Source organism: Dromiciops gliroides, chromosome 5 (assembly GCF_019393635.1).
Source record: "Dromiciops gliroides isolate mDroGli1 chromosome 5, mDroGli1.pri, whole genome shotgun sequence".
Classification (NCBI taxonomy): domain Eukaryota; kingdom Metazoa; phylum Chordata; class Mammalia; order Microbiotheria; family Microbiotheriidae; genus Dromiciops; species Dromiciops gliroides.
Window position 1 is genome coordinate 197,310,495 of NC_057865.1, and position 72,089 is coordinate 197,382,583.

Genomic DNA, 72,089 nt, shown 5'->3' on the forward strand with positions numbered 1-72,089 from the left:
AATAAAAAAGTCTAATATTAAAATTAAGTATATATATTTTTATTTTATCATGTTAAACATGTTCCAAGTTGTAATTTATTTAATTTAAAATAGTATTTAAATTCATCCTAATTCATAAGATAAAGAAATTTATGTGAAGTCCTGCAGATAATAGTAAGCATATCAAATTTTGCTGAATTCTTTGAATCTTACAGAATGCCCAGCATATAATGTTTATAATTATTTATATACATGTTAACCTGGAAATTAAGGAAACAATCAATATAGGAGAAAATAAGGTCTTTAATGGGGCAGAGGAACTATAGTGGTATCTCAAAGCTTAGAAGCTAGGAGTACCCAAAGATGAGAACAGAGGACAGGGTTTTTAATGGGGTAACAGAACAAAAAGGGAACCAAAAGATTGCTCCAGAGTGACACACAGCTACTTAATGTAAATGAATCTTTGACAAAAGAAATAATAGAACTGCCCCTAAGTTAAGTTACTGACTCTGAATAGAAACTACTTAATGTAGGTGGACCCTTTTTACATAATAACATAATGTCCAGGGAGTGAGGTGGGGAACATTGGGAGGGGATAAGTTGCTGGGGGGGGGGGGGGGGGGGGGGGGGAAGGTCCATAAGTCCATCAAGAGTCTGGAAATGACAAAGACAGTCAGCCCCAGGCAATTCATTTGCCTGGGAAAGAGGGGACTGGGTGGGGAATCAGTTCTCAGTAAAATTTGAAGTTCTTATATACATATTTATTTTTCTATATTATATCTAATACATCTATATTTTATTATTTATATTAATTTATATATCATTATAGTTATAGAAAAGATACATTTATATATTTTTATATGTAGTTTAAAATGTCATAATTATAGATAAAATGTATTTTTTAAAAATTATAATCATACAATGTAAAAAAAAAAGCTGTGTTGAGGAGGATCAAATGCTCCTAGGGTCAAAAAGATTACTGAAGATGGTGAGGTGAAAACTGCTCTTTTTTTAAAAAAAAGTCATGTAATATAAATGTCATTTTTATGGAAAATATTTGTACTAGGAACTGAAGATATGTATGGAGGTGGTAAGAAGTGATCATTGCAATGGCCAGTATTGAATCCATGTTCCATCCAACAATGTAGCAATACTACAGACCTCTCAAGGGAGGTGATAGATTAGTAATACAGAGTGAGATACACATTTTAGAACATGGTTGGTATGTGGGTTTGTTTTGCTTAACTGTGCTTATTTGTCATAAGGAAGGGCTTATTTTTATTTTTAATTTTTGCAGAGTTTCAGGAAGAACTGACTATGAGTGATAATAATGTCCCAAAAAGAAAAAAGTATCATCAAGGCATTTAAAAACACACAGAAGAGAACAAAAGAAGATTTGGAGGAAGCCCGGGCAAAGGATATTTTTAAAGCTAACATTAAATTTATTACATGCTTTTAAAGGGGACAAATTATTTGTATTAGAGACACCATTTTGTAATGGGGGAAATGGGTAGCTGGTTGGGGTTCTTAGGAATTCCTCTTTAAAGAATTACACCCTCTTGCACACAAAAGTAGTTAGAATACGGTGGTAGTTTATTTAGGGCCAAGGGAAGGGAAGGGTGGGGGAAGGGAAACCATGAAAGAAATCCTTGGACTTCTCATGGGGAGATAGGCACAAAGCACGTGGCTCAGAGGTACCAATCTCCTTGAACAGGAGAATGGCAGGTACTTTTATAGGACTGATGGGGGGAGGGGTGGAAAGTTCCTTTAGTGAGGGAGGACCATCCCCCACTGGTGGTAGCTGGGGGAATTGGGTGAGGGGTGGCTATGATCCCTCTTCAGGACACAAAGGCCGCAGCCACACCCAAATTTATCTCCCCAGGGTAAGGGAGACCAGGATGAAGGGTGGGAATCCGAAGTTAGCTCAGTCCGATTTGGTTCGGTTTATCTCTCTAGGTGTTATATGTCCTCTGGCTTAGTTTCTCAAGGAGAAGGTTCCTTGATGTGCCCCAGAGAACTTCTGGGGTGCTCTGCACCCCATGACAATTTCTTGTACAATTCTCTCTTTTTTTCCTTCTTTGTATATGGAAATGTTTGCATTAATTGGTGCTTGTCCAGTGCAGAAAAATAAAAAAGAAAACTTTAAAAAAAAAAATCAGACTCTCATGAAGCAGAGAAGACACTCATCCAAATCCCTGTGCTGGCTTCAATATACATTCGGATTTAGATTACCTAAAAGCTAAACAGATATTTTAGGGGCTGAAGGAACCTGCAAGTGGCCTGCCATCCTTGGATGGCCTAATGGCCTTGGAAAACTTGAATTTCAGTGGATTGCTTTGGGGAGGTCAGAGGAGAGCTACATTACCGCCATCTAGTGGACTTTACAGGAAGCGTGGCAGTGACCAGTTCCTGGTGTACAAAACTTGATAAATTGGCCATAGAATAATGACCCCACAGTTCAAATAGGCTGTCAGAAATGTTGTGGAAGATTTAAACAAACTGTCAAGCCAGACATAAATAATTATGAGTGGAAAATATTTCCAAAGCCACATTTTAAATAAGCCAAAATTAAGTGTTGGTTAGATTATTATTTATTAAGCATCTATTATGTCAGGCACTGTGCTTAGCACTGGGTATTCAAAAAGAACAAAAAGTGACAAAAGACAGTTCCTGCCTCAAGGAGCTTATACCCTAATGGGGAGAGGAAACAAGCAAGCAATATTCAGGATAAATAGGAAATAATCAACAGAAGGAAGACTTTAATTTAATTTAATTAAGAGGGGTTGGGAAAGACTTCCTGTAGAAGATGGGGTTTTAGTTGGGTTTTGAAGGATGATGGGCAAGCCAGGAGGCAGAGATAAACAGGGAAAGCCTTCCAGGTAATGGAGACAGCTGGAGAAAATGCCTGGAGTATCTTGTTTGTGGAACAGCCAGGAGGCTGGTGTCACTGGATGGAAGAGAAGAAGAGTACATGTCAGGAGTTAGGTGTAAGAAGACTGGAAAAGTAGGAGAAGTGGGGGGTAGGTTATGAAGGGCTTGGAATGCTAAACAAAGAATTTTGTATTTGATTCTGGAGGCTAAAGGGAGTAACTGGAGCTTATTGAGTGGAGAGGTGATGTGTTCAGACATGTACTCCGGGAAAATCATTCTGGTGGCTGAATAGAGAATGGATTGGAGTGGGGAAAGACTTGAGGCACACCGACCCACCAGCAGCCTATTTCAGTAGTCCAGGTGTGAGTTGATGGGACCTGCACTAGAGGAGTGGCAGTGTCAGAGGGAAGAGGGCCTATTTGAGAGATGCTAGCAGTAGTAGGCTTCCATCAGTCGTGGACGACTATGGATCAGCGGCTTGAAGAGCCACAAGCTACAGTGTGGCTATGCAGTCCGATAAGGGAGCCGAAGCTCCTGCCAAAACGAGAACATTGGAAAACTGCGCTTTCTGTTGCCTGTCGGTTCCTGCGTCTCATTCTTTTTCTTCCTCCCGAGCTTGAAGGCCCATCTCAGCTGTGGGCAAGCTGCTCCTGAGTACTGAACTCCATCGGGCGCGGTCCTTGGCCATCTCCTCCCAGCTGCCCATAGAGCCCTCAAGTCTCGCTTGCATACATCTCTGTAGTGAAGCTGGGGGTGTCCAGCAGGTCTTTGGCCTGAGGCTAACTCGCCATAGAGTAGGTCTTTAGGAATGCACCTGTCTTGCATGCGGTGCACATGACCGAGCCAGTGCAGTCGTCTTTGTTTCAGTAGCGTGTAGATGCTACAAAGATGAGATGCTACAAAGGTGAAATCGACAAGCCTTGACAACAGATTGGATGGGGGGGTGGGGCGAGGCAGTGAAAGATAGTGAGGAGGTGAGGATGATGCTTAGATTGGGAGCCTGAGGGACTAATAGGAAAAGCAGGAGTAGGGGAGAGTTTAGGTAGAATGATAATGACTTCAGTTTTGGTCATGTTGCATTGATGTCTATTGGACATCCGGTTTGATATGTCTGAAAGGCAGTTGGAAATGTAAGACTGGTAGTCAGCAGAGAGGTTAGGGCAGGATAGGTAGAGATGGTAATTAAATCTGTGGAAGTTGATACATGAGTTAAATGAGGGAGAATTATAGGGTAGTAGGAAGAGTTCATTGGCTGTTTGATCTACCATGTTCCTAAAAGTTGGTTCAATTTTTTGGCTGACCAATCTCAGTGTCCTTTGTTATTTTTTTTTTTTTTTTTAACAAATTTTTTTTTTTTTTTTAATTTTTGCAGGGCAATGGGGGTTAAGTGACTTGCCCAGGGTCACACAGCTAGTAAGTGTCTGAGGCCGGATTTGAACTCAGGTACTCCTGAATCCAGGGCCGGTGCTTTATCCACTGCACCACCTCGCTGCCCCCCTCCTTTGTTATTTTTAACATTTATTTTATTATTTTTAGTGAACAAATATTTATTTTCTTTTTTTTGCGGGGGGGGAGCAGGGCAATGAGGATTAAGTGACTTGCCTAGGGTCACACAGCTAGTAAGTGTCAAGTGTCTGAGGCCAGATTTGAACTCAGGTCCTCCTGAATCCAGGGCCGTTGTTTTCTCTACTGCACCATCTAGCTGCCCCCTAAATATTTATTTTCTATATCTTCCACTGTCCCCTTCCCTTCCATAGGAGGAAAAATCCTTGTAACAAATTTGCATTCAAGCACAACAAATTACTTCATGGGCCATGTCTAAACATGTATGTTTCATTCTGCATCTTGAGTCTATCAGGAAACGGGTAATGATATGGGGGGAGCCGATAGGAGAAAGCACGTGGGTCCTTAGGATTCCTCTGTAAAGAATTACACTCTCGCACAAGACCTAATCAGGAATAAGAGAACAGGTTTATTGGGGTACAAGAGAAACCGGCCGGGAGGAAGGTTTTGCCAGAACAAAACGCTTCCCCCAACTGACTTGTGGGGTGCCATTTTATAGGGTTTCGATGGGGGGTGGGTAAGAGTCTCTTATTGGGTGAGGGACTGGTGGTCTTCCCACGTTGCGCTGTGATAGGAAGAATCCCTCGTGAGAGATCTGGTGGTGGGTGTCAACTTTGTCCTGATGGGTCTAAGCAGTCTGCTGATGGGCGGTTCCAGGTGGTCTTCTCCTGGATTACCTCATCCAGATGCTTAGGAGGACTGGAATGTGGGGTGATGGTCCTGGAGCATGCTCAGTTCAATCTGTGCCGCTTATCTCTGTTAGGTGAGTGTGTGTGTGTCCTTGATTGTGTTCAAGGAGAGGCCTACTTGATTTCAAGGGAAAACCCCTGAGGTTTCAAGGAAAAGGTTCCTTGAACCCCCCAGAGAATTGTTGGGGTGACTGGGGCCCATAATCCTCCCATGACAGGTAACATGTTTCATTATCCATTATTTGGAATCATGTCGGTCATTGTAATACTCAGAATTCTTAGGTCTTTCAAAGTCATTTGTCTTCACATTATTGTTATGGTTCTACTTACTTTTCTCTGAATCAGTTCATACAAGTCTCCCCAGGCTTCTCTGGCATTGTCCTTTTCCTTTCTTTGAGCATAATAGCATTCCATTCATATACCATAATGAAGGCCTGAATGGTTTAGCCATTCTCCAATTGATAGGCACCCCTTTAGTTTCTAGTTCTTTGCCTCTTCAAAAAGAGCTGCTATACATTTTTTTTGGGGGGGATATATATGGCTTTTTCCTCTTGATTTGATCTTTTTCATGTATAGGCCTAGTAGCAGTATCACTGGATCTTAATGAGATACAGAGCTTTATAACTGAGTGGGTAGTGTTCCAAATTGCTTTCCAATGCTAGCATGAATCTAATTTCTGCCAGACTGCTTTCCAGTTTTCTCTAAAGTTTTTGTCAAATAGTCTTAAGGTCTTTTGTCAGAACTGTTATACCATGGGACCTTTCTGGGGGAAAGGTCCCACAGAACCAGCAGAAGGATAAGGAGAGACAGTGAGGATGATCAGAGATTTTCCTAAATGCAGCCTTACTTATCTTTTCAGCTACAGTTTTACTTGGATGGTAACTTCAGATTTCATTCAAATTTTGTGGAATTTGGCCAGACAGCTTTAATTGCAGTCTTTCTGGCTGATGTGTTAAGCTGTATTTTTGAGTTCACTTGCTTTTAGACTATTTAGCTTTTTTAACTTTTCAGCATGGAGAGGCAGGTTGATACAGTGTAGAGACTGATGCATTTGTAGTCAAGGAGACCTGAGTTGAAACCCTGTCTCTGACACTTACCATTGCCTTACTCTAGGCCAGTCACTTAACCTGAGTCTATTTCCAGATCTATAAATGGGGACATTACTGCTTGTGGTACCTATCTCTCAGGACTGTTAGGAGGTTCAAATAGGGAAATATTGGGGCATCTAGGTGGCACAGTTCATAGAGCACCAGCCCTGGGGTCAGAAGGACCTGAGTTAAAATCTGACCTCAGACACTTGACACTTACTAGCTGTGTGACCCTGGGCAAGTCACTTAACCCCCATTGCCTCACCAAAAAAAAAAAAAACAAACAAACAATCAAATGGGGCAATGTCTACAATGGTCCCCATTACATCTCTTTTGGTGGAGAAATGAGGGTTAAATGACTTGCCCAGGGTCACACAGCTAGTAAGTGTCAAGTGTCTGAGGCTGGATTTGAACTCAGGTCCTCCTGAATCCAGGGCCAATGCTTTATCGACTGCACCACCCAGCTACACCCTAACACCTCCCCCATTATATTTATAATGTATTTTGCAAACTTTTGAGACATTATATAAATATCACTTGTTTTATTCTTTAGCCCCATCATAATTCCCTAACTTAAATTGTTCAGAACTTGGTTTCTAATGCTTTAGGGTGAAGTATAAAACCCTCATTAAAATTTCTCAAACAGGAGGATGAATTCAAATCTGGCCTCAGACACTTGACACTAGCTGTGTGACCCTGGGCAAGTCACTTAACCCTCATTGCCCTACAAAAAAAAAAATTAAGAGAGGAAAAAAAGTTTCTCAAAGATAGAATTTGTATAAAACTCTTCCCCCAGGAAATGTGATCCTCTTTTAGGCTTTATAAGATTTCAATACTGTGTACTTCATTTGCACAATGTTGAAATTTGTCCTTGAGAAATTTATCTTTCAAGTATTCAATTAGTTTCATATACATGTATATCATTTCCTCAATCAGATTGAAAACTTATTGAGGGTTGGGGCCATGTCTTCCTGTTTCTTTAATATTTCCTCAAAGTACCTAATATAAAGAATGGGAGTCTGTAATTGTTATTGGTTGATTTATTTTATTTTTTTGTTTTCTTGATAAAGAGTTAACACTTGTGGTTACTGGAGATGTCATGTCTTTTTTTTTGCGGGGGGGGGGGGGAGGGGGGGGCGCGCGTATGGTAATAATTCTTGTGTTGAGTGACAGGGACCTGAGCCCGGAGTCTGGAAGACTGGAGTTCCAATCTAGTCTCAGACACCAAGTGACATGGGACAAGTTGCTTGCTTTCTGTTGGCCTCAGTTTCCTTAACTGTAAAAAGGGGATAATAACAGCAGCTACCTCACAAGGTTGTGAAGATCAAGTGAAATAATATTTTTTAAGCTCTTAGCATGTATAGGCACTATATAAATGCTTATTCCTCTCACCTTCCCAGGGTAACAGTGGATAGAGGACTAACATTGGAATCAGAAAGAATTGGGTTTAAGCCCTACCTCTGGTACCCACAGTCAGTATAATTATAGGCAAATCACTTAACTTCTCAGTCCTCCTGCCTCACTTCCTAAGATAATAAGAATCAAATGACCTGCTGATCTCTATCAGTAGTTTCCACAGTAGGAAATACTTATATGGAGTCTTTGATTTCTCCTCCCCCTCACTACAAATACAATACACTTCCATACCCACATTGTCTATGTGAGGCTAAGATTTGCAAAATACTTTCTCAGCAACGACCATCCCTCCAAGTTAGGCAGTACAAAAGTCTTATTTCCATCTTACAGATGAGGAAACTGAGATAAGCTAAATGACTTGGTCTGCTATGGACCAATGTCTCTGGACTCCAAGCTCTGCTCTTTTAGTACCACATTGGGCTGCCTAGTAGAGGGAGAATGATTTGGTATAATGTTGCATGTGGCCATGAAAGTATGCTTTAAATACTGGAAAACATCTTTAGGTGGCACCTCTTTAAAAACTGGTGACTTCCTCAGAATGGGTGCGTATTTTCCTGACAAAAATCACAATTCCCCATTTTGGAGTTATTATGGCTGAAAAATTTATCACTGCAGACAACCTGCTGAACCTTTTTCTTAACATGTTTAGGTTAGTTCTTAGATGAATAACAGACATATGGCCTGAAATTGAAGCCATTTTGATTGGTAGGAATATTTGCCTGGAGTGCTTCACCTGGATTTTGTGAACCTGTTTTTTACAACTGTATTTTAGGGGCAGCTAGGTGGCACAGTGGATAAAGCACTGGCCTTGGATTCAGGAGTACCTGAGTTCAAATCCGACCTCAGACACTTGACACTTGCTAGCTGTGTGACCCTGGGCAAGTCACTTAACCGCCGTTGCCCACAAAAAAACCCCAAAACAACCCACACTGTATTTTAATACCTACATTTCAATATATTTGGTTTCCTTTGCAATTTGATTTTATTTATGCATTGAAAAACCATTATTCTGGGAAGGAATCCATAGGTTTTCACCAGACTGCCAACAGGGGGTCTATGCCCCCAAATAGGTTCTAGAAATTGAATTCTGCTGGAATAGCCCTTCAAGAACTTAGGAACCACTTGATACCAAGATAAGGTACTAGAATACGAATTACAATTAATTTTAATTCTTATCCAGACATTGTCTTGTGAAATGCATTAAACTGAGGCAAAAATTAAAATTAAAAACATTAAAGAAACAGGAAGTACAGAACTGAAGAGAAAATGAATTTTTATATTTAAATAAAATTACTGAGATCATTCACCTTTTTTTTTCCTCTGGGGCAATGAGGGTTAACTTGCAACTTGCCCAGGATCACACAGCTACTAAGTATCAAGTGTCTGAGGTCACATTTGAACTCAGGTCCTCCTGAATCCAGGGTTGGTGCTTTATCCACTGCACCACCTACCTGCCCCTCAATCATTCACTTTTAAAGTCCCACTCTAGTGCCTCATTGGAGCATATAGTTGGCCAGGTATTTTTGAAAAGTATACTAGTAGGGGGCAGCTAGGTGGCGCAGTGGATAGAACACTGGCCCTGGAGTCGGGAGGACCTGAGTTCAAATCCGGCCTCAGACACTTAACACTTACTAGTTGTGTGACCCTGGGCAAGTCACTTAACCCCAACTGCCTCACTAAAAAAAAAGTATACTAGTGCATTACAAGTTCTGGAAGGTCTTACCAAAAAGCTTTGAGCATAGGCCTGATGATGGACTGCATGTCTTTCACCTGAGGACCTCATCACCAAGTTGGCTTTAGGATAGATAGATAGATAGATAGATGTATGTATATATGTATGCGTGTGTGTATTTTATATATATGTATATACATATATATAACACACACACATATACACACATATATGTATATTAGCTTCAGCAATGGTTGAAGATCATTTACGTTGAAGATCATTTGTGATATTGGAAGAATTACCCACAATAAGAAAAATGAAAGATTCTTGAGATATATGCAACAGGTACTTAAAGTATACAGAGGTAGTCCAAACATTCTCTAACTTATGGGGCTCCTGGAGAAACAGGGAAAACACACTCAAAGGCAAAAGGATTGCAGGTAATCCAACAGCCCAGAGAAATAGGTTGGGGCAAGGGTCAGACTGTCACGTTAAAGAGTGAAATCTATCTGTCAGTGTAGTCCTACCCTGTACATCAAAGCAGAGGTTAAGTTTGAATTGGAGAATGATGAACAGAACCAAAGCTAGATTACAGAAGCAGTAAGGTAGATGATTCCAGGGATGTAGACCAAATAGAAATTCTCTGATGAAAGGTGCAGTCTGCGTATGTAGAGACATCATGTGAACCTCATGTAGGTCTCATGTTTAAAAAAAAAAAAACCAAACCAAGTCAGAAGTGACCATGTGGCCAATTTTTAAGCCCTAGTAATATCTGTTCCCTATATGCCTTGAGAGGATGTTTTTGAGTGGTGGAGTTAAGCAACATGCTCACCGTCTCTGAAAGAAAAAAGGGGGTTAATATTGTAATACTTTGACCTAAATGCCCATCACCATGAAATACATTTAATGTGCTCCCAAGGTATTTATATGTGATGTAAGAAGTATTTATTTTTGGTAACTACACACCCAAACTTAATGGCCAGTACCATTGAGAGGGTGTAAACAACTGTGAAATGGGTATGACTGGTGATGGTACAATTCTGCTCTTAGGACTACTGATCTATGAATGATGAGTCAAGATGGCCAGATAATTTAGGTCACGGTGAGTTTATTGTCCATACAGCATATCTAATTGCATTCAAAACCATTTCTCAAATCCAACTTCAAACTAGTTGGAAGAACAGGTTATTAATTTTAAAAACACTGAACAAATCAGCCTTCTGAAGAGGCAATCAGCTACATGTCGCAGTCTGATACAAGAAGGCCACCTCATGTACTTTATTCACATGGAGCATGTCTACAACAGCACTCTTTAGCATCCCCCCACCTGTAAAACAATCATGCCTCTTAAAGAGCCCATTGTGATAGAAGAAAATTGAAATGATGTGGCATCACACTCATTAAAGCAGAAGAAAAAAAAAGTTAAAGACCGGAAACTCTGCAACTGAGTTAACTGAGGTACGTGGTAATGAAACATAATGGAAAAAATCCAGTGGCCTTGTATTTGATGGGAATTTAAGAGTTGCCAAATTATGGGCAGTGGTCAGAAGCAAGAAACACATCTGTTTTATTAAGGGCAGGGGCTTGCCAGAATATTTAGCATGCTGTAAAGAGTATAGTCTTCAAGGACTTCTGTTCAACCCTTTCTCCCACCAAAGTGGGCTGTATAGAAAGAGTAATAAGCTAAGGCTAAAAGATGTAGTGAGATCGTGCATTTATTTATTTGACAATGGGGAGCCCCAAACCAACAACATTCTAATGTGTGGGCATAGTTCTTGTTGATTCAAAGATACCAGGTGTTTAGAGTTTGTAATCATTCGACACTACAAAGTAGATGGAGTAATAAAGTTCCTCCAATCATTTTTATGTAAATACATATGACCTCCAACATCCCTTGAAGGATGTTCTGAGTTTTATCCTAGTAGACCTCTATTTATTCTATATGCTGAATATCACTTCTGGAGGGGGTAGGGAGAATGGGTGGGGCATCTAACTTTAATTTACCCCCTTTAAAGCTATGCACAGGGTTGGACTACTTCAAAGGCTGGACTATGCCAGGAGAAATCCTGATATCCTGGAAGTCTGGTCAATCTCAAGTTGGCTTGCTCAAATATTCTCTCCATCCTCATCTTCCAACCCAATTTTAAAAAATTTAGAAAAGTAATATGTACATGTTATAAGGTGCAATTGGCCATTTTCCTCTCAATAGCCCTACTCAGGGTCACATAGAATGAGAATTCTGCTTCCTCTCTATAAAAAAGTCCCTAAGGTACTACAGTGTCATATTGTTTGTTGTATGGACATCAGAACATTATCTAAACAGATTCTTAAGGTTCCAAACTAAGTAAAAATATAGCTTCTTCTTAAGGAAAACCCAGAATGCTACAGAGAGCGTGTGGTATCAGAAACAGGTCCATCCTCTGACCTGGCCATTTAAATCTCTGCCCTAGGAACAACCCTCTTGGCCCTCACTGCATCCAGTGAGGGGCTCCCTGATTTAGCTAATAAGGAGGCAGATGAATTGTAGACATTGTAAGCTGTTTGAAAGTAACTCCCCAGAGCATTCCCCAGGGTTGGGCTTCCTCGGTAGGTGTTACCTTTTTTTTCCCCTTAGGGAGGACTGCTGTGTGGTGGTGCTGGTGGGGAGAGGTTCCTTAGTTTTTATGAACCTGTATTATATCATATTATGTTATTATATTTGGTGGTGTTTTTTTTTGTAAGGATTTGACTAAACTGGATGGAAAGCACCACAATGCAAAAAAATAAAAATAAAAAAGTTCAAACAGCTCTCAATAGAGAGAAAAGAAAGGAAGAAGGGAGGGAGAATAGATAAAAGGAAAAAAAAAAACCTGGTGGCACAACTCCTTTGATGGGATTAAGGGACAAAGGAATAAGCTAAAGTTAATGGGCAATCTGGAGCCTGGAACAGAAGCTTCTCTTAAAGAAACAGTGGCAAGGGAGAAAAGGCCAAAGTTTCCTAACTCAGGATTCTTTTCTCCGAGTAGTCTGCTTCCTCAAAACTGACTTTATGACACAGGCCTATATGATATTAAAAGTAAAAAGGGAAAGGAAAAGCTAGCTCCAGTAGAGCTGGGGATAGGAAGTGGGTTTAGGTTGAGAAGTACCCAATTTCTTGCCCCTTCCTCATTTGGATATTATTGTTTCCAACTCTCTTCATTGTGAATTTTAAAAGGATCCTGCCCAAAATGAACATTTAAATAAATGGGGGCTGGCTTGCTGATTGGATTCTCGGCCTTCATCTTAGGGTGAGAATCCCTGCCCCCCAATAAAAAAAAGCCCAGTGTGACAGAATCAATCATTCACATATGCAGAAGTTAACCTTTAGAGCGAAGCAGTGTGTCCTTTCCGTTAAGATTATGGAGAAACGAACTCTAATCACCGATGGTTCCTACTGGACTCACGGTCCTTTCCTCTTGGTTTATCTTGGTGCTCTAGTTATCCCAAGTTCAGGGAACAGCAAATTAAGACCTAAATCCTCCATATGAAATTTGCTTTGTACCCCCTGGCAGAGGGCTTTGGTTTGCCCGTGGTAGAAGGAGCCATCACTATAAAAATTACATTCCAGCTTTGGTGTTTGTCATTTAGTGGGTCAGAGATTGGGGAAGGAGGGAGAGACTGTTTGCAATAAAAGACCCTGCATGAACAGAAGGGATAAGGGGAAGGCTTTTTCCTCTTTAAAGGCATAAAAAATATGGATCTGCAAACAAGCTGCCAAGATCCATTTTTATTCTCTCTTCCTGACACCTGACTTCTAAATCCACTGCATAGTTGCTGGTGAATAAATATATGCCCTGGAGGGACTCCCTTGGGTTCAGTGTATTTTTTCCACTATGATGATGAGGATAACCGAAGTCAAAATGGAAGCCAAAATCTATGTCCTTGTGGTCAGAAATGGTTCTCAGCAGACAAGCTGCCCCCTTCCTAGGCTAGCTAAAGTGGCCCTGTCTTCTTTCTAAGGCGGAAGGAAGAGATTATTCCTCATCTCCTATATCAAGGATTCGAAAAGGCTCCCCAACAGAAGGTTGTGAGGTATTAGGAAAAAAAAAGAGTGTGAACCTTATATTTTGTATCCAGTAAACCTGAGGTAAAGTAAATGCCGTTTTTGCAGGATATGAGCAGGAAAAAAAAATGAATACACTATATCAGAGAAAAACAAAAGGCGTACACGGGCTTTTCCAGTAAATCACAGAACTTATAAGCTCAACTTAACCACCTGCTTCAGGATTTGAAATTTAAGCAGTAAAATAATATATTATCAAAATGTTTATAAAATAGCAGCACACTCAGTGAAACATTACAGCTAAGTACTGTTAATGTGGATAAAAATGAAGGATCATAGCTTCTTAGCAGCGCAAACAACAAAAAAAAAACCCCAACAGATAAAAACAAATGAAAGACACCCTAAGATTTTTTAAAATTGCATTTTCAACCCTCATATTGCCAGACACAAGTCTGTTTATAAAATAATGCTTCAAAGTAGCCCATTATGATTTCTTTTAAAAAATGCAAACAATATTTCAAACAATAGCTTCATATACCCCCATCACCTAATATAACTGTGCAAATTTTTTTTTTTTGCTGCTCCAACTCCTTTGCTCCCTCTTTGAAACAAAGTGGAAAAAAATTCAAGTACACTGAATACAATTTTGTAATAAAATTAACCAACCCCCCTCAAAAAAAAAAAAAGGAAAAAACAAAACCCAACACTGCGCCCCTGGTGTTCAGTCACCTGACTTTTGCACTAACAGTAATTTTTCTTTTGAGGCCCAAAGGAGAAGTGTGCAGGTAGGTGTATTAAGATCCTTCTGTGACACAGGAATAACATTTTTTTTTCCCTTTGGAATTTCATCAGGAATGTTGTGATGGGAATGTCACCTGAATGGGGTTGTCTCTCATCTTCCAGCATTAATGCAGGAGCTACTGAGAGAGTATATCAGATGCAATATAGAAATAAGAATACAGATCTGGGAGGGGGGAGAGGAGGACTGCATTTTTCAACTCCTCTCTAACCATAATTCCACATGATTTTCATAAACCATCCCATCTATCCCTCAAGAATAATTTTCAAAGTGCTTTTTTGAATGGAATGGTTTATAATAATGCTGAGCTGTGGATAACAAATGTTAATCAGTCCATGGAATTAATTTGGACTGGTGAAGGATGTGAAGACCTCATCACCCTTGTTATTGCAGCAATTCAGACTCTGGTCCTGTTTTTCTGCTTTAAAACAAGACCCCAGGGAATGTCCCAAAGTCAGGCTTTCCCTTACACACTGACAACGTGGTACTGCTGTCTATGGCAGGCCATGTTTAAAGGAGAAGCAACACATCAATCACATTCAGGAACCAATCACCTGTGTCTGCCTGGCAAAATAAAGCATCTTTCTTTCCTTGGCAGCAGTTACTGCAGATGGGAGTAAACACAACTAACTCAAAGAAATCCCACATACATTTCCAATTAAACTGAAGGCGACTTGAAAGCCAAAGAACTTTTGCATCCAGAATGGTTCAATTGCATCAGAGATAATTATCTTTCTGTGTTGCCCCCTCATTACTTCCTCATTTCCCCAACCCCTTTAGTCCATTGCTTTGCAATCTAATTAAACCATGAATCACATAGTTCTTTTCTCCCATCTAAATTGGGGATGTATGTACTAGTCCATAATATGGAAAAATTGAGGATAATCTGCTTTGTTTCCACATCTGCAGGCATACATTTTCTCTAGCTACTTTGTATGCTTTCATATAAGCATTTTACTATATATAACCATAGTAACTTGTCACAAAGATCACGATTCCCTTCTTTTTAACATTATATGCATCAGAATATGTTTAATAGTTCGACTTTTTTTTGTAGGTTTCTTTTTCTCTGTTCTAAAAGACACTTAAATATTTCTAGGTGGAAGCAGATTAAAAAAAGTTTTGTTCTAAAACAACAACAACAACAACAACAACAACACACACACACACACACACATACACACACACACAACCCGACAAAGGAAGAAAACACCCAAATGGGAGTCTGGAGAGCAAGTACTACTCTCTCTCTCTCTGTTTTTTTGTTTTGTTTTGTTCTTTTTTTCTCTCTCTGCATTGGCATCCTCACAGGTTGATGTCCCTCACATCTGTGGGGGTGCTGGCTTGATCCAGTTCATCCACCGTCTTTGTAGGATTTCTCTGTTGCTCTTCTTGTCGAACTTGCCTCAGATTGTTCACCAACACGGCCTCGATCTGTTCTTGGCAGGCTTTCAGGCAATCCTAGAAGAAAGGTGATTTCAAAAGGAAGATTAAGTGAGAAAGCAATACTTTACTGTCCACCATGAGCTCAAGTCAGTCACTCCAGATGATGGTTCATCCAAGGGCATTTAAAGAATTGACAGAGACGACTGCTTAGCTACTAACAAAAACCTTGAAAGATCATGGAGTTGGACAGTATGAAGGCAGAAGGGGCCTTAATCTTCAACAAAAGGAAAAGAAAAGCCTGCAAACTAAAGGGAGGTAGGCTTGGCTTCTGGTCTTTGGCAAAATTCTAGGTAACTTGATTGAAGGGATGGTTTTGTGAGTGGTTAGAAAAGGCAGCAATAATCATGAAAGGCTAGTTTGGCTTCATCAAGAACAGGTCATGCCAGGACTGTACTAATTTCTCTTTTTTTGGGGGGAAGGTAACTACATTGGTAGGTGAGGGAAATGTTCTAAACGTTCTGTAGCATACCTAGATTTCAGCAAAAGTATATGACAAAATATTCTAATGGGTAATGTGAAGAAAGGTGGCATAGGTGAGGTATAGTTAGAAGCAGTTGATTGGATGAAGGAACACAAAAGAGAGTCATTAATAATCGGATGTCAAGTGGGAGAAAGGTCTCTTGTGTCATGTCCCAGGGATCTTTCCTTTGCTCAGAGCAATTCAATATTTTTATCAATGACTTAGAAAAAGCAATAGAAAATATGCTTGCCAAATGTGCAGATGACATACTGCTGGGAGACTTAATAGATGATATAATGGAACTAGAAGAAAAAAAATCAGCATGCTAGAACAATGGGTCAAGATAATAGAAAATGAACTTGGAATCCATTTATAGATTTCACACCAGTCCAAAATACCAGTTTCACAAGTATAATAATATAGAGGAAGCATGGCTAGAAATAGTTCCTATGAAAAAAAATCTGAAGATTTAGTGTACCAAACACTCAATACAGGGCAGTGAGGTGGTACACTGGATAGAGCATTGAGCTTGGAATCAGAAGACTCATCTTCATGAGTTCAAATCTGACCTCAGATACTAGCTGTGTCTCTGGGCAAGTCACTTAACCCTATTTTCCTACTTTTCCTCATCTGCAAAATGAGCTCAAGAAGTAAATGGCCAACCACTCCAGTACATCTTTGCTAAGAAAAGCCCAAATGGGGTCACAAAGAGCAAGAAGTGAGATATTAGTGCATATAAAATGGCCATATACAACCGCTATATATTACAGAATAGTATTAGAGAGAAAGCCTTTTGTAGGTCAGAGGCATTTATTAAGTGTTTTCTATGTGCCAAATATTATAAAATTTTTTGGGTTAAGTGACTTGCCCAAGGTCACACAGCTAGTAAGTGTCACGTGTCTGAGGCCAGATTTGAACTCAGGTTCTTCTGGGTTTTTTTTGGTAGGCAATTGGGGTTAAGTGACTTGCCCTGGGTCACACGGCTAGTAAGTGTCAAGCGTCTGAGGCTGGATTTGAACTCAGGTCCTCCTGAATCCAGAGCCAGTGCTCTATCTACTGTGCCACCTAGCTGCCCCCTTTTTTTGTTTTTTGGGTTTTTTTGTGGGTTCTTCTGAATCTAAGGCTGGTGCTTTAGCCACTGCACCATCTAGCTGCCCCCTAAATATTATCAATGTTACTTTGCAAATATTATTTCATTTGATCCTCACAACAAATCTCATTTTATAGTTGAGGAAAGGCAGACAGATTAAACAACCTGTACCCAGGGTCACACCACTGTCTGGGGCCAGATTTGAACTCAGGTCTTTCTATTAGCAATCTCTAGGGAAATGACTTTTTTCCCACTCCCTTATTATGGAAAAAAAAATGCTGGACTGCTGGGTTCAAATCCTGCCTAAAACACTTAGTGGCAGTATGACCATGGGTAAGTAGTGTAAGCAGTCTGAGCCTCAGTTTCTCCATCTGAAAAACAGGAGTAATTTTTGCCATCCTCGCTGGTGGAGAAGAAAGGGAAAGAATGTTTAAGTCAAGCCCCCATCAACCTTATTTAAAGGCCATAGAAATGCCAGACTATTATGAAGAACCTGTCTAGGGAATCATAACGGGCTGTGCTAGTTTTTTCAGAGATGATGAATGGGGAGGGGGGTACCTCTGGGCCAAACTCCAGAAGGCAAATCTTTATTTATTATCTGGCATGTGGCGCTGTGAAATGTTAACACTCCAACTGTCAATGGTCCTGACGGCTGTGACCCAGAGATTTTGCTGTCCAGGTGACAGCAAAACCAACGCCAAAGAACAGTAGAGCAAGATGGGAGGATGGGTTAGTGGTTTCAAAGAAGAAGTGAAGAGAATTAGGGAAAAGCAGATGCAGACACCATTCCAGGGATGAAGGATGGTCTCTGGTCAGGAAAGTAAAGCAGATGCTCCTTCTATCAGAGGGAAGGAGCCAGGAACAATGGGAGGAATCTTTTGGCTTGTTATGAGGAAAAGCTCCCTAACAATCAGAACTGTCCAGAAGTAGAATGGGCTGCTTTCTCCACCATGGAGATGTTCAAGCAAAGGCTGGATGATCACCTGTCAGCTATGAAGACAGGAGATGATTCTTCAGGGATGGATAGGACTAGAGATGTTCCCCCAGTCTTTTCCAGTTAGTTCTAAGTGGATGAGGTAGAAAGAGGCAAGGAGGGAAAGGAAAGTTCATGAGGTTTAAAGTAGGGAAGGGGAAGAGTAGATACTTCTTCCTCTTGGGCCTCAGTTTCCATATCTCTAAAATAAGGGGGATGGAGGGCCTTAGATGATTTCCAAGGCCCCACCCAGCTCTAAATCCCAGGGAGAGAAGCACACTATTATAGAATTTTCAAGCTATAGAAGGAGGCTTGAAAAAAATAAATCAACACCCCTTCCTCCCCCATTTTAAGAGATAAATTAAGAGATGAAGCTGGAGTCAGCACTCAGGTCTTTTGATTCTCAGTCCAATACTATTTTCACTACCTCATTCTGCCTCTCTTTCAGCCTGCACATGTCAGCTTGGACAGGTGACATCTACAATACTGGGGAATCAAGGCAAATTTCCAACTCTCACGATCTCAGACCCCTGCCCCCCAGCTCCATTGCCTCTTCACACCTCCCCCCGTCTCTCCTCCTTCCTTTCCTAGGCTCAAAGCCCTGACAGCCATGATGTTTGTGATCTCTGGCTCATTACATGGGCTTCTCACTTCCTCCGCTTGCTGGCTTCCCCTCTGCCCATGAATGGGGATGACGGAACTTTACCATTAGCCCTCAGTGTTAACTGTGTCTCTTCATTGTCATCACACACGCACAGCACTCCACTGGGGAACAAAAACTGAATAAACCCCCAGAGCAGCTGCCAACTCGGGCAAAGACAACTTAGGAAACTTTTTTTTTTGCCCTTTTCTCCGGAGGCTGATTGGCCTGATGTTCCCTTGCATACAAAATGTGGCCTGGGGAAAATGAAGGCAGGAGAGAGAAACCTGGAGTTTACTCTCCTCCCTCCTAGCTGGTCCCATTCCCTCCCCCCTCTAACTCCCCCCAAACACATGACAAGTCTCAGAAATGAAGAAAAACAACACCAGTGCCCTGTATAAGTGTGCTCTGTGTGTATGTGATTAATTAAAGGCTGACTAGGTTTGGGGAAAAAAGGTTCCCCAAAAAGCTTTCAGGGACCCATGTTCCCAAATGTCCCAAGGCAAAGAGAAATAGGGAAAGCCATTTCTACCTCCTTCACCCCTGTGACAGATACACATCCCAAAGGAGAGAGAGGGGTGGGAATGGTGGGAGGACTCTTGAGAGACATACTAGGTCAACAGCTGACAGGCAGCGGGTGATGACCTTGCATGTCCTTGAGGACCACGTGGGGTCAGAATTCAAGCCCACATTTCTCCCACTGCTGCTTTGGCTGACAGAGTTCACATTTAGCAACTTCTTCATTACATATGTATTATTGCACACACATACATATATACATATGTAATATTTAAAATATAGATTTACTTTTATATGAATGTGTATATACAATAACAATTTAGCTGTTGTTAGTAGCTATTGTTATTATTAGCTGAGAGGGCCACAGAGCTCAACAGCGAGTGGCATTATAAAATTACCTTTCTGAATAACAGCTAACATTTACATAGTACCTACTATGTGCCAGGCACTATGCTGAGCACTTTACAGTCATTATCTCACTAGATCCTCACAATAGACCTGGGAGATAGGGACTGTTTATTATCCCCATTTTATGATGCAGAAAACTGAGGCAAACAGCTCTTAAGTGACTTGTCCAGGGTTACTCATCTAGTAAGTATCTGAGGCCAGATTAGTGCTCTATCCACCGCACCACTTAGCTGAAGACATTTAAAAAGGAGACATTGGTCAGCCCAAGGTGGTTGAGGTCTAGCTTAGTTCTGAGGTAGAAGCAAAATGTCTACTGGTGGGAGAGACGGTTTGCGTTTCTGCCCTAACAAACACCTTTAGGACCTGTGTCCCTTCTATTAGTTTCTCATTTCCACCCCCACACTTCTCAGACAACTTACAGCAAGAAAGATAAGATTAATAGTATTTATGTAGTACTTTAAGAGCTCTATGCCTGTTGACTCATTTGAACCTACAATGAGCCTGTGAGGTTAGGCGCTACTGTCATCATTTAACCAAAAGAAACTGAGGCTGTGACTTGCATGGGTCACGTACTGACCTGAGGTAGCTTCAGCTCAGGTCTTTCCTAGTACATCGTGCACCTCACTTGACTGCCCAAAAGTAAAGTTAGTGTGACTTCTGGATTCAGACTTTCTTACATGCCTACTAATGAATGCTAAGAGTTCCTTTTTTCTATTAAAAAAAAAAAAAGACCAAGCGCCCTTTCTCTCTCTGTATGGATGGCAAGATCCTAGTATTTGTTCCTTCATAGCAACAAGAGCAGCTAGTATCTGTAGAAAATGTCCACGAGCATTGGTTTTTTCTATTCCCTTCATTTTGCCTTGGATCAAACAAAGCTCATGGAGAGGACATATCCCTGAAGGAGTCAGGGGGTGGTGGGTGCAAGGCCTAGTGTCCTTCCTGTAGAACCAGTGAGAATTTATGAGTAAGGACGGACCTTAGAGACGTCCAGTCCAACACACACTCTGTAAGGAAACCTCACTCTAACAAGTCATTGTCTACTTCCAGATAGCTCTCACTAATGACAGGAAGTTTCCCTAATATCAAACACCTAAGTTTTGCCTCTTTGCTGTTCCTCCTCCTCCATCAATGACAGTTCTGCCCTCCAAACAGAACCCATCTACTCCTCTTCCACACAACATTCCTTCAGAGACTCACAAGGGAGCTATTTGGTCCTCACTGGGAGTCTTCTTTGGGCTAAAAAGGACTAGTCCCTTTTATCGCACAGGCTCAAGGCCCTGTGCTCTGCTGACAACCTTCTCTGGGCTCTGGAGATGTGCTTCCTTCAACATGGGCATCCAGAACCGAACATCGTATTGCAGAGTCAGCCTGACCATCGTAGAATGCTGAGAGGTCTTGGCTTGCTGCCTTATTTCTAGAAGCTATGCCTCTCTAGCAGCCCATGATCACACATTATGATGCTCTCTCATATGGTCAGAATGCTGTACTTGGACTCAGGAAGATCTGATCTGCCTCAGAAACTTACTAGTGTAAGGACTGGAGTGACGCCACCTGCTGGAGAGCTACTGTAGGAAAGCTCCACCATGAGGAGAAGGCGTCTGAAGGCAAGCCATGCGGTCAGGTCCTTGGCGTCAGAAGTGATGTTTGTCATGGGTACTGTCAATCAAAGCTATCAGCCAATCAGCATGGCGCTGTGTGTGTGTGGGGACAGGACATTTCCAGTTTTCACAGGAGGCTTGTGGGATTGAGGAAGGGGTAGCTGGCGCTCTTTCGGGAGGACTCTTGTGGAGAGTAGAGCTAAAATGTGCTCTCCCTTTGATAGACAGATGAATCTAGGCCTTTTTCTCTCTCTTCACCAAATTCTTATTCTCCTTAATAATGCTTAAAAGTCTAACTCTTGCTAAAGCTTATAATTTATTGGTGACCACTCATTAGATATTTTAGACAGACTAGCTAGAATTTTAGCCCCTTACACTAGCTAGGTGTCCCTGGAAAATCACTTAAACTCTTTTAGACTCAGTTTCCTCATCTTCAAATAGGGATAATAAAAACTCCAAATTCCCAGGGTAACTGTGAGGATCAAATGAGACAAAGTTGCTGGCAAACCTTAAAGGGTTTTTATAAATGCTAACTGTTAATTATTATTATTGAGCTCGAGGTTCATTAAAACCCCATGACCTCCCCTCCCCAGATATTGCTGCCATACCTTCCCTATTGTTGCACTTGAGAATCGACTTTTTGAACACAGTAGACTTTACATTTATCCCCATTAAATGCAATCCTATTTAGATTCAGTCTAGTGCTTTAGCCTAATAAGATCTCTTTGGATCCTGAATTTGTCATGGCGAAGTCACTTAACCCTCATTGTCCCACCAAAAAAAAAAAAATATTGCTTGGCAATGGTCTCAGTAACTAATTACATCTACCAGCTTTTTTCAGTATCTGAGCGTTCAGTTCATCTTTAAATCCAGTCCCTGTTTGGAGAGGACTCTTAGGTCATCGGAAAAACTACTTAAAATATAACATACCAACAGACTTATTTCTGATAAAACTGTCAAGCTTTTTAGTTGGCTCTTTCACTAGAATGAAGTATTTCTTGTTTATTTTGGCAATCAGACGAGACACCACAAAAACCCAACTTTCCAGAGCCCCATCACTTCTACCATTTAAAAGGCCTTAGCCACTGCCTAGGTAAAAAAAAAGAACTCACTTCATTCCCCAAGGAAGCTCGGTGGTGCCAGTGGATAGAGCACTGGGCCTATCCCAATCTGTAGTACCTCCAGCTATACTAATGAGGTTCTTCTGTAGTCTCTCATAGCATCTAGAATTGTTAAGCGTACTAAAGCTGCCCAATACATACATGTGGGGGTGATTAATTTGGAAAAAAGTCCTTCTGAACCTCAATCCCCTCCCCCTTTTAGGTGCTTATGTTCTTCCTCCATCTCTTCCCCACTAGAGAAAGAAAAAAGGAAAAAAAACCCCTTATATCAAATACATATAGTCAAACAAAAAAATTTCCATATGTCGGCCATGTCCATAATGGCTCACACACTCCCTAAGACCAAAATAAACCTAAAGTGTATCTGAAAGCCTAAACACAAATATAGTTTTTTGTCCCTACTGTTAGTCAGACAAGCCGATTTACTGGCTCATTCTTGCCAGCTAAGCGGCTGTCTGGGGTGGTGGTGGGGTGGTGGTCTAGCAGTCAGAAGGACTTGGTCTAAGTTTTTTGACACTTTCATAATTGGCAAGTCACTCATTCATTTTCCTTCCCTGTTACACAGAATGTTTGCTCGGACTGCAAGTGAGAAAGGCATTTTGCACAACCCATGGAACCCTGTGTACTGGAAGTTATATTATTCTTTGATCCCCAGGTCCACACAGATCCTAGCTCTTTACCCAAGACAGACTGTCAAGCATACCAACCTCTAACCTCACCCACATCAAATGAGCACCACACAAGTCCAAGGAGTATTCAACAGTGGTCTACATCATCAACTACAATAGGCCGGACATGAGTGTTTATGAAGGAAAGGGGTCCCACCCTTGAGCCACAAGGATCATCACTGGTCTGAAGGTTGGAAACACCAAATTGTGATACAAATGGCAAATCCATCAAGAAACATGTATTAAGCACTTACTGTGGGCCCCGCACTATGCTAAGTGCTTTGTCCAGAAGGTGATGCCCATTTGGGGCAAAAGGGACATAGGCCAAAGACAGGGGCTCGGGCGCCAAGCAAATCAAAGTAGGTCTCTGCATGGAGAAAAGGGGATGTGGTATCAAAAAGCAAAACAAAACAAACCCCCTCATAAGTTTTAAGTTCAAACTCCAGTCATAGGAATGACCTTATCTCTGAAGAGATCAGGGCAAAAGTAGCTGCCTATTTGACTGGAATCTGGATTTTGCAAGAGAGGGAAAATTTAGGAGTAAAAGGAGCAATTATATTCCAGACAGGTTATTATTCCAAACTCACCTCTAAGGAAAGCAGGGAATTTACCATGTGCTGAGTCTTTATTTCCTCATCTATGAAACAAGGGCATTGGACTAAATGATTTCCAAATCCTTTCTAGCTTCTGAAATTCTGTGATTCTATAAATCTAACACAGATACCAGGTTAATCAATCAGGGACTGTCTACATGGCACTGGGGATGCCTTGGTTAATATTTGGAGTTTAAGAACAAAGCAAAACAAGAAACAAAGCCCACAGGCTAATTCCTTACGGGGCTTCCTGGCTAAGCCTTTAAACATCATTTCTGGTACTTGGCATCTTTACAAGACAATCTCTAGAACCAGGGCTCCAGAGAGATTGGGGGGCCACCTGAAGCTCCCCTTCATGTGAAGCACAGTAACCTTAGGGCCCATGAAGTCCCAGGTGCCCCAAGGCAGCCTGTTCTCAAGCTAGAGCGGTCTCAAAGCCCTCGGTATGTTTGGAATGTGTCATGGTAAAGGTTTCCTGCATTCTTACATGTTGTCATGGCAACTCTCAAGCACTATAGAGACAAATGTTTTTCTCTCCATGTTTCCTGTAAATCAGGGGTTCTGAACCTGAGGTCTGTGAACTACTTTTTTTCCCTTCTGATAACTGTATTTCAATAAATTGGTTTTCCTTTGTTAAATTTTTTTTTTTGGCGTAAAAAACATGATTTGAGAAGGGATCCAAAGGTTGTATCAGAATGCCAAAGAAGTCTGTGACAAAAAATAAAAAAGTTAAGCTATGTATTAAATAACCTCTGAAGCAAATGATTCCCACTAAGCAGGAAGCAGTTAGGTGACCTGGGTTCTAATTCTGTTTCATTTTTAATAGCTGTGTGCCTTTGGGCAAGTCACTACTCATCTTTTAGACTTTGGTACCTCTAAATGAACCAGAAATTCTAAAACATTCCCAATAAATACCTCAGTTGGATTTCAATGGCTGACATGACCTTAGGGGATGTGACTCACCACAGTTCTTTATTTGGGGTCAAAGCAAAGCCTACCCAACCCCCACCCCTGAAAAAGAGTGCTTTGTGGGTACAAAAAGTAAAAACAAAAAACAAAAAACCCACCCCAGTGTTTATATTACTGCCATGAAGATAATACTCTGTGATCTGCTGGATGGAGCACTGGGCTGCAAGTGTGACCAGAGGCTTCTCATTAGCTCTTCATCATGAGAACTTATGTTAAAAGATGATTGCTGACCAAGCAGAAAGAACTGCCCACTTTGGGCAACGTTTTAAAAGGAAGAAACAATTGCTGCTCCTGCTCTCCTTTTCCGTCTTTTGAAAGTAAGGCCTGGGACTTGAATAGGTGTCCCATGGCTCATCCACTTATGTAGGGTGGCCATAGGAGACAGGGAATACATGTCCTTGTCTTGGTGAACCTGAGAATGGATTTGAAGTCTCTGCTGCCTGTCCTGCTTTGTATTCCCTTCCTCGATCATGGGTGACCCAACAGTGATGCTGATCCATGGCTACTTGGTTTTTTTGTTTTGTTTTTTTTTTAAGTGAGGCAATTGGGGTTAAGTGACTTGCCCAGGGTCACACAGCTAGTAAGTGTTAAGTGTCTGAGGCCGGATTTGAACTCAGGTACTCCCAACTCCAGGGCTGTTGCTCTATCCACTGCGCCACCTAGCTGCCCCTATGGCTACTTGCTAAGCTTGGGAGTTTCAGCTTAGGAAAAGGTGACCACGTACAGGAGAAACAGCTAGGTATGCCTGGCTGGCCAGAAGATCTAGAACCGAAAAAGCCGCTGGAAAGCCCCTACTGAAAATTCAACAGGCATACATGACTCCTGGAAGTCTTTCTTTCCTACCTCCTGGTCTTCCACAATAGAGGGAATGTTTGTGTTTTTAAGTAAGTTCTGATGTAGAATGTGTCTTTTTAAGCATTTTTTTAAAAAGTGAGGTAATTGGGGTTAAGTGACTTGCCCAGGGTCATACAGCTAGTAAGTATCAAATGTCTGAGGCCGGATTTGAACTCAGGTCCTCCTGACTCCAGGGCCAGTGCTCTATCCATTGCGCCACCTAGCTGCCCCTAAGCATTTCTTTTGTGATAGAATAGGAAGCTAGCCATGCTGATCCTGATATCTACTACTTGGTACAATGAGTAACTGTTATAGAAAGGATCTTATTCTTTTTGGGGAGACAGACCCTGGACATGAGACATACACCTAAGAGATTCTATCGGGGGTTCCAGGCTGTGTGTAGAAAGAGCCAGAAAGTGTGAGAGAAAAGACTGCTTTCATCATGGGGGTGAGGTTCCCTCAAGACTGAATCTAATCTACATGAATCCAGGGTTGGGGAAGGAGCCTTATGGAAATCCCTTCCCCCCACCAGGGGCAATAATATAACATTTCATTCTGTGTAACAAGTGATACTTTACAAAGCCCTTCTATATAACACATATACATATCTCCACATCTATATGTGTGTGGGGTAGGTGGGTATGTATATCCCCTCCCCTCAAATCACACACTGGGTATTCCAAAAGTCTTAGTGGAGGCTTATTTAAGCTTTTATAACGTCAGGAATATAAAGGCTACAGACCTACAAAAACATCCATTTGAAAGCTTAATTATTTGTTCCCTTTATACTGATTTAGTTTTGTACATTTTTGAATAATAGAATTTAATTTTAAAGACAGTGTGCCCTGTCATTATGTGTTGCATCTTCTGGATCACACTTTTCTCAGAGTGATGGATCAGAAGAGGAAGTCCTCATTTGGCCACCTTGGTTTTGTGGGGGGTGTCATATCAAATGCTGTATATGTGTCAAAATCTCACTTTTTGGATGACCTTCAGTTAGAACTACAAATGAAATTCCTTTCAGTCACTAAGGAGCAGCTGATACATTTTCTTTTTACAAAGTTAGAAAATTGACTAGGGGGATGAGGGTGGTTAAGGGGAATTTTAATAAAAAATATCAACTCAAAAATTTGTATCTTATCATTTTGATACTGAATGCATAACACTGATATCTCCATTCCATGGACAGGGAAGCTAAGAAGCTGAAGGAATCACTTACCCAAGGCCACACAGCAGAACAATCACCAGACTTTCTAAGTTTGGGTTCAAGGTTCTTTTCACCTATTTCCCATGCCTACCTGTGCATCTCATACTGTGCCTCACTGTACTCTAAACTAACACTGGAGGACCTCAATTTAGATGAAAGCCGTGGTCCTAAAAGGTCACCCACTGATCATATTTCTACAAATTACACTGTATGTATTAAAAAGCTGATCACTGAAAGGAAGCTTTCATGAAATGAGTGAATCGCTCTGGAATTGATCGGTTTTGCTTAGTAAATGGTGATATACAAAGGTAACGAGTTCCCCATCACTTGAGGTATTCAAACAGAATCTGTATAGCTACTTGTCTGGATTATTGTAGAAAGGGTCCATACTTTGGGTAGGGATTAGACTGGGTTAGATATATTCCTTCTAGCTGAGAGCCTATGATTCATGTGTATCTATACTAAGTTTTCTTAAAGTGGGACACAACTCTAAAACATAAAAGATGAAGATTCCAATCATGCCACTTTCTTTTTGTATCAATAGGGAGCAGAAAACCCAGCCACCTTGTGAAATATTAAACCAGACCTCCTCTTGGGGACAGAGGAGAGGCTTACATACCACATCTGTATTTGTGATCTTCGCCAACAGCTCCGTGAGATGCTCTGAGAGGGCGTTGTCCTCACTGTCGAGCTGGAGGCCACAGATGGCTGCTCCCACACTTCCAGTTGCAATCATTGAGGGTGGGTACATGGCAAAATTAAAGTCTGGGCACAATGAGAAAGTGCAAGGAGATATTAGGACACAGTAAGAACATAATTAAAAACATCTTGGTTTGTATTGGTGGTGGACTCAATGAAGATCCAAGCCCAACGGAGACCTGATTGGCAAGATGGGCTGGGGTCACATGCCCCATGCCAATGGCCTTCCCCGCTTTGGATGCCTTCCACCCACAAGCACCGGACTTTGAATCCTGATTCTGCCCGTTGCTTGATCTTAAGCAAATCATTTCAATTCTCACGGGCCCTAAATGACTTGCATCTAAAACAAAGGGTTTTTTTTTCACTTCTACAGCCTATGAATGGTTTAGGTATTTCCCTGGAGTCCAATGAAAGAACAATGGTGGTTGTTTGTCCTTCTTGAAGAAGACCATGACATTGGAGTGATGTCATGGACTTGCCCTGAATTGGATTCAAGTGAGGGAGGGCTGGGCGAGGTCAACAACCCTTACTCTCCTCTAGAGTCATCTGGGTCCAGTGGCAAGATATACATCAGGATGACTGGAGATGGACCCAGATGTTTAGGGCAATTGGTGTTAAGTGACTTGCCCAGGGTCACATAGCCGAGTAGTCTCTGAAGTCAGATTTGAACTCAGGTCCTCCCAACTTCAGGGCCAATGCTCTATCTACTGCGCCATCTAGATGGCCCCCCAACCTAACAACGGTAAAGATGGAGATGGTATACAACTTATTCAAGAGGACACCAACTGAGTTGAAGGAGAACCCAAACCACCCTCCATGCTTAGTCCCAAAGCCACCTCCACAAAGACCTAAGTGTGTCAGCAATTGGGGTAGTGAGGCAATTGGGGTTAAGTGACCTTGCCCAGGGTCATACAGCTAATAAGTGTCAAGTGTCCGAGGATGAATTTTGAACTCAGGTCTCTGACTCCAGGGCTGGTGCTCTATCACTGCACACCTAGCTGCCTCATGTGTCCCGCCTTTCTCCAGGCGTCGCAAGAATTAATGTGCTCATTTTATACGAGAAACAAGAACTCTAGGGAAAGCAGCAGGAAGGGACCCATGAATCAATACTTAGCAACAAATAATTATGAAACCACCTATTATGTGACAGGTACAACAGAAGAAAACAATCCCCCGCTCACAGTGAGCTCTCATTCTAATGGAGGAACGAGGTCAGTCTGTCTGTCTATCTATCTATCTTCACACACATATCATATTTATACATATGTATGTGCTGTTTTTATATATACACACAAATTTCCAATAACAGATTATATGTATATCCTATTTATATACATGGTGTTTATATATATACACACACACACACACATACACACACACATATTTCTAGAATATATAAAATACATAGATATATACTGCCACAAATATAAAGTTAGTAAGTACAAAGCAGTTTAATCCAAAGTAGTCTGGGATGGAGGTACTAGCATTGGGGGGTGCTAGTGGTGGTTTGAGGATGGCGAAAGGCCTCGTGCAGTTTGACCCTGCAGCTCAGGAGAAGAGGACTTAGGAGTGAATTTAAGGAAAGCATACGCATTTCAGTCATAGGAAGGAATGGCTAGTGCAAAGACTGAGGCAGAAGACGAGTGTTATGTGTGAAGAGCCCAGAGAAGGCCAGTTTGGCTGGATCACAGAGTGCAGGAGGAAGAGTTGTATCAAATGAGGTTGGAAAAGAAAAACAGAAAAATAGAAAACACATTTCCTGACCTTCTGCAGGGAGTGCCTCCAACACAGGGGGCATAGAGTAGGGAGGTGGCCAGGGAGGGGGATTTGGAAACTTGCTGCAAGTAACAGTGTCAGGATTAATTTGATAGATTTAGTTATGGGTCCAGAGCTGGAGAGGGGAGAGGTAGGATGGTCAGGATGTAAAGCGAAGCCACCTGAGACTGGTTAGATAGACTGATCTTTATTATATGCCCTTACTAGAGTAAGTGCATTTAGGGAGGGGCCTATTCTATTTCCATTGCTTAGCCCGTACTTAACACATGGTGAACATTTACTAAATGATTTCTTATTAACTGATAGAGGACTCTAGGCCTTCTAAGTCTAAGCTCAGTACTCTTTCCACAATACTAATAGCTTATCAAATGAATCTCAATTACTGGTACTTCTGTGGGCAGCTGCCTAGAAGCTTCACTTCTATTCAATTCAGCAACTCAACATTTACTAAGTCCTCATTAAGTACAGGCTCCACTCACTTTGGGGGTTACAGGGCTGCAGTCTCACCCTTCAGGAGTTACTAATTCTGGGGGGTAGCAAGGTGGCACAGTGGATAAAGCACGGCCCGTGGATTCAGGAGGACCTACGTTCAAATCTGACCTCAGACACTTGACACTTTACTAGCTGAATGATCTGGGCAAATCACACTTAACCCCAACTGCCTCCACTCAAAAAACAAATGTTAACCATAGTCAGGGGGGAAAAAAAGGGGGCAGCTAGGTGGCACAGTGGCTAGAGCACCAGCCCCTGGATTCAGGAGGGGACCTGAGTTCAAATCCAGCCCTCAGACACTTGACATTTACTAGCTGTGTGACCCTGGGGCAAGTCACTTACCCCAATTGCCTTAAAAAAAACAAAGGAGTTTACTAATTCTACTTGTTGGGAGAAGGAGGTGTGAATTCCCTTACCACACAGGGATTGTCTTTTTTACAGTAAGGCTATGGAGAGGTACACGGCGGCGTTTTTTAAAAGAACAACCACAAACACCTGCTAATTTCAGGATGACCCAGCAGAAGTGGTAACCACATTCTAAATTATGACGTCTTCTCCCCGGCCTAGCCCCTCATCCTTAAAAGGAAATATTCCAGGAAAACTTCAGGTCTGTAGTATCCTCTGAGACGCTAATAAATTTTTTTTTTTGGGGGGTGAGACAACTGGGGTTAAGTGACTTGCCCAAGGTCACACAACTCGTAAGTGTTAAGTGTATGAGGCTGGATTTGAATTCAGGTCCTCTGACTCCAGGGCCAAAACTTTATCCACTGCGCCACTTACCCGCCCTAAGAATTTTAAAAAAATATTTTATTTTATATTAAATAATAATAATAATAATAATAATACTAGAGATTTATGTAGGAATTCACATCTTACCTCATTTGAGCTTCACAACAACTGTAGTTAGGTTAAGTACTATGGATAGTATTATCTGCATTTTACAGATAGGAAACTAAAGCTCACTGATTAAGTGATGTGCCCAGAATACACCTATACAAAATATCAGTGGCAGGGCTAGATGCTTCTCTACTATGACACCAGGTCATGCCAACATTTTCAAGTATATAGAAGATCTTTTCCTCTTAACAACTCTATGGAAAAGCAGTAATTAGCCCACCAAAGAGCCAGGTTGGGAGCCTGCCCTTCCCTGGATTTAGAATCTAAAGTTCTTTCCTTGGAGCTAACTAGATGCAACCTCTCTACTACTCCACTAGGATCTTATGAGCACTTAGCCAGGAAATGCAAGGGTCCTCGTTGCCTCAAAGTTCCCCTTCCTTCATCTAATGGATCTAGACAGCAGGTCTCCTTCCCTTTCCACCTTCCTTGCCCTCTTAAGGTTTACTGTGGTCTTGGATAAAAACTGCACCATCCACCCTTCTAACTGTTCTCTTCCCCCCTCTGCCCTGCCAAGCTGGATGAAAGAGTGCCCCTGTCCCCATTGAGCTCTGCTGTAGGTCTGCTTGCACATGGGTCACATGAGATGATTCTCTGCCCAATAACCTCGTTAGCTCCCCTCTGTGTCATTCACAATGCAAATGAGACAGATATCTGAGACCCCTGGAGGCCTCTGGCTGCAAGCATGGGGGTGGGGGGGTGGGGGGGGCAGGGAGAAGGAGAAACCAATCCTGGCCCCTCTCTCCCATCAGTCACAAGCCCAGAAACAGACCTTTCAAAGCCCATAAATGCCTGGGACTTCCGCTCGTGTAGAACTGATGATCTGTATGGTCAGCTCCTATTAACTTATATATTAATTAACTGATTAAAGCAAAACTGCATAAAGAGGGGAAGTGTCAAAGGAATTCTGGGAAAAGGATGTGGCAAGAAAGTTGAAGAATAGTGTCCAAATTAATTTTTTATTAATTAAGGGAAGTTGCAAAGTCTCCAATATGGGTATTTACCTGTTAGCTACAAAACAAGGGGGGCTCATGCTTGCCAAACTGAGTATGGATATTCGGATTCCCATGAGAAATGTGAGCCCCTTGAGGACAAAAATTTTTTTCCTTTCTCTATATCCTCAGCCCCTAGTTTAGTACAATGCTTGGGTGCATAATAAATGTTTGCTGACTGACTGATGTGGCTTCTTTTGTGGTCAATTTTACACCTGGAGAAATGGAAACTGTCTGATGCTAGGGCAGATTTTTCCAGGGGCTGGGGTCATTGCTGGTCTTCAACCAGTCAGCCCTCTCCAAAAAAAGTAGTAAGTCCCCTCTGGACAGATGTTCTCTTGCTCTATGGATGACAGGCTACCCACAGGGGATTTAGGGCAGGAAATGGAAAAGGAGCCAAGGAAATGACCTAAGAGTCACAAAATCCTTGGAACTGTTCTGTGAAGGCCCTCACCGGCTCACAAAGTTTGCCAAAGTGGGGTGTGAGAGCACCCCAAGCTAACAGCATGCTTGTGGGGAGAAGAACCACTGAAACTTGGAATATGAAGACCTTTTAAGAGCTCGTTTAATCCTCACAAAAGAGCTACTATAAATATTTTTGTACATAGATCCTTTCCCTTTTTTCTTTGATCTTTTTGTGGTATAGACCTAGGAGTGGTATCTCTGATTCAAAGGGCTATGCCCAGTGTTAAAGGCAAAGTTTCAACTGTTCTCCCAAATGGCTGGACCAGTTCACAACTCACCAACAATGCCAAAGAATTTACGAGCGTTAATCCTCCTTTACCAATTATTAGCCAGCAAGCTGGTGTCCAGGGACTGTAGGAAGAATATTCCATTGAGAAACTTTGGAGACCTGGATTCTACTGCTCTCTTTCTATCAATAAATGTGTGCTTGGAAGCTGTTGTACATTATGATTTAATAAAATAATTCTAAACGACAAAAAAATGTGTGCTTGGGTGGTGGTTAGTGGGGAAGGGGTTTGTCCTTAATCTTCCAATTGAAAAAAAATGGTGCTTAATGGCTTATCCACCTTATAAAATTGCATCTTTTTTCCCCTTAGGTAAGCACAAAAATAAATGCCAATGTAAGATGTCCTAGTCAAAAGGGCCACTCCTTAAAGAAAAAAAGCAGCTCCTTACCAGACTGAAGGGTGAAAAAAGATGAACAAGACAGAGGCAGAAGGACGCTAATCTCTTATTTCCTAGATGATGGTTGGGGGTTCATATTGTCTTTCATAATAACAGCAATTCAATTAATCCCACCCCCCCCTTCAGTTAGAAAGCACTGACAAACATTATCTGGTTTGACCATGGTTAACAACCCCACTGAGGTCCTCAGGAGTGCTTCCCGGTCACAGACTAACCCATTAGCCTTTGTTCTCTGCAGAGTCTCCATGAAGAAGTGACCCTTCACCCTCAGCTCACTTTAGCGTCCCACTCTCACCTGGAATACCCTAGACAGGGGCTCTGAAGGCAGGATGACACTAGCTACCCTCAAACAGGCCAGAAAAACCATAGCACGGGACACATGGAAACATTCCAAGGGGCCTTGGGCAAAGTGCCAGCTAGCAGCTTAATATTAGCAGCTTCCTTAGTCAGAAAGAATGGGATGATGTAATAAATTGTGGGGTAGTTCAGATGGTTGCCTTCAGAGAAAAGAAAGTTCAGTGTGAGCTGGAATAATCTGAGGAGATCTTGTGGAAGACAGGGACTCGAGTAGGATTTGATAGAGAGGAGGGATGAATCAACACCAGCAAAGTTGGGAAGGCAGGGCATGTGTGGGGGGCCTGGGAGGAGGCACACAAAGGGAAAGGGGGCTCAAGAATGCCTCCCCCCATCCTACCAAGCAATCAACAAGCATTTTATTAAGTGCCTACTGCTGAGAACTAAAATACAAAGAAGGGCATCATTCTGACTCCCAAGGTTCTGCAGCTCAATGTGAAGCGTAGTAGGAATCGTCTCATAAAGCTCTAGGGTCAGGGTGAGGTCTCGGTCCCAATACAAAATTCCTTTTCTGGGTCGACAAGAGTACAGCTACATACTTTTGGGGAATCTCTGGGAGAAACCTCCCCCTCTACCAGCTGTGGTGGCTGGGGGGCAGGAGCAGGAAGGAGGCACTGGACTGCTATCTCCCCCCTTTTCTGAAATGTACAGGGGACATTCCCTCTTCTCCCTCACAATAAGTGGGTGAAGAACTTCTATTGACCTCTGAGAGCAGAGCAGGAATCTTCCCTAGGAGCTGGGGGGGGGGGGGGCGTGGAGGTGGGGAAATCTCTAGCATGGTCCTCACGTCTCTTCATTTTTCAGTTTTAATCAGTTCAGGCCATCAGAGTTCACAAAATGGAGCAGTATTTTATTAGTTTACTTAGGAAATCCTATAGCGAACCATCACTATTCCTTTAGATCAAGGGGTGAGAGAGAGAGAGCGAGCAGAGGAGAGAGAGAGAGAGAGAGAGAGAGAGAGAGGGAGGGAGAGCGAGCGAGCTTTGGACCCCATTTTCAGAAAAAAATTTAAATGCATTCAATGAAATACATAGGGTTACAAAGGAAACCAATTAAAATGAAATAGTATGAAAATATTTTTTAAAAACACCTCCAAAAGAAACTCAGTTCACCCATTGCAAAGTAAGGATTTCTGTGACCCTAAATCAAATTCTTGTCAACACATATTGGGGAAGGACGAGGGGATGGGGTAGAGGTGAGAAGGGAAAAATACTTCTTGCTTCAGGTAGGGATTGGAGTAGATTTCTTTCAGGTCATTTCCCACTCTAAGATGTGAGTTTCGGGATACTGAGGCTACTTAGTGATCATTTGTGCCAAGGTCACAGAGGAGAATTCTCTTAGTTCTTACTAACCATATTAGTACAAGAAATCAAGACAGCTAGGAGATAGATAGTACAGTAGATGTAGCACTTGGACCCAGAGTCAGGAAGACTTGAGTTCCAATATGACTCTAGACATCAGCTGCATGACCAGGGACAAGTCACTTAACCTCTGTCTTCCTCAGTGGGAGTAACTAACAGCACCTACCTCCTGGGGTTGTATTATGATGACATAATGAGAATATTTGTAAAGTGCTTTGTAAACCTTTACAAATCACAGCTGGCTACCTTCTCCTGCTCCCTTCCCAATCCAGACCTTTTGGTAAACCCATTTCAACACTATATCCTCTACTCTCAAAACTCTTGCCCCTTTGTTCTCCTGCTTTGCAACTAGGCTGAACTTGGCACACTACAAATCATTATTATCTCATCTCAATTAGGCTCTCCCTTGCAGCAAGGCATATTTATTATATCTCTCCAAATTAATTAGCTATCCCACCCACCACAGCTCCCTCAGACCCCCCAAATCACCTCTCCCCCACACTGTCCCAGGTGCCTCATATACGATAGGAAAGAGCACAAGCTTTTAAGTGCTTGCACCACACACTGCGCTAACCCCTTTAAAAACATGATCTCGGCTGATTCTCAAAACAACCCCCCCGAGGTAGGTGCTACTGTTAGTCCCACTTAACGGTGATGAACCAGAGGCCAAGTGAGCTGCCCAGGGTTTGCACAGCCAGTATGTATCCTAAGGTACATTTGAACTCAGGTCTTCCTGACTCCAGGCCCAGCACTCTATCCACTGTGTCCCCTAGCTGCTTCTGGGCAGCCTGAAAAAACTGAGGTCTCTCTTCTCCCCATTTCATATCCCTCTGACACTATTCCCCCACAATTTCCTCCTCTTACTCTATAATCTCTAATAAGTCTATTATGAAAGATGACCCCTCTCCTTGTAAAGTGTATGTATGTATGTATGTATGTATGTATGTATGTATGTATGTATGTAATCCCTTGATGTCACTGCTCCTCTCTTCTCTAGTAGAAAGCCATCCCCTATACTTCCATTCCCACTTTAATCTTCAATCTCTCCTTATCTACTGGTTCCTTCCCTACTGCCTACAAACATGCCCAAGTCCTCCCCATCCTTAAAAAGCAAACCCTCGAGGGCAGCTAGCTGGCACAGTGGATAGATCACCGGCCCTGGATTCAGGAGGACCTGAGTTCAAATCCTGCCTCAGATCCTTGACACTTATTAGCTGTGTGACCCTGAGCAAGTCACATAACCCCAATTGCCTCACCCTCCGCCAAAAAAAGCACACCCTCATTCTGCCATACCCAATAGCCATTCTCCCATAACCCTCAGTTAAACACCAAGAAAAATATTTGGCACCTCCACTTCCTCTGGGGTCTAAACCCTCTGCAATTCGGCTTTCAACCTCATCATTTAACTCAAACTGCTCTCCAAAGTTACCAACGACCCATTAAACTGACCAATATAACATCCTTCTCTAAGCCCTCATCCTTCTTGATTCAAATTAGCCTTTGCGACCACATCTCTAGATTTTTTTTTTTTTTGATACTATCTTGGGTCTCTTTTTAATGTGTCTTGACTATTGTTTATTTTTATTTTTAGAGGGGCAGTGAGGGTCAAGTGACTTGGCCAGAGTCACACAGCTAGTAATTGTCAAGTGTCTGAGGTTGAATTTGAACTCAGGTCCTCCTGAATCCAGGGCTGTTGCTTTATCCACTGCACCACCTAGCTGCCCCTTGTTTAACATTTTGTAGTGGATCTTTATCCATGGGACGACAACTAACCGAAGGCCTCTGTCCTAGCCCCTCTTTCTCTCTCTTATTTTGGATTCTATTAACTCTTCAAGTCATACTCAGATCTATGCAGCCCCAGCCTCAGAGCCCTCTCCCCAGCTTTGGTCCCACAGTGCCAAACTGGCAAATGGAGATATGTTAACTAGATGTTCTAGAGGCATCTCAAACTCAAATGATTAAAACAGAACTCATTAACTTTCCTCTGAAATTTCTCTCATTTCCAAAACCACGGAGGCACCACCATTCTTCCAGTCGCCCAAAATTCACAACCCTTGTTGTAGCCTTTGACTCTTCTTTACTTAAGGCTATATCCCATTGTTAAGAAATTTTGTCATTTCTACCATCTACTATCATTTCTTGTAGACATCTCTTCTCCATTTACCAAGCCATCACCCTAGTGCAGGTTCTCATCATCTCTTGCATGGATATAACAATAGCCTTCTAATTTGGTCTCTATGCCAAGTCTCCCCTCCATTCTAATCCATCTTCCCTACAGCTGCCAACACAATCCTCCTTAATTGTAGGTGTGACCATGGTGCACTCCTCCATTGGTTACCTATGTATTCTTTTTTTTTTGGTGAGGCAATTGGGGTTAAGTGACTTGCCCAGGGTGACACAACTAGTTAAGTGTCAAGTGTCTGAGACTGGATTTGAACTCAGGTCCTCCTGAATCTAGGGCCCAGTGCTCTATCACTTCCACCACCTAGCTGCCCTGGTTACCTATGTATCAGTAACATATGAAGTCTATTATATGGCCCCTTATATACCTTGCCAGTCTTTTTATACTTACCCTTTCCCCTAAGACACCCCTATAGTTCAGTCATCCTGGTCTACCTGCTGTTCCTCAGCACTCCATTTCCAACAATCCATTTTTAAACTGGCTGTTCTCCATACTTAGAATGGTCTCACTCCTCAACTCACTTTTTTGAATCCCTAATTTCATTCAATAAGTGAATAAAAAACAAATTATTGAGCCCCTGTGCCAAACACTGTGTAGCAGCTGGGAATACAGATGGAAAGGAAGATAATCCCTATTTTTCATAATTCACAGAATGAGTTTCTATTTCTTTTCTTTTTGCGGGGCCCATGAGGATTAAGTGACTTGCCCCAGGGTCACACAGCTAGTAAGTGTCAAGTGTCTGAGGCCGGATTTGAACTCAGGTCCTCCAGACTCCAGGGCTGGTGCTTTATCCACTGTACCATCTAGCTGCCCCCAATCCCTATTTCTCAAGAAGCTCGCTCACAATCTGATGGGAGAAGACACCACACACAGAGACTCAGGACTCAGCTCCAATCTACTCTCTATGGATTTTGTAGGCATCCATTCACTCGCTATAAAATCTCCCATTAGACTCTGAGGGTCCCTTGAGAGCAGGGACCTATTTTGCTGCTTGCTTTTATTTTGCAATAAATGTAAATAAATGTATAATGATGGACAGATGATGAGGAAGGGCAACTGCAAAGACTGGGGTACAGAAGGATGTTAAGAATAGGAGGACAAGCAGGCCCAGAACAAAACTCTTATTTCCTGCAGTACCTTCCATCTAACAAGTTTGGTGCACGTTTCACAAATGAAATCAAATTCTCATAGGCAACCCACCAATCATTTACAGCTTCTACTTTGTAGAGGGAAAAAACCTGGGGCCCAGAGTGAGAGGTCACTTGATCAACGACATACAGCTAGTTAGTGGCAGTGCCTGTGATTAAGAACCCAAGCCTCATAGCTCCCAGTTTTTCTTCTAACCAGAAGTTAAGCAATTTTGCTCAAGGTCAATTTGGGCAGGTCACAGCACCACGTTGTTGTTTTTTTTTGGTCTCTGGGATCTTCTAGGCTCTTATAACAACCAGTAAGGTAAAGTCCCAAAGGTTACTTCTATTTCCATTAGAGAACAGCACCACTGAAATAGACAGAACTTTTAGGGCGGCTAGATGGCGCAGATCGGTTAAAGCGCTGGACCCTAGATTCAGGAGGACCTGAGATCAAATCCAGCCTCAGACACTTGACACTTACTAGCTGTGTGACCCTGGGCAAGTCACTTAACCCCCATTGCCCCACCCAAAAAACCCCAAAAAAACCCCCAAAACCAAAAAACGAAATAGACCAGAACTTTGGCTGAAGGTCACTCTTCAGAACCCAAGAAGCCTTCAATCCTTGAGAGTAGGCCTTGTTTTATGCTTTGCCTTAGCATCCCTGGTACCTAGCAGATGCTTAATAAATGCTTGGTGACTGATGAGATGCTATGTCTCTTATTAGTATACCAACTTTAACATTCCATCTTTATAACCACTACAAATAGAGGGGAAAGACCATGATGGTACTTAGACATTTGCTCAGATAATAATTATGAAAATTCTATGTTCCAAAGGATACTGAATTTTAAATTAAATATCATGATGACCCCCTCTTCCCTTGAAAGGAAACCACCACATCCCTGCACTGCAATAGGTAACCACTAGGAGGCACACAGAAACCACATCCTTGACCAAAGGCACAGCTAGAAGACTGGGTACCAGTCCCATGCACCCTTCCTGCTGGCTGCCCCAAAACATAGATCTCCCCTGCAGCTTCCAAGCAGAGATCAGAAATGGACCCCCCCAAGTTTAGCCACTGCTACCTTAACTCAGAGGCATAAATAGAAGGTTGGGGCAGGAAAAAGAGAGGAACCAGGATGTTCACTTTACACAGGCTCGTATCACAACGGCACATTACTTACAGTCTGTAGAACTTAGAGATCACTTAGCCTAGACCTCAGGCTTTACATCCTTAGCAATCTGAGGCCCAGAGAAGAGAACTAAGTGGTCTGGGGTCACATGGCTAAATAAGAGGCTGGGCCCTACTTCATGTCGTTCTGACTTCCTGGGAATATAATTTCAGAACAATAGGGTTTCAGAAGTCAAGATTCAGGGGCCGCTAAGGTGATGCAGTGGATAGAGCACTGGCCCCTGGATTCACGGAGGAACTGAGTTCAACATCTGTCCTCAGACACTTAACACTTACTAGCTGTGTGACTTGGGCAAGTCACTTAACTCCAATTGCCTCACCAAAAAAAAAAAAAAGTTCAAGATTCCGATGGAACCCGCCATAGGTGGGTGGCACTGACTAGAGATGGGTGACAAGCTTAAAGGCAAAGCAAAACATGGCAGCATAGGGAGGCCAGGACTGTGTTTAAAGGGACTGTTACATCAACTTCTTTTCTCCCCAGTGTTGAGTTCAAAACGAGGACGTCATTGGTGGTTCTGCTCTCACTGGAAATCTATCAACATGACCTAAGGTATCAAACATCACCAAGCACTTAATGAGGATCCTGAATCATCTAAGATGTCCCTGTTTGTTTGCTTGTTTTTTAAAGAAAGAACACTGCATTTAGAGTTAAAAGGCTTGGGTTCAAATTCTGGCCCTACTGCCTTCCTGCGTGCCTTAGGAAAAAAAAAATCACTCAATGTCTTTGAACTTGTTTCCTATTGGCAAAATGAGGTGGTTGGAATAGATAATGTTGAAGGTCTAGTTTAAAATCCAGTGATTCTTTTCATCTGAGACCCACTGACAAGTAACAGGTCCCTTTCAGGTCTAAACATCCTATCATTCAAAATATTAGATCTGAAAGCCCTTTATATGAGTGTGATATAAATGTGAGTTATTATTATTATTATTATTATTATTGTTGCCAGGTCTGGAAATATGGAATGCAAGAGTTTCTGGGGGATACGCTTTAGGGGAGAAAAGTGCCTGGCCTTGTTAAAAAGGCCTTCATCCAGCAGTTTTCTTTCTTCAAGGGTAAGTGCAAGGATGGCATGTCGCTTGGGTCAGAGCCCCAGGGGAATCCAGCTATCTTCAAGCCAAATCTACCTTGATGGCCAGTTAGGGCTAGGCGCAATTGAGAAAGGAAGGAGTTTGGTGTTGGCAGGATATTGCTTGTAAGTCATATGCAGTGTTAGAAATTCTCATCAACCCTTCCTCTGGCCCCTGTCACTGTCCCTGACCTTCCCCTTTCCACACACAAACATTCTCTCTAACATCATTTACTGAAATTATCACCACAAGCCATCCATTCCCCCATGATCCGGCCTGACGATTGGCTCTGAGGTCAACAAATAGTTCAGAAGACCCCTGATCTAGGTCATGGTGGTTGACCATTACCACTGATACACTATCCCCACGTCGGAAATGAAAATCACAGAGCAAGAAGAGAAGAATGAATTAGTTAAAGGTCTAGAACCTTATATAGCATTTACCTGAACCTCAGCAGATCAGCTGCTGTGGTACCTGCAATCCCAGTTACCATATGCAAAGCATAGTGCTAAGGGGTCATAGGCTTACCCACTGATTCCTAGGATCTGGAATCATGGGAGGCTGATGTTCTGGGGTAAAAGGGCCATCAGCTTCTCTCCCTGATAACCCCCCTAATTGTAAGTAAGCCCTTCAGTCCCAGGTCAGGGACATAACCGTGTAACATCCTGCACAGTATTAATCACTAATGGGCAATTAAATCCAAACACTATTAATGATGTTAATAATAATAATAATAATGATTACTTCCATGCCCAATAAACTTCCCCTCGCGAAGCTTTACAAGATGAATACCTACCCCAACTGAACACTCAGTTTACACTGTATTTATTTATAACTTGCTAATTGGTCTCTTTTCCTGTTTATGTCCCCTTTCTTTCCTAAGCAGACTATAAATTCCCTGAGGGAAAAACATTTTGATATTTCTCACAGCAGGTTCTGTCTGAGCTGAACCTATTGTTTTGACTTACTAGGTTCCCCATCTTTAGTTCTGATAATGAGTTAAGTCCAATCAGCTAGTTAAGCAGGCAGGAAAGGACCCCTTATTATTTTAGGATAGGTGTGAAATTTTGGGGGCCTGTCCTTTGGGGAAATGGCCCTGTTCCCTGTAATTACTAGAAACTTATAGCATTTCACCCTGAAAGGACTTTATTGATCTTCTAATCTAAGCCCATAATTTTTATAACGAGAAAACTAAGACCCAGTGACTTACAGAGGTCAAACGGAAGAGGATCTAGCCCTGGAAAAAAAAGTCAGACGTGCTTTAAGGACCAGTATGGTTCATGGCTCCCCAACAGCTAGACGGGGAAGGAGCTTAGAAAACTGGGGTCAGCTATTGTAGGAATCAGAGAAAGGACGAGTTAACCCTCGCACCCCCACTGTGCTGTATGATTAACGAGAGGAAAGGAAGGGTAGGACTTGAAGGAGAACAAGATAATGAGTCACTGAAGGATTGACCTCTATGGATTGAGCCAGAAACTAGAAGGGAAAGAAAGGGGGAAATGATTTAGTTTAAAAAGATGGTTCTGTCTAACCTGCAGGAGGTCTGCCAGGAATAGCCCCCGTGGGATTGGAAGAGAACCTAACATCGCCCAATGTAAGCACTACAGGATATATACTGCATTGAATAGATTCCGATATAAGGGGAATCAAAACCCCGCAGAAAAGTACCAAGGAAATGAGAGGCCTGTATTCATAAAGCTGATTCCCAAGTCTACATCCTATGAGAAAGCGACACAGGACGGCACAGCAGCAGCAGCGGGTTCCTTAGTCAGATCAGGGATGCCCACTAATGCTGACTAAGCTTTTTTCCCCTTTTGGCCTGACTTAGTGATTTCACTGGCATAGAGAGAGCTCCCTCTACCAATCCTCTATTCTACCTACAGACCTCCCTGGCTTCTTTTAAGTCCCATCCCAAACATCCCACCCTTCTATAGGAAGCCTTTACCAACCCTCTTCATTCCAGTGCCTCCCACTTATGCTGTATGTAGCTTGCTCTGTATATATGTTTGCATGCTGTTCTCCACCACTGGACTGTAAGCCTCTTTGCCGACAGAGACTGTCTTTTGCTCTCTTTTGTATTTCCAATGCTCTATAATAGTGTCTGAACATAGAAGAGCTTAATAAATGTTTCCTGAGTAATTAGAGGGCTCCTATTCTGCAACCTTCTACTCTTAGAGTGTTGCCTGGATCACTGAGTGGTTGAAGAGTCGCCCTGGATCACCCCCAGGCCTTCCTCACTCAAGGCTGGGCCTCCTGAGCCCTATTTGTCATTGCCACTCTTTGCAAATACATATGACAAATGGTTATCTAAAGTGATTATGTAAACCAAGGGTCTTAACTGAGGTCCATGGACCTCCTGGGGGTTTGTGAACTTAAATAGGAAAAAAAAAATCTTCATCTTTATTTTTTTACTAGCCTTTGGATTCCTTTGTAATCTATGTATTTACTTATGCATTTAAAAGCATTATTCGAAGAATGTAATTATTTATGCACTTAAAAAACATTATGTGAGAAGGGTCCATAGGCTTCACTAGAACGATCAATTGGTCCATGACAAAAATGGTTAAGATCCCCTGCTTTAAACGATCCACAGAAATTAACTCACTAAAATACTGACCAGTTATACCACTTCCCTTCTGTGTCCCAGCCTGAGCTGAAGGAACCATATCTTCAGGCAGGCCCTGCCCCAAATGTATTCTCTAATGTAAAGTGATGCTTCACCAAACACAACTCTAAGCCACCTTCCTCCTCTAATGGAAAGACGCGAGCTTCAGGTACCCAAACGTGGCCTGCTCTACAAAGATGTGTACCAAACAATGGGAAGGTTACCATTCAGAGAGATGGATGTCCCATCTCACCCTCTAGTTTCTGCAGACGCTAAGGGAAAAGGGGCCCGAGAGAACGTCTCATCAGATGTGGCTGAATCTACGCTGCTGAGTTTGAAAAGTTTTTAAAGAAATGTGGTCATGCCCCCCCATTTTCCTAATGCCAAGAACCGGGGCGCTAGGTGGTAGGGGCAGCTAGGTGGCGCAGTTGGATAAAGCATCGGCCCTGGAGGTCAGGAGTACCTGAGTTCAAATCCGGCCTCCGACACTTAACACTTACTGGCTGTGTGACCCTGGGCAAGTCACTTAACCCCAATTGCATCACTTAAAAAAAAAAAATAGACATAACTGCCAAGAACCAAGGAACTGAAGTGCAAACCCAAGGAGGAAAACTCAGTGTTCTCATTTATCTTCCATTCTAGACCCACTCCTCAATTTCCCTTCAGCTCATCTCCAACCTATCCTTCTCCTCAAAAGATTAAATTACTTACAACTATATTTAGAATAAGTAGTTTTCAAAGAGTATTTTAGACACCATAAAAGCAGACTTTGAAGGACCCCATTTTTTTCCAATATCATACCTGTTCACATAAACCTTTTATGAGCTCAGGGGAAAAAACCAAAAAGGAGAAGCTTACGCTGAGTACAACAAAAATCACGGCACTAAAACTGAAGCTATTATAGTATTGGGACACAAAAAGTTGTTTTCAACAACTGAAAGGCACTAGGCCCTATGTGAAACCTCTCCCCTAGGAATCTACCCAAAATGTGGCTCCCCATTCCATGCTTCTCAGTCTCTTTAATCCCATTGAAAGCACGAAATCTACCCTTACCTGTTGCACAAAGAGCAATAACGTCTGTGCATGCTTTCGGATCAAAAGTAACTTGTCCTTCGGCAGGGGCAGCTTCCGTTAAAATGTGTTCGATGAAGTCATGAGGCGTCACAGCTGCCAGATTCCACTTCAACTTGCCCAATACCACCAATTCCCACTCCTGGGCGAAAGGAAAGAAACAAAAAAGGAATACAATCTGAACAAATTGGAAGGAGAGACGCCAAGAGATTTTCAGTGAATCACAGCTAAGATTTTAGGCTCAAACCCCTTCTCCCCATGCCTTCAAAACTTTGTGGCACTGTCTGGTACTGGGAAAACCTCTTTATGTAAAATGCAAATATAGGTAGCATCTTACTTATAGAAGGACAGTACTAATAAATGGTTTGTGGTTAATATGGAAAGAGATTTCTAGTGCAATGCCCCAAGCTCTGTGACCACCTTTATCTTGGACTTGGGACTAGAGCCATGGTTATCAAATTTACAGATGATACCAAAACTGGGAGGGTTTCAATTAATTTCAATAGTTTACAAGACTGCTATCTACAAGGTACTGTGAAAGACTGAGATACAACATAAACAGAGCCAAGTCAAAACAAGGTAATTTGAAGGATAGAAGATTAACAATGACAGGATTAGAGAACATGGGAAGCCTTGAAAAAAGGTAAGCTTCTGAGAGGCAAATGTGAGGAAGATTAAATGTGAAAATACCAGGGGCAGCTAGGTGGCACAGTGGATAAAGCACCGGCCCTGGATTCAGGAGTACCTGAGTTTAAATACAGCCTCAGACACTTGACACTTACTAGCTGTGTGACCCTTGGGCAAGTCACTCTAACCCCCACTTGCCCCGCCAAAAAAAAAAAGTGAAATACTAAATGATTGTCAGGATCCCAAATGAGCCTGATAGCATAGAACACCAGGCTGAATTTGTTAAGATAGAAATAAAGGTAAAATCTTAATCTAGGGTTCAAAAAAGTCAACTTTACAAGTACTAGAAGATAAGAGTAAATAATTCCTGGGGGGATGTTGGGGGGAACTCTCCATGAGCACACTCCCATAAGTGCAACATGACAATCAGAAAAAAGAACACTATCTTAGACGGCATTAAAAGAGGCAATCTCTACAGGAGAAGGTAGTCAGACCATACCCAGAGTGCTAAGTTCTGGGTGTCCCATTTTAGAGAGGACATATTGATAAGCTGCAATGTGACCCTAGTGTTCTGTAGGAACTAGAGAAAATGCTAAACCAGACATAAATGAAAGAAATTGGGTCTGGGAAAAGCCTTGGTGGAGGGAGGGTGGTTATCTTTAAGTAGCTGCACAATTATCATAGGCGAAGAGGGATTGGACTGATTTAGCTTGACCCTAAAGGGCAGAACTGTAAGCAGTGGGTAACAATTACAGAAAGGTAGATTTGACTGGACCTTATCTAAAAAAACACCAGATAAATAAATAAAAATAAAACCCTAACAACTGTAGTTGTGCAAAGAGGAATGGGATGCCTCTAGAAGTACTGGATCTCTTTCACTTGAGGTTTCTGAACAGAGGCTGTTGACCCCTCATTGGGATAGTGTAGAGGAGTATGCTTGTTAATTACGGCTGGCATTTAAGATCTGGAAAACTCTACACTATTACTTCGTTTTGATCAGGTACCAGTTGGAGAAGATGGCCACTTAACAGTTTCTTCAGACCGATTCTGTGATAATTGTTGACTTTCTACTTCTGTTAAAAAATGCAAAGCCTTGGTGAAACTAAGGAGAGCCTTCCCCTGGTATTTGTTCTACTTCTTCCCTTTGTCCCAAATCCAATGCTGCTGTTTGCCCACCTAGAAAAGCTTAACCAACAGTTAGATAATGCCAAGGTCACTATGGTCCTCCAGTAAAAAAAATTATTTTTGATATCTGTGTCAGTGAAATTTAGTAATTTAATTCCTCATGGAAAAATCAAGGATTCAAATAATGTTCCTTGACCCTGCTCCTTGGCAACCTGTATCTAGCAAAGGACTGATTATTACTTCCCAAGCCATGCCAAAAGGTGCCATACTTCTCTTGGTTGAGTTAAAAAAAAAAAAGAAGAGAACCTTACCATTCTCTCACCTCGATGTGCTACAGCAGCTATTATTATTATTAGCTATTATTACTATAATAATTATTATTATTAGCCATCTAATTTTTCTAGATGTATGAATTGAAGAAAAATCAAAGAACCATGATCTCAGAGTTAGAAAGAGGAAAATAGAGGCAAACAGGGTCACAGAGCCAACAAGTATCTGAGGTGACATTTGAACTCAGGTCTTACTAACTCGAGGCCCTATCCACTGGGTCACCTAGCTGGCCACTTACTTGAGGTAGTTCATTCTATTTTGAAATAGTTCCATTTCTTAACGTTGCCTAGAATCAACCCTATATTTTATGCTTTCAAACTCTTCACTCACTGCTGCTGGTTCTGCTAAACTAGGGCCAAGCTGAATAAGTCAGTTCTCTTTTCCACATGACTTCCCTTCAAATATTTGGTTACTACTATCTTGTCCCTACTAAGCCTTCTCTTTTCCCAAGCTAAATATTTCCAGCCCCTGCCCCCCGCCATATGACATCATCTCAAGGCCCTTCCCCCTCTTGGCTCTCCTTCACAAGATCCTTTCTAAAATGTAGTATCCATAGCTGAACACAAACTCTGGAAGTACTTTGACCAGGACAGAATACAGAGGGACTTTCACCTCCCTAATCCTTGAGATCATACCTCTGCTGATGGGTCTAACAATTATATATATTTTTTTTGCTGCCATTTCACAATAAGGATTCATTCTGAACACGCCAGTCCATAAACACTCCAATTTCTTTTTAGATGAACTGTTGTCTAGCCACAACCACCCTGTCTTGCATTTATGAAATTGATTTTTAAAAAACCCTTAAGTATAAGAATTTATATTTAACCTTAATAAGTTTATTATCTGACTCTACACTCTAGCATAAGATCCTTTTGCATCCTTACTCTCAACCTTGGTGTTAGCTCTCCCTTCTGCTTTGATAAGGCTGCCTTTATTACTCAGTCCAAGGACTAAGCATGCAAACGTCAGCTCTTCTAGGTCTCACACCATCAGTTCCCTCAAAGAGCAGCTCTCACTGAGCTCATTCAGGGAGTTTTGTCCAAGGTGAAACAGAATAAAAAGAATATGACATCTGGAGGAAAAAAATTTACCCACAAGGATATCATCAAAAGAAAGAAGAGGGAAAACCCAACCTCCAACACCACCACTCTCACATTTGTCCTAAGAAATCCGAATCTCGTTTCCTTGATCAGTTTGAATACTGTTCAAAGTGTTGTCCTAATTTCTTAGTCTGGACAATTAAGTTTTATTAGTATTTTCCCCTCACTAACTAGGCTCTTTAACCTTATGGCACACATATTTCTGGGCCTTGACTTCATCTAGAAAATGGCTTGGACCCCATGATCTTTGAGATTTCTTTTCCAGCAATAAAACTAGCTGTTATGATATGAGAATCAGGAATGGTATAATGTCTTTAAAGGTGGACTAGACAGGCCCTAGATGAAGCTTCTAGTCTAGGTTTTCAGGGAACTCTGAAAATACCTTGTATATCCTACTTTAATTGGTACTATATTTATTTGTGAATATATTTCTTCACCCTACTTGACTGCAAGTCCCATGAGGTTAGAGACCATACTGTGGACCTTGCCCTAAATTGAACATCTTCACATCTGTCCTAAGCAAGCAGAATTGAATTTCAAGGCATTAGTCTGGTGTCTTGCACAGAGGATATGATTAAAGAATATTTGTTAAATCGAACACATGACTTCTGAATTTGCCAGTGTGTTGAAATGAATGGAGCTGTCACTGATGTTGACATCTCTTCCGGCTCTTATGAATTGATATGGGCACATTCCATTACTCACAGAATAATAGACTGTTCCCCAAACCCTACAGTTTCCCCTCCATAAGCTCCAAAGTCAGCTTCAACTATTTTTGGAAACTGGTGAAATCCTGAGGTCTTACTGCCTACAAAGCTAGGTTGAAACCCAGCCTCTAGTTCTATAAAAGGGATGTTGGTGCAAGAGCCTTTTCTTGCACAATTTAAAAAAGAGATATCTCTCTAGCAGGAAACCACTTTTCTTCAGCTTCAGAGAAGCAGCTGCAATTTGGCAGTGTTTCAAAGGTGAAGTCATTCACTGCCTCTGTTCTATCTACCCCTTGGCAAATCCTTCCTACCACCTCTATGGTTATGAATTTCTGCCACTAGATGGCAGCACAACCCTGGTAGGAACCAGTTAATGAGAGTTCCTTCGGAGAACCCCAACCACTTTTTATAGATCACTGCGCATAATGTAAGAAGATCACAGAGCTGGAAGACACAGAGACTACCTAGCCCAATTCCTGGTATATGAGAGACAGCTTCTGGGAAAAAGAGAGATGTTTTGTATAAAAAGGAGAGGAAAAATTTTCAGCCCTCCTAAGGTGCGGGGGTGGGGCGGAGGGTCTCATAAACCAAAAAGTTCCTTGGCAGGGATCAAGTCAGAGCCACTGGCTTATAACCTGCCAACACACTCGCCTTCTACTCCTACCCCAGTGCAAAAAAAAAAAATCTTGCCCTAAAAAGTCTAACACTTCAGTGATGCTGAAAACCAAAGGTCAAATACTGAATGTCTACTACAACTCTAGTATCATTGGGATACAGGGCGTTATGAAACATAGCCCTAGCTCTCAAGTGGCTTACTAATTGCGGTGATCCTGGACAAGTTACTCCATCTCTGCGTGCCTCAGTTTCCTCATCTGTAAAATGAGGAAGTGGGATTGATGAGATCATCTCAAAGATCTCTTCTAGTTCTAAATCTACAGTCAAGTCAGATTCCACCAATACCCATCATCGGGAGAAGTTGGATTATTCTTGTCAGCATTTGAGGATTCAAATTAAATCTCTGTAGATCAGCAGACCCCAGTTAATCCTTTCTCTCTTCAAACACCTACCATTACCAATATAGAATATAAATGTAAACAACCCGGACTTGTATTTTCTTTTCTGGATAGAGATATCACCCAGGAGAAAGTTATTATTAGAATAAAAGAATCTAGGAAGATGAGGACACCAAAGGGGCATTAATTACCAGCAGCTCTTGGGGTTTGACAGAATTATCGGTATAAATGCACAGTTTCTCTGCCGTGAGGGGGATCGTTTCCTTCAGCTTGGAGGCCAGGAACATGCAGACAGCACCCAGAAGTTGTAGGCGGCACTTAGGGGTGGGCACCCCGGCTAAGAACCGGTCCAGGTAATTCATGGCTAAGGGGAAGACTTCTTCTTCGCATTTCTGCTCTTCACAGACCTACAATGGGAGAGGGGGTGAAGGGGGAGAGGAAGAAGAGAGCATTGGAGATAAAAAAGAAAGAGGGAGAACCAGAATACAGTTAAACCAACTCAAACGATTTCATTTTAGGGGTGGGGAGGGCTGCGGATGTGATGGAGTGATAAGATTAGAGACAGAGGAAGTTATAGACAGCTGACCAGGTATCTGACATCCCGATTCCATGAAAGAAAATAAAAATGAATTAAATAAAACCAAAAAATCAAAGAAATAAGCTGTAGCCTGTCCATCACACTTTCTCTTGTTACATACTTCTTTTGCTGCCTCTCACCCTCTTTTTAAAATTATTTCTTCGTATTAAAAAATAAAATAAAAATTACCCAGGCAACTGGTGGGCAGTACTTGGGACACATTCAGACCTCAGGACCCTTGCTCTATCATTCCCTATAACTGAGGAGCTGGGGGGGGGGGGGAGGGTGGCTCTGAGTTCCAGTAGTTGCTAGTGGGGTGAGGGTGGGGGAGGCGAAAAGAGGGGAGGAGGAGAGGAAGAGATGTCGCAGTCTCAGCAGCGCACAGAGCCGGAGAAGTTGCCGTGGCTATTTCAAAAATTTACTAAAAATCGAGGAATAATCCTAGAGGAGCCCTTTCAGCACGAAAACCCCGAGGAGGGTTCCAGCTTTCCAGATCTGCGTGTTGGGGGTGCTCAAACACTTTGATTTCCACTCTTTAGAACGCTTCTTTACAGAGGTCCAACTTGCTCAGAGGCAGTTAAGAATGTCCCGCCGGGCCCCACAAGGATGAGAGCAAGGGAAGGGAGTGGGGGTGGGGTAGAGGAATGGGGCTGTTGTAAAGAGTAACTGAGGCTCGGCAAGCGTCTTACTTCTTTTAGGGGTGTCCTGAACCCCTTTCCCTTTCTTCCTTCCCCCACCCATATTTCCTTCGCTTGAAGCGAACTATTAAACCTAACTCTTTAGGTAATCCTTCCAGGGACGTGGGATTGAGGGCAGAATAAAAGGGCAGAAGAGGGGCGCTGGGGTCGTGGGGGTCTTCTGGAGGTCCCGGAGATAAGTTTCGAGCTTCTTGCACCCGAATTTGCAAAGCAACATGGCGAAAACCACGGCAGGTCCGGAGCTATGCATACGTGGGCACATTGAGAAACTTACTGGGCAAAGATTTGGGTGGGGGAGGAGAGAGAGAGTGTGTGTGTGTGTGGGGGTCATCTCTGCTCCCCTCTTTTCTGTATAGAGTTTGGGGCTGCTTAATTCCCAGCCCCTCTTCCTTCTCCACTCCCCCTCCCCCCAGCCTCCTCTTTAATGCCAACAGTGGAGCCCCGACCTCATGCGGAGGCATGGGACCGAGATGAATTGGCTTTTTACACATTTTCTGCAACTTTTCTGCTCACATACCCATACACACATACAAGCACACGCGCGCAGACACACGGACACACACACGCGCTGCACAGACACGCCGAAAGCAGGCTCCTCAGGTTGGAGGTTGGAAACAGAGAAACACATGCGAACCTGCACACGCGGGCTGGCTCAAAATCCCTAAGCCTTACATTCTCCCGCCGCCACCCCCACTGCAAACCTCACCCACATTCGGCCCAATCTCCCTCATTTTTGCCTCCGCCCCCGCCCCCAATCCTGCCTCGCGCAGATCATAAAAAAGGCCACGAGTCCAGCAAAGGCGCGCGGGGAATAACCGAGTATAGGTTAAGAGTGCATGGTGCAAAAGCTTCAAGGTCCCGGTCCCTCAAGGTCCCCGAAATAGAGGTGGGAGGTGTGTGGGGGGAGATTTTCCACGGGGAGGGTCTAGACCAACCTCCAGCATCCAAGTCGCCACCATTCTCCTCATGTAGGGCTGAATGTCCTTTTGCACGCATTTGAAATAGGAGCACTGGGGTAGATAGCGTTCCTCGATGGTGAGCAAGTTAAGCAAAACGCGGTCGTCGAACAACAGGCTGGGGTCCGGCACAGCCCTCCGGATGGGGTCCACCTCGCAGCACAGCAGCTCCATGACGTTCCCAAGGCACCTACTCCTCTGCCCTCCCCGCCCCCCCTTTCCTCAAGATTAGAAAAGGTTTTGGGGGGTGGGGTGGGGGTTGCTTACCTCCTTCTTTTAGAAAAAGAAGGGGGGGGCGAGGGGAGGGAAGCAGGATGGGTAGATGAGGAAGAGGCTTTATGAGGGCTTCTCCACTCACTCCTGCTCTCCCTTCAAACTTTTCTGGTCTGTCTTAGGCTCTCTTTCCTCCTGCAGAGGAGGCAGTGACGTAAGCCGGCTGGGCAGTTAGCTCCCCTCCCTCCCTCCCTCGACTCACTCTCTCCTCCCCCTAGTTCCTCCTCCGCTCCTTCTTTCAGCCTCTCTCCCTCCCTTTTTCCCCTCTCGTTATTATGGAGAACAGCAGCTGGTCAGACGTAACATCAAACGTTCCCCCCACCCCCTTTTCTTTTCTCCTTTGCCCTCTCCCTCTATCCGCTCTAGCAAAAAGGAACCAGGGGCCCACGTATAGGGTAGCCCATAAAAAATGACAGCTTCCCGTTTCACCTCCTCCCTCCGCTTTTTTCAATGAATCCTAGCGTAGAGTGTCCCAAAAGTCTTAGTGCAGTATGTGTATGGGGTTAGGGTGGGGGTGGGAGGGCTTCCATTTCCCCAAACAAAACACTGCATCCGCTCCCTTCGGCTTTCCTTTATCTGTCTCCAGATCCTGGGATAGTGAAGGATGTATGCAAGGGAGGGGGGAGTGGACAATTTTGAAATTGATCTCTAAGTGAAAAATCGGGGTTTGATTTAAAAAATAACCGCATGCCCAGCTTTTGATAGGGTTGAGGCTCCCGAACCGCCAATGCTCCAGATAAACTTCTTTCTGTGCACTTTAGCTAAAAGTGCTAAGGATACAATGTCCCGTCCTCGCCTCCCCTCCGAGTCCCGCGCGCGTGCTCGCAGAAACCACCTTCCTTTCCTCTAGACAAGCCAGAGAAGGAAGAGGAAGGGGGACGGTTCCAGGGAGGGTGGATGCACCCCCAGCAGACAGGAACTCCAAGAGGGAAGCATTCTGCTCTAGGGGGTTGTGTGTATGTTGGGGGGGGGGCGATGAAGCAATTGGCCAGAGGGGATGGGGACCATAAGGACGAGGAAGGCTAAAGTAGGAAAAGAGGAGTTTGGCAGAAGGTCTGAATAAAAAGCCAGGGGTTCCCCAGTAGCAAGCATTCGGGAGTTAAAGCCCCCTCTAGCTCGACTTTGCCTCTATCTGCGGAGAAGCAGCCGGAGGTTTCTGAACAGGGCCTGACCACACAGATACAGCTTTCTAGGAAATAGAGGGGAGGTGGAGGAGGGGACTGATTAGATTTAGCTCCCCTCCCCCACCTCTCCATCGCAAAGCTGACAATCTCCGCTGTCAACTGCATGCATCCAAATTGATTCCTCAGGATGCTTTACTGGCAGCCATCGTTTTCCATCTTTCTTTTTATTAGGATTATTAAATGCACAGACCCTGTCTCGAGGCCAATGCTGTACTTCTCTCACGTCCCCCCCCCCCAGCATCTAATATTAGGAGAATGGGGTGTCTTCTTTGCTATCCTCTGGCCACGCCCGTTGGGCAGTTAGCACGTGCTCTGGGGGGTACTGGACGCTGCTAGGTTCTTTCCCCCACCCCAAAAAGCGGAGGTAGAATGCTTAGCAAGCTTTAATGAGAAGGGGCAGGAGAAAGGGAGATGTGAGTGCAAAGGAAGGGAGGGGAAAGTGTTGTGGTGTGGAGGTGGTGAATTTGGATGATCTTGTACATGAGATTTTCATGAAGACCAAGAGGTGGAGTAGCACAGAGTAGGTAGAAGTGGAGAAAATCCAAAGTACTTGCAATTAATTCAGCCCCTTTAAAGGAGGGTGGGGCGGAAGGGGTGGATGGTTGAGGGGAGGGGGCATATCACTTTAAAAGGGTGAGTAAGAGTTTGGGGAGCTGTCTCTCCCCTCCCTCTATTTGCATAGCCAATAGCTCAGAGACTCTTGCTACTGCGCGCTGAATGTTACTGGGCAGATTACTTTTTTTTTTCTTAGTAGGAAGCAATTCCCCTCTATATCAAAAGAAAGCAAAGTTGGCGAGAAGCGAAGAGGGGGCTGGGGAAAGGAAGGAACCTTCAGACCTAATCAATTAGGGGAGAATCGGCATCCGATCTACTCGGTGTGAGGGCAGGAGTAGAGGGATGTGTGATTGCTGATTGGAAGCCTTTAACTTTGTAGAAAGAAAAAAAAAACAAATTAAAGCTCACTGGCAAACCCAGCTTGCAAATTCGAAACTCTTCTGCGCCACAGCTGACCCTCGGTTTGAATATAGTATTACTGGGAATACAGTAAACTCATTTAAACTATTGATTTTAGTCAGCTTGGAGTTCCCAACTGGGGATTTGAGTCACCCCGGACAAATAAACACGTCTATTTTTAAAAGCCATTGAGAAATTACTTAAACTTCACCTACAGATCAAACAGCCGTGGTCTGTGTATGCGTGGGGGGGATGGGGGGGAGGATGGAAGGAGAAGGAAGGAGGGAGGTGCATTTTAGAGAAAGAAGAAATGTAATTGGGTAAGGAAGGACAGAAGCCAGGGACAGTTTCCAGTCCGGCAGTATGTCATTCATATTTTGCATTATTTGATAACTGGTCACCGTCCCTGGCCCATCTCCTTGCAAGAAAATGGAAAGTACCGTTCTTCTAGATGCACTGTGGTGAGATGAGGCGAGTCTCAGTTCCCCCAGGCCTTACTCACTCCGGGGGAGGGAAGCTGGGGTGGCTAGTCCTAGAGCCTTTGGAGGTAGGCTAAGATGCTAAGTCTACTCTGCCGCCCTTCCCCCTCTCCTACCCGAGGCTTGCTTTACTTTGAAATACCAGCAAAGGGAGGCTAAGGAGAAAGGGGGAGGGGAGAGGAGAGACAAGAAAGAAATCTCCGATTCTGTCCTTCATTCATTAAGATCGTGAGCTTGGGCAAATTCCGCTTGGCAGGCTAAGTCCATGAAAGCCTTTAAAAAGTTTCTTCATTCCCTTCTTCCTATTACCGACCGTTCGCGTACACTAGCAGCGCTCTTTATCACATTCCGGTCTCCAATTTATCTTCGTGGGGGAAGGGGTTTGTCCACACGAGCCGTCTATGGCACCACCGAGCCTAAAACGCAGGGTTAAGAACAAAAACAAAAACAATAAAAAAGGACTACAGCGTTAAGAAGAAAATGCTTTGGTTTCTAAACACACCTAAAAAAGCGCGTTTTGGGAAGGGGTTCAGAAGTCTATTTATATCTTTAGCTACAAAATAAGCGCTTGGGTTTGATTTTGAGGTTAAAACAACCTCTAGGATCAAGGTTTTTTTTTTCTCGGTATGGGTTCTTCTCCCTCTAGCAACCCAACTCCACAAAGTTTCAAGGCTAAATTTTTGGTAATACAAGTTTTCTCGTCTCTCTACTCCCCCCCCCCCCCCCACACACACGTGTTTGTGTAGTTTCGGTTGGAAAGTGTACAAAACGCTGTAGGGGTAGGGACCAGCCCGGTGTTCGGAGCCGCGTGTAACAGCACAGGAATCTGCAGTAACACACTCACCTGGCAAATACATCCAAGCCAGGTGAGCTTGGAGTTGGGTGAAAGTTTAGAGGCACGTGTTCAGAGCACGGACCCACAGACTACAACTGTAAACAGTGTTCCACCAAGCAACACATTGGGAGATTGGGGAGCATTTCCTCCTTGTCCAAACTAGGAGGTCTAGATGGCGGGGGTCGGGGGAGGGTGAGGAAGAATCCTTTCTTTGATGGTGGGTATTTTATTATTTCATGTAGGGAGAACTGGTCAGAAAAGTAGAACACAACAATAAGGTCATTTGGAAAATTCATCTCAGCGCAAAATTCTTTCTCTCCTTTGGAACTTCTTTGAGTGACTTAGGAAGAGGGGAAGAAGGGGGAGGCAAATGAAGGAAGGACAGAGGTGGGGACAGAGGTGGGAAACAGGAGGAAAGAAAGGGGGAATAAGAATGAAAGGAGAATGTGTGCGGTGGGCATGGGTTGTTGACTAAGTAACAGCGGCAGTTTGTCTTGCCCTGGGCGGGGGAACACAGGTATGAAGGTGTAGTTTGAATTTACAGAGAGCAACCCCTAGTTGGATCCCCAGGGCGTTTCAGGTGAGCGGATGGGTCGGATCTTGTGTGTGTTTCTTTATCTGTCTAATTATTCTGTTTATTTACTATATTTTAATGCAGACTCGTGTTCTTCCGGAGGCAGCAGATGCTGCAAGTGCATTTTCAGAGGCTACCCGCTTGCCTTATGTTCACGTTCATCTACTAGCGCCCCACTCTTCTTTCCGGGAAAAGTAAAGATAAATAAATAAAAGGTCAAAACTTTCCACCGTCCTCTTGTCTGATTCAGCTTTTCGCACTTCTCACTGGGCCGGGAAATTTATTACAGAATAGAAATATATTTTCCAACAATATGGGTGGTGGGAGTTCTCCTTGAAGGAGTTACCGAACGCTCCAGGAGGAAAACCCACCGATCTTCTCCATAGCTTCCTTTCCTGGGAAGCCCCCCTGGCCCCAGTCCCCCTATCAATCGCCGTTGGGGCGCCGGGTATAGGGGGGCGCAACCTTGGCAATCACTCCTCTGTAGCAGCCACGCGGCTTTTTCGAGGAATTTTGACGTCATTCACACGTGGGGGGAAGGGGCTGGGAGAGCAAGAGGAAGCTGTCGGGGAGAGAGGGAAGGGTGTGGAGGGAAGCCGCAGCTTGGGGGCGGGGGGAGGTGATGGCTGAAGGGTCTCCCCACACCACTCTACCCCCAGTCTCTTCTCCATCGGGCAAGCTGAGTTCTCAGTGGTCCAGCTTTGCAAGCCCAGGGTTGCCGGCAATTATGTTTGCAGAAATTGCCATTCCCTGTGTCTTTTTAGGCGACTCCAGTCCAAAGTTGCTATTGCTTCCCGGCCTGCAGCTTTCGACCCTTTCCCGCCACCATCTTCACTTTCCAAGAAGTTGATTTTTACATTAAGCTCCCTAGCATGTTAATTATGCCCGGGGGGGGGGGTGACTGCCTCCCGCCCCCGCAAAAGTTTTTTTATCTGCTCTGAGTATCTAAATCTGACAATAATCGCGATTGTTGATCGAGACTCCCTCTACCACGACTTCCCTCTCCGATCTCCAGTAAAAGCAAAAGTAGCTTTTAAGGGAATGGCGTATCCCTGACCTAGGGACCTTTGGACTGGTGAATGAGTGCATGTGTTCTACTGTTGTTCAGGTAGTGAGTTCTAGTCAGTTTCACAAAAGCAGTTTTCATGCTCAATAAACTCCGCTTTCCACTGGCCCTCCCTGAGCTTCCGCACCGAAGAATGGGGGCTTTGGTGACTGGGTGATTACTCACGGAAAAGCCTTCAGTGGATATAGGCACTGCAGTTTGTACTTCTTAGGCCAGCTGTTTACTCAAATCTGTTTAGAAATATACCATCTGAATTAGTTCCACTGACCATGGGTAAAGGATACATGAGAGTTGGGGAGGAGGGAGTATGGGGGACAAAGGCTATCCAACTGATATCCAGAACCCGGGGATTCCTTAACTGTAAATTTAACCATTTAATTAAATTTAAATTTATTATCTTTCAAGTTTTGCTGATACTTTTTAACCTTTCATTTGGAGTGGCATTGGAGTAAGGTTCCTTTCCCAAAGCCAAGCTGGCATTAACACTGGGACATTGGAGGGGCTTAAAAGTGTGGGATTAAGGGGGAAGGTCCATACAACCAAACCGCAAGAAGTAACAGTGTAAACTTGTATTTATATCCATAGGCAGATTTGTGGTGCCATTGAGGAAATGGTTTGGAGCTGAGTTAAAAAAAAAAAAAAGCAGCCTTAAGGTAAGATGATTTGTCTCAGATTGGGAGATGGAGGATTCTGGGGTTTGAGTACTCCAGTTGGGTATCATGGGTATTTAGAGGTATCATGAAGTGTAGAAAAATTATTTTTAAAAATTGTCAGAGTTCAGTTATAAAAGAAGTGCTCTTTTAAAAAAAACATTTCTGCTTTTTGCTTTTTAATAGCTGCAGATGTGACCTGAGTGAATATTTTCTAATAATCTCTGAAGAAAAATAATTAGTAAAAATCACAGTTTAAAAAATGTATTACCGTATTGGTGGTTGTGGTGGATTTGCATTATGGTGCGTAATTTGACCCACGCTTGATTTGTATGTGCAAAGGTAGAAAGTAAAATGATTTAGTAAAAAAATAAATGAAGGAATAAAAAAATGAACATAATTTTTAAAAAATGAAGGGGCAAAAGAAATTCTTTGAGGGGCTGAAAAGTCATGTATCTAAATTTTTATTTAGATTCATTATTGGATTTCTGAGAAGCTGAGCCAAGTCCTTTTTAAAAGAAAATTCTTACTAGTTTGTCAAGATCATATCATATCATATATTGTTTTATAGAGTAACTGCAATTTGTTTTTATACTTAGTTTTAATTAGAAATTTAATTTAATTTAATTAGAAATTACAAAAGAAATTTATCCTCATTTTCCAAAATTCATTTTCTAGTGAAACTGAGTCTGCTTTTGATTTTGTAGTTTTCTTTATCATTCACCAGTTAAAACAAAATTGAACATGGATATATTTTCTAATAATTTCACATTTTATTTTTAAAACCCAAGGTTTGTTACCTTGTTTATAGGAGATCCATACAATTCATAAGAAGGTTGAATATACTCATGTTGCATTTTACAATCATTTTTTAAATCAATGGATAAAAACTGGGCAAAAAATGAGTATCTAGTTTTCTTGGTTTCTTTGTTTTTGTGGTAAAATGATTTTTTAAAGTCTTTCAGAGATGTTTTCCTTTATAATGTTATAGTCATATAAATTGTTCTTCCAGTTCTGCTTAGTTCCTTCTGCATCAGTTCATGCAAGTGCTCCAGGTTTCTCTGAATCCATATGTTCTTAATTTCTTGTTATAGTAATATTTCAGTTCATTCTATTGCACACATTTTGTTTAGCAGTTGTTTTCTGCTATGCTTTTTGCGGAGCTTAGGTATGTTGAAAATGAGTAAATGTAAAGATACAAAATAGAATGTACAGATGTACAATGTACGATGAACACATCCCTAATGTTTTAGGATTGACCTGAATATATACATTTCATATTCTATTGTACATATTAGAAGTCAGTCCATTGTAGATGTATGTCCTTCTTACTCAGCTTTAAATAAAATCATCTGTACCTATGTTAACTTGAAACAAGGTTTGTGCCTACACATAACCAAAACAAATTAGAAAATCAACCCTTCTCCTTTGTTGTTGTCTATGATAAGAGATGAAGTTAAAGTAGAAAATCCAAGCTGATTCTTAATGTCATATCACTACCTCAAATGACATTTTCATTATGGCTGTATGATATCTGAGTCAAACAATTCTTTGTGGGGTTTGGAGGTGAGTTCCTAAATGGGCATCAAATGTTGGGGGAAATCACAGAGCACAGTTAAGATGGATTCATGGCCAATAATACTAAAGTCAGAAAATTATACTTCAACAGGTGACTGGATTGGGAAATGTCATTGATGTAGGTTTATCTTTCTTTCATTGCTGAAGATACTGATATTCAGACAGTAGTAACAACTGCCCTGTTGATATGCGTCTTGTTCTGAACTTCTGCTTTCTTCTGAGTATTTTTTAAATGTTTGATTGCTGTTTTTTTCTGTTCTTTATTTTCACATTACTGTCTCTGCCTACTATCTTCTTTGTTCCTCCAGATAGAAGGCTTCCCTTCTAACAAATAAATACAATCAAGCAAAACAATAAATATATAAATTAAATGTCTCCTTCTGAACTTCTGGCCCATCACTGCAAAATGGAAATGATTTTTTTTAGCAGTCCTTTGACATCATGTTTTCCTTTAAAATATTCTACACCAGCAAATTGTTTTCCTGGGCATACTCAATTTATTTTGCATCAGTTCATGCAAGTCTTCCAGGTTTCTCTGAATCCATCATATGTTTAATTTCTTAAGGTATTCTATGATATTCGTATGCCATAATTTGTTCAGCCATTCTTCAGTTGAAGGATACTGATTTTGTTTCCAGTTTTTTGCTGCTATAAATAAATTTTGTGCATATGGGTACAATATTTTGGCTCTGTCTTTAATTTTTTGGGGGAGTAGACCCAGTTTAGGGACTTTTAATTGCAAATTGTTTTCCAGAATAGTTGGAACAATTCAGAGTACCAAGCTCCTCTAACTTTTCCCAGAGATTCATAAGCTTGAGAGCTGGAAAGACCCTAGAAATGATTTAAACCAACCTTATTTTACAAATGATGATACTAAGGCCCTAAGATGTATACTAACTTCCTTTAAGTCAAACAGGCAGTAATAAAGAAAGTCAAATTTTGAACTTAAGTTCTTTTACTCCAAAACTAATGTTCTTTTTTTGCCATACTTTGACTTCCTTGTAAACAGTTGTACTTTTACGATTTTTTTTAAAGTGCTTGTAATTCAAGTTTGTCCCAACCAAATTAAAATCATTGTTTCATAAAAGAAAATGTTTGTATAATCATTCTATTTTTAAAATTTTATTGATGCCTATTGTTTTTATATTACATTTGTTTCCATATATATTCCCCCAGGAGTACCTGAGTTCGAATCTGACCTCAGACACTTAACACTTACTAGCTGTGTGACCCTGGGCAAGTCACTTAACCCTCATTGCCCCAACAAAAAAAGAAAAAGAAATGAAAGTAATTCATCAAAATCAACCATATTTAATTGTATATGCAACATTTCACACCACTTGTGTCCCCACCAGTGAAGTTAGCAGAGTGCATTTTTTTCACCTCTTCTAGGTTGAAGTTTTATTTATCATTCAGTTCCATTTATTGTTTTTCTTTTTTTGCAATATTGTAATCATTTGTGTTTTTCCTGATTCTGAATCAGTTATTTAAGTATAATGGTCAATGGATTTTGTTATTCTTTTCTTTTGTTTGTTTTTTTTTCTTCTCTACATTTCATTTAAATTTTTATTTAAATTTTAAACATTTTTTTCAAGGATCAAACATTTATTTTTCTCCCTTCTACACCATCTCCCAATTAAAAAATACAAAACTCTTGTAACAAATTAACAGTCAAGCAAAGCAAATCTCCATATTGGTGACATCCAAAAATATATGTCTCATTATACATATTAGTATATCATGCCTCTGTTGGGAAATAGGTACTACTCTCCCACATCTGTGCTCTAGAATCATGATTGATCATTGCATTGATCAGAGTTTTTTTTTTGTTTGTTTCATAAAAGTATTTTATTATTTTCCAGCTACTTGTAGAGATAGTTTTCAACATTTGTTTTTATAAGATTTCTAGTTTCAAATTTTTCTCCCTCCCTCCCCTCCCTTCCCCCATTCCCAAGACAGCAAGCAATCTGATATAGGTTATATATGTACAATCACATTAAACATATTTCTGCATTAGTCATGCTGTGAATGAAGAATCAGAGCCAAAGAGAAAACCCTCAAAAAAGAAAAACAAAAAAAGTAGAAATAGTATGGTTCAATCTGCATCTAGATTCCATGGTTCTTTTTTTTCTGGATTTGGAGAGCATTTCCATCATGAGTCTTTTGGAATTATCTTGGACCATTGTATTGCTGAGAAGAGTCAAGTCCATTACAGTTGATCAACACAATGTTGTTAATACTGTTTATAATGTTCTCCTGGTTTTGCTCATCTCACTCAGCAATTGCATTGATCAGAATTCTTAAGTCTTTCCAAACTGTTCATTTTTAAAATGTTGTTATAATATAAATCATTCTCCTAGTTCTGTTCACTGCACTGTGCCTCAAGCCATACATATGTTCCAGAATTTCTTCATTTCTTATAGTACAAAAGTGTTTCATTTCATTTATATACTTACGTTTGTTCATCCATTCTCCAACTCCTTTAGTTTTAAGTTCTTTGCTAACACAAAAATATGCTATAAATATTTTTGTACATATAGGATATATTCTGCTTTCTCTGATGTCTTTGGGCTATAGGCCTGATAGTAGTATTGCTTTGTCAAAAGGTATGCACAGTTTAATAATTTTAGGGGCATACTTCCAAATTGCTTTTTAGAATGACTGTATCAGTCCACAGCTACACTAATAGTGCATTAGTGCATCTGTTTTCTGTGGTCCCTCCAACATTTGTTGTTATTTTTTGAAAGAAACATCTTTCAGTATTCCTTATTATTTCTATAGCCTTTTTGTTTTCCATTTTCTCTCTTCTCTAATTTTCAAGATTTCCTTTTTGTTCTTTTGAGTCTGGGCATTTATTAACTTTCTAGTTCTTTAAAATACATTCTCAGTTATTAATCCACTTTTTTTACTACATTATTAATGTATGTTTTCAGAGCAAAATTTTTCCTTGGAGGACTACTTTAGCTGCATACCACGAATTTTGGTATGCATTTTCATTATCATTTTTGTTCACATAGTTTTTAATTCTTTCTATAGACCATAGAACTGCTTAGAACCCTAAATAAGGGTGTCATCACGTCTCCATTCAAATCTGTATCTTTTGCTTGTGTTCACTGTATTAATTAATATTTTTATTGAGTTTTGGATATTTTTAGTATTTTTGCTTTTGTTTACTTATTTATAATTTCTCTGTGCCCTAGTAATGATCTGTTTTTACAATGTACTATGTAGTAATGAGAAATATGTAAGTTATTTAATGTTCCTATCCAGAAGATGACTTAAGTCTTTTATATCTAACTTCAACAATCTATTAGATTTTCTATTTTCCTTTTTTGTTGATCTTTATGTAGGATTTGTCCAAATCTAAGAGAAAAACAATAGTCTTTCATATTTGCTATGTCTTTTTCCAATTCGGTTAACCATTCCTTTATGTATTTAAATACTATATATGCCATTTGATACATATATATTTAGAACTGATGTCGTGTCATTGTATTTGGTTTCCTTAAGCATATAAAAATCTTTTTCATTTCTTTTTATTTTGCAAATTTCTATGTTAGAGATATCTAATAAAATGAGTTCAAATCTTGGAAATTGGAATGACTTAATATTTAGACAACTTTGCTATAGCCCCTCATTTTTAGATGTGTTTCTTTTATACAACAAATGGTTGGGTTTTGTTTTCTTATCCATTCTGCCGTTTCCCCATTTAATTTAATTATTTAATCCCTTTAAATTTAAAGGGATAAAACATAAAGCCTTATGTTTTCCTCTTATTTCTCTTATGTTGATTGTTTTTACCCTGTTCTTTTTTAAGTCAGCATTTTTGTGCTTGAAATTGGTTTTGTTTCCACTATTATGAATCATCTTTTTCCACGGGCTTTTTTCTATCCTGTTTTGATTGTTCTATTCCAAGTTCCTTGAATTGGCTTAAATTGTTATTTTTTTCTTTTTCTTTTTTTCTTTTTTTCCTTCTTCTTTTCACTCATCTCTTTCCCTGTCCAGTTAAATGTGTGTCAGTCTTCCCTTCAACTTTTCATTGCAGTAATATTCTTTTGCAGCGCCCTTTTGGAAGAAGTTTTCCTTTCCTTTGTCCTCTTTATTTCTCTTCCATTCTCATTTGTTTTGAATTCTATTTTCCTATTTATGGGCTATTATACCTGTACTTGTTCCTCCTTTAATCTTTGTCACTTAGGAAGGTAAAACTTCTGGAGAACCCGATTTGAACTCCTTCCTCTTTCTAAATAATTACATTTGTAAATTTTACCTCATCCTTTTTTTTTTTAATTTGTTGTATCACACTCTTAGAAATATCAGTTCATGAAGAAAGTGATGCATGGAAATACAACAAGGTGGAAATTACAATTTGTCCTAGGTCATGAGGCCTAGTGCTAGCTTCTGTTCTCACAACAATCATTTTCCATTCTAAGGCTCAGTTATCCTATTTCTGTTCAATGTGTTTCTTACTATCCTGGGTGCTGGCTACCCTTAGGGATTCATATATTACATCTCCTTGAAGAGATGTGATGCACTTCTGGGAATGAAAACCTTTTGTAAACATTTCCACACCCTCCGATTCTTCAAGATTGTAGGACTGTCCTTTTCCTCTTCTGGGACAATATTCCTTTCTGCTAACTCCTTCATTGCAGCCTCTACCCTCAATTGCTTTGATCCTATTCTCCCATAATCCAAACTCTTAGTAAGGAAAGTATTATCTTCTCTCCATTCACCTTTGGGTGGGGAGTATATACAGGAGTGTGCTGGTAAATGTTTAACAGCTGACTCTCTGGGAAAAAATATACACACAACACACCTTTAAGTTTAATCTTCATTACTACCATCTTCTCTATGACTTTCTTAAGTCTAGACAATCAACAAAACAATAAATCAAGCCCTGATTTCTGAGGTAGAAATGCTCACACTGAAAATTTACCTGATTAGATGATTAGCTCTTGAGAGTTCCAGTATACCAGTTCCTTCCTCTCCTTTCTGCATTCATTCAATTTCCCACTGTATTATACATCCAGCAAAAGATATTTTTTCACTCATAGTAATTGGAAAAATTAGGTTATAGAATATTCAACTTTCCCTTCTCTTCTTTTTCTTTAAATTCTCCTTTTTTGCCTCTGTCCCATGATCTGTTTTTTTTTGTTGTTGTTTTTACTTCTTTAGTTCAATTTATTATTATTTTTTTCTTTTTAACAATAGACTATAAACATAAGAATTTCTTTATTTTAAAAGTAATTGTACTTTTCTTATATTTTTCTTGTTTGGACTATTTTTTAGGTTAGGTATTTGGCTCACCTTTGCTTTTTTTCCTTTATTTGCAGAAATGCTTTGAATGCTTCTTCTTCTGAGTTGAAAATCCATCTTTTATAAAAGAATTATTAGCCTTAACTTTGTATTATATGCTACATTTTTTGTTGTATATTTTTTATTATCTTTTTCTATCATTTTCTCTGATTTCTTTTGACTATAAATAATCCTACATTATTTAAATTGGTGTTCATAGCTGAATTACTTGTTCGTGGCTATTTGCACAATTCATTTGTTATTGAAATTGCAAAATTTAAGCACTTGATGCCTTTGAGTTTCAAGTTAGATTTTTCTTTTTTTTCTGGATTTGTTATTCAGTGCTTTATTGTCTGTTTCCAAATGTTCTGAACAGTTTTCTGTATTATTTCCTACAGGGTTTTTGATTTGTCATTTACTTCTGGGAGACTTAACATCTAAGTTAACCTCTGTTCTGTCAACAAGGTCATTTTGGCTTGCTTTGATTGAGATATTCTTTTAATTTTTGCTCCTTGATTTTTTCTGCCAGATTTCCTTCCAAGTCTATATTTTTGAGTTCAAAACCTGTCATTCTCTCTGTTCTTTTGAATTTGTCATGTCTTCTATACTTTCCCTAAAACCAACGCTCTTTTTAATGTTCCTGTTTCTTTTAGCAGCACAATTCTTCAACTCACCTGAGTTCTCAACCTTAGAGTTATCCTTAATTCATAGACTTACTTCCCCCACCCCCATCTTATCAATTGCTAAATCTTGTTAATTGACCTCTTCAACTAGGGCTCAGCCCAAATGATTAGTTACTGAGTGAGTGCAGACCAGCTCACTTATCCCACTCACTGTATTTCCTACTGGCCCTAGACACTAGACTGTGCTTCATATTCACATCTCATCCAACTATCCAACCATCCAACCAATCATTCATCCATCCATCCACACCCATCCATCCATCCACCTGGACCATTTTACTATTTACCTACCCTCTCCATCTAATCTGCCTTTCTCCACTTGAACCAGCATATTCTACACCAAAGCTGGATCTCTGAACCTCTATTCTGGACCTACAAAATTTCCCTGAGACTCTAGGGAAATTAATCGATTCATCTTTGTAATTTGAGTCCCAGGAGAAGGCCCAGTTGATGGGGTTTCCCAGTTGAATGAGTGTAAACTAGTCAATTTAGTGTCTTGTATATACTTCTTTCCCTAGACACTACATCATGCTTCACCTTCATATCCCAACCATTTATCTATGCAAGCCATTTTACCATCTGCCTGCCAAAACACAAATACCTTCTTATCCATCCTATTTTCTTTCCTTCCTCTCTTTTACCTCCTGCTCTGGGTACAGTGATCAAATCAATGGTACCTTTACTTCTGGGAAGGTTTTATTAATAGACTGTTCTTTATCAACTTTCCATCTCTGGTTAGAGATTATAACAGACCCAAACTCCCTTTCCTGGCTACCATATCCCTTTATGAACATTAGCTCCTTGAGGCAAGGATTTTCTTTGTTTTTCTATTTGTATTCTTAATGTCTAGCCCAGTGTTTGGCATTTAGTAAGTACTCATTCATTCGTTCCACAACATTTTCTGCATGTCCCCATTTTTCCGATCACACGACCACCTCCCTAATTCAGGTCCTCATTGCCTCTCAATTGCTGTATCCTTTTAAATGGTCTCATTGCCCTCAAGTCTCTTCTCTCAAAAGCACCTTCCTTATAGCTGCCAAAATGATATTCCTAAAATACAAGTCTGATCATGTTATTTCCCACCCTCCATCCTGTGAAATTGCAGGTACTGCCTGCCTACAGTGTGGATTGGGGGCGAAGAGTGGGAATATTGAATGAGAGCTCCAAGTATTTTTGTTGTTTAATATTTCTTCATCTTGTTTTTATCTTGGCTTGGGTTACCTCTGCCATCTCCTGCCTTTGTTCTATTCACACACTGCTGATTGCAAATGGAGAAAATCATGAAATCATGCTGGCTGAATCCACTACAAATGTTATTACACATCCTCATCTAGACCCTCATTGAAGCAAGGCAGCTTTTTTTGTTGTTATTTAATCCTTTTCGGTTGTGTTTGACTTGATAACTACATTTGGGGTTTTCTTGGGATGGGTACAGACAGGAGTGGTTTGCCATTTCCTTTTCCAGCTTGCTTTTACAGGTGAGGAAACTGAGGTAAATAGGGTTAAGTGATTTGCTCAGGGTCACATAGCTAGTAAATGTCTTGAGGCTGGTTTTGAACCCAGATCTTCCTGACTCCAGATTCAGTCTGTCTGGCAGGCACTTAATGAATACTTGTTGACTTTATTGATCTCAAATTGATGACTTCACAGATCTAACAACATATTGATCTTTTGAGGTATCAAAAAAGATTGTATAGAATTTTAAGTAGTTACCTATATGAGATGATAGTACAATATTTTATTCATTGATGGTAGGTGTGGGTGAGATGGCCCAGATAACTTTTGAATGTTACCAGTCAGTGAATTCTGTGAGCAAGGAAATTTGTGTCTTGGGTTTTCATGATTATTTCTTCTAGAAATCAAGTAAAAGAAGAAAAAAATGAGTGTTTTTTTTCTTTTTCATCTTTTATTACAAAATCTCTTTTAAAAATTATTATTATTTTATTACACAATCTCTTTATTTCAGCTCTAGCCTAAATTTGTGATATTGTAAAATCCTCCCCATTGTTTTTGACTTTGAGTTTATCTAGTTAAACCAAAGTTTAATGGCTTAAAACAACAACAGCCACAACCACAACCACTACCACCACCCCAACAATCTGACAGCCATAAAACATTTAACAGAGTCCATTAGAGTTGGAGCCACCCTTCCACAGAGCAGCAGAGATATCAGAAACACACAACTTCAGTCATGCTGAAATAGCTGAGATGCCTGGACTAGAATGGAATCTCTGGGAGTACCAATCATAGGGCCAACAAAAGCTATTCTAGTCCTAACCTGTACCTGACTGAGAATTCCCTCTATGGTATTTTTATCAAATGGTGACCTGGTCTTTACTCAAACACCTACCTCCCATGGCAACCCATTTCACTTTCCAGATGGTTTCAACTGTTAGGAAATTTTTTCCTCATATCAAGGCAAAGTGAGTCTCTGCAAATTCCACTCAGAGTTCCTGTTTTCAAATCTGGATTCAAATAGGTCTAGTCTAATCCCTTGTCTAAGTGATACCTTTTCTTATACTTGAAAACAAGTATTCTGCTCCTACTGTCTTCTGTAGACAAAACAACCCTATTTTCTTCAATCTCTCCTCGTAGGGCATAATTTTGAGGCCCTTTATTATCCCAATTACCCACTTCTGCTTGCTCTCCATTTTATGAGTCTTTTTCACATTGGTGTCCAGAACTGAGCATTTTTAGTTCATTCTTTACCTTGTACTTCTCTTTTTTTTTTTTTTTTTTGTGGTGCAATGGGGGTTAAGTGACTTGTCCAGGGTCACACAGCTAGTAAGTGTCAAGTGTCTGAGGTTGGATTTGAACTCAGGTACTCCTGAATCCAGGGCCGGTGCTTTATCCACTGCGCCACCTAGCTGCCCCTACCTTGTACTTCTCTTAATGCAGCCCAAGAACTGTTGGCTTCCCCTTAGTTTTGGTCTCTTGCCCCCCTGGTTTATGGGTGGGGCTTATGTGTTTAGCCAGGTTAGCAAAGTCTCTCCTCTGCTCTTGGGGCTCAGAGCCACACAGCTATGTCTCTGAAACTTGTCTTTTCCTCCTTATACCAGTGCACCCCCTGCTTCTTTGTGACCCATTTCTCTCCACCCTGGAACTGTGACCCTGAATTGGGTAATGGGCAAGGGAGCTGTCAGATGGCACCTGTTCCTACTCCCAGTGCTAGTAAAGGGGCCCTCTGAGATCTCTTTCTGCCCAAATGTTCAGTCCCCTTACTGCCTCTGGATGTTGGGCTGTTGCCCACACAGCCAGCGTCACTTCCTTCTGCTAATGTAGTGTTGCTGCTGTGCTCTTGGCCAGCTCAAACCCCAGGGTCTGAGGACCTTTTTGTCCATCTTCCTAAGATGCCCTGGACCAGAAAAATGACTCCCTATGACTTTTTCTTGGCTCTCCAATCAAAATTTGATATGAGGCACTTTCTAGGTCAATGTGGAGGAGGTTTGGGGGGAACTAAGGCAAAATTGTGACCTCTCACTCCACTATCCTGAATCTGCCCCCATTTCTATTTGAATTTGACACTGCTAGTCTAAGGTACTCCTTTTATAGAAATCCATCTAAGCCATAAATAGTTATTCTTTAAGTACAGCCATTTGGTCCTTCCTAAAGGACTGCCTCCCAGCCCACATTTCTCCATCTTATTCACAGGGACAGCATGAAATACTTTGTCAAATGTTTAGCTGGTCTCCATGTTCCCCTGATCTACCAGTCTAGTAAATGAAAAGAAAAAAAAAAGGAAAAGGGACTGGTGTTCTTGGTCTTCCTTTTGGAATGGTAATTAGTCATTACTTTAATAATACATTTAAAAATTTTTCCAGGAATTCTCAGCTTAGTTGACAGACAATTTTGTAGACTTGACTTTCTCCCTCTGTTTGAAAATCAGGGCAATATCTGTTCCTGTCCAGTTTTGTAGCATCTCTCCCATTCTCCATGAACATTTAAAGATCAGTAATCACCTCTATCAGTTTTTTTCAGTAGCCTAGGGTTTAGTTCATCTGGACTTAGTGACATGTACTCATCAAGGGTAGGTTTTCTCTCCTTACATGTCTTTGATTTTTACTCCCAATTATTTCCTCCTATCCTTTACAGGTCAAAGATGAATTCTTATTAATAGTGAAGGAAGGAAGGAAGAAAGGGAGGGAGGAGGAAGGGAAGAAAGAATGGAAGGAAGGCCAAAAGCATTTATTAAGCTCTTGTGCTAAGCATTTTACAATTATTTAATTTGATCCTCACAACAACCCAGGGAAGTAGGTGCTATTATTACTATCTTCATTTTACAATTGGGGAAACTAAGGCAAACAGAGGTTAAGTAACTTTCCTGAGGTTATAGAGCTAGTTATTGTCAGAGACCATATCTGAACTCAGGTCTTCCTGATTCCAGACCCAGTGTTCTATCCATTTCACCACTTAGCTTTCTAGAGAAGCCATGAAACAAAAGAATTTGAGTAATTTTTTCCATCCTTTAGCTCTTTTCTGTTGTTCCTGAGCAGCGATACTATCTGTTCTCTAATCTTCCCCATCCCCCAATACAAAATGGTAGTAGTGTGGATTAGGTTTAACTTGGTGAATTTCCCAGTGATGCACTAACAATAGCTGTCTGCACCAGGCTTGTTTCCCTGTTTTCTGCAACTTCACAAAAAAGCAGGCTGTCACTTAATTAAATTGTCAATTAAATGGCTAGGGAGTGTAACATGTATTTTGACCACTGGATGACACTGCTCTCAAGCCACCAGCCAAGTGGCTTTGCCAGAGGAGATTCAGTGTACATGTGTTGACTATCCCAAAGGCAGCATTACTTATATAGCACCGAGCAGTTATCTCACCAAAGGGTGCTCAGTTTATAAATTAGTAAACCACTCCCACTTATCCACCCACCCTGAGCTCTCAGGTCTCATGGGGCTTTTGTACTGGTCCTGGGTTCAATATAGACCTAGAAGTATGACATAGAATCTGCTTGAAGAGTATTTTTTTTTTTTTGAGGCAACCTGGATTAAGTGACTTGCCCAGTGTCACACAGCTAGTAAGTGTTAAGTGTCTGAGGCCGGATATGAACTCAGGTCCTCCTGATTCCAGGGCTGGTGCTCTATCCACTGCTCCACCTAGGTGCCCCTTCGATGAGTATTAAATAAGAGAAAGTCTCTTAGCTGTGCTCTTAAACCTCCATCTTTGATTTTGGAATATTCTCATGAATGAATATGACTCACCATATTCATTATAACACACATAGTGTATTATACAAAGAAATTAATCCTATTTTATGGAACACTCAACCAGTCTTCCTGAGAACTCTTACTTCTCTTGGAGCATGAGGGACATAGTGAGGTTGTCCAGGGCTTGGAAAAAGTTCCAAATTCCCCTTCACGTGAAGGTCAAGACAAGGTTAAAAAGAGAAGTTGCCTTCAAATCACTAATGAATGTAATGTAAATTACTTAAAATAATTCTGAGGTTTCATTTTATACCCAGCAAACTGGCCAAGATAACTAAAAGTGGGAATCATCAATGTTGGAGCATTTGTGAAAAGTTGGGTAAATTAATGCACAATTTATGGAGCTGTGAGTTAGTCCAACTGTTCTGTAAGTCATTTGGGGATTATGCCAAGAAAGTTACTAACACGTACAAACCTTTTGACCCAGAGATCCTCTTGCTAGGCATATACCTATAAGGTATTTTATTTTTTCCGTTACATGTAAAGATAGTTCTCAACTTTTGTTTATACAAGCTTTACAATTTCAGATTTTTCTCCCTCCCTCCCCTAGACAGCAGGTAATCTGATATAGGTTATATCTATATATCTCTATATAATATACATATACATATAGATAGATATATACACACACACACATATATATACACATAATAACATTAATCCTATTTCTGCATTAATCCTGTTACAAGAGAAAAAATCAGAGCAGTGATGCAAAACCTCAAAATAGAAAAAAAAAACAACAGCACCCAAAACAAAAGAAATAGTATGGTTCATTCAGCATCTATACTCCACAGTTCTTGTTTTTTTTTTTTTCTTGGATTTGGAGATCCTCTTCTATCATGAGTTCCCTGGAACTCTTCTGTACCATTGCATTGGTGAGAAGAATATAGTCCATCACAGTAGGTCAACACTCAATGTTGATGATACTGTGTACAATGTTCTTCTGGTTCTGCTCATCTCACTCATCATCAGCTCACGTAAGACCTTCCAGGTTTCTCTGAACTCTTCCTGCTCATCATTTCTTACAGCACAATAGTATTCCATTGTATTCATATACCACAACTTGTCCAGCCATTCCCCAATTGATGGGCACCCCCTCAACTTCCAATTCCTTGCTACCACGTAAAGAGCAGCTATAAATATTTTTGTACATGTGGGTCCCTTTCCCCCTTCCATGATTTCTTTGGGCAAAAGACCTAAAAGTGGAATTGCTGGGTCAAAGGGTATGCACAGCTTTATCGCCCTTTGGGCATAATTCCAAATTGCTCTCCAGAATGGTTGGATCAGTTCACAGCTCCACCAACAATGCATTAGTGTTCCAATTTTCCCACAGCTTCTGCTAGGCATATACCTTAACAAGATCAGTGATAAAAAGAAAGGGCCCATGTACACCAAAACTTTTTGTAGTAGCAAAGATACCTATTGGTTGGAGAATGAATAAATAATTTGTGGCATGTGAATTTAATGGACAATTACTGCACCATAAGAAACAAATGGTGATTATAGAGAAGTATAGGAAGACATAATATATATGAACTGATCCAAAGTGAAGTACACAGAACCAGGAAAATGATATACCGAATGACTACAATAATGTAAATGACAAGACCACTACCGACAACAAAAAAAAATCAAAATTGATGACCAAGGTTGGCTTCTAAAAAGGAATATGACAAAGTACCTTCACATATTTACTACCTTCCTCATTGTCCTGATGATCTCTTTTTCTAGTTAGCTTTTGGGAGACGTTAGAAACACTTGCTGAAATATTTTTAAAAAATCACATTGTTCTGCGTATCCTTTGCCAGCCTCAGCTCATTTTGAGCTTTAGCAGGCCTGGCATTATTCTCATAAGACCATGCTAGAGTTTGTATATTCATTAGGGGCAGCAATCTCCCCTTTTATATAGTCATCTTCTATTAACTGTCTTTGTTTCCATCTTCTATATATCTAAAAATCTAAGGTGGTCTTGAGTTCCCTGCATCCCCTCCATGAAAATCCACATTTTTCTCTTTTTCCTCTTTATCAGAACTTTTTGTCTTTAAGTCTTCAAAATTTTGTTATCAAGAGCTAACCCATTCCTTCTGAGCTGATTTTCCCTCTATCATTTTAGACTATGGGATCTTACATGCTCTTTCTTTGAACCATTTGAAATCTTCTTTCCCAAATCAAGGTGGCTTATCAGGCTTGTCAGACTTTACTTAGATTCTCTTTACAGTACCACAAATTCTAAGATAGAGCAGTCATATCTCTCCAGAGTTCCTTTCATTTATATTTCAAGACTACTTTCTCCTTGATCAGATCCAGAATAACACTTTCCCTTGTTGTTTCCCTTTTCTTTTGAAGAATAAGTGACCATTAAGGCAAATACAGAATTTATTGGCAGTTTTGAGTTTGGCAAGGAAAGAGCTCCAATATGTTTATATAATTGAAGTCCTCTGTCACTACTGTAATACCTCATTAGAACTTACTTGTTCAACTTATACCACCACTGGCCAGTTGGGTCCCCAAAGAAGTGGCTATTACTACTCCCAAAGTTCTAAGGGTAATTCTGTGGGGGTCTATTCTCCCATGTATTAGCACATG

At 41.4% G+C, this 72,089-nt stretch overlaps 1 protein-coding gene across 1 annotated transcript; it reads right to left on the bottom strand.

The window, feature by feature from the left end:
- Window positions 1-10,369: 10,369 nt before the first annotated feature.
- CCND2 (cyclin D2) lies at window positions 10,370-50,969 on the bottom strand. Its single transcript, XM_043969347.1, is given in 7 exon segments — window positions 10,370-15,559; window positions 27,244-27,389; window positions 43,572-43,592; window positions 43,595-43,649; window positions 43,651-43,731; window positions 48,686-48,901; window positions 50,705-50,969. Coding segments are annotated over 7 exon segments (870 nt in total). The 5' UTR covers window positions 50,900-50,969; the 3' UTR covers window positions 10,370-15,403.
- Between the last annotated feature and the right edge of the window lie 21,120 nt (window positions 50,970-72,089).